At 46.8% G+C, this 71,834-nt stretch overlaps 3 protein-coding genes and 2 pseudogenes across 3 annotated transcripts; 4 read left to right on the top strand and 1 right to left on the bottom strand.

Moving 5' to 3' along the window:
- Positions 1–3,382: 3,382 nt before the first annotated feature.
- LOC120400303 lies at positions 3,383–4,320 on the top strand (annotated as a pseudogene).
- A 17,515-nt stretch (positions 4,321–21,835) lies between these two features.
- LOC120381827 (olfactory receptor 52K2-like) lies at positions 21,836–22,780 on the top strand. Its single transcript, XM_039499981.1, has one exon. The coding sequence runs from the start codon at positions 21,836–21,838 to the stop codon at positions 22,778–22,780; it is 945 nt and encodes a 314-aa protein (XP_039355915.1).
- A 7,043-nt stretch (positions 22,781–29,823) lies between these two features.
- LOC120381719 (olfactory receptor 52K1-like) lies at positions 29,824–30,771 on the bottom strand. Its single transcript, XM_039499842.1, has one exon. It carries the CDS (start codon positions 30,769–30,771, stop codon positions 29,824–29,826), a length of 948 nt encoding a protein of 315 aa, XP_039355776.1.
- Positions 30,772–43,103: 12,332 nt separating this feature from the next.
- LOC120401240 lies at positions 43,104–46,759 on the top strand (annotated as a pseudogene).
- Positions 46,760–58,977: 12,218 nt separating this feature from the next.
- On the top strand, positions 58,978–59,922 carry LOC120404325 (olfactory receptor 52R1-like). The gene has a single exon (XM_039536621.1). It carries the CDS (start codon positions 58,978–58,980, stop codon positions 59,920–59,922), a length of 945 nt encoding a protein of 314 aa, XP_039392555.1.
- Positions 59,923–71,834: the final 11,912 nt, after the last annotated feature.

Genomic DNA, 71,834 nt, shown 5'->3' with positions numbered 1-71,834 from the left:
ATCTCAAAGGTGCTATCATTGTAATTCCACTGACAACATGAGGAATAAATGCCTGTGCTGGAAGGAAGCAGGCAGCATGGAAGCCATGTGAATGCTACGACCCTGAGAACAGAAACTCCTCAGTCACCTGTCACTTATCATACTGGGTTTGTAAAATGATCCTCTACACAACCACACATAAAGCACATCAGGGATGTCAGCATCAATTGCAGGGAACACCTTGGATGGGAAGATACAGGGGCAGAAGTTTCTGTGGTTAGCTGGGTATAGAGGAAGACAGTGACATATTGCCAGGTCAGATGGCAAAGCTTCTATTAGAGGAGGTCAAAAAATCCTGTGCCTTCGGCTAAAGTGAACATACAATCTGAGTGTTTTGAAGCTGTATTATCAGTGTGGATAGTAGACAATAACCCTATTAATATGGTAATTGGTAATGACATTTTTCATGTCGCTTAGGCTGTTAAAGTGTCTGCCTACAACAAGGGTCGTTCTGCTGGAACCTCAGCGGGAAAGAGGGAATGTCCCAGGAGCTGCTGAAGGAATGAGACTGAGTCTCCTTGACTCCTCTGCAGCAGGGGGAAGCTGCAGGGTCCCAAGAGCTGGGGTGGTTGAGACCAGCTCCTCCACTGCAGCTGAAGGCAGAGTCTCCTCCGGGAGGGAGAGGTGTGTATTACCTGTCAGGGAGAAAATGTCCAGATTACAGCTATACAATGGAGATACCCATTGCTAGGAAGCATGGGAAGATGTGTCCCAGAGGGGAGAACAGAGAAGGGTGATGGACTCCTAGAAATCGCTGGGGAGGTGGGTGAGACTTCCTTTAACACTGCAGCAAGAGGCAACAGCACCTCAGGAAGGGAGGGGGGAGTAGCGCCTCTCAGTGAGAGAACTGTCCAGTCTGTTAGCTGTGAGCCCTTCACAACTGAACAGGGGATAGATCCCACCCTAGAGAGCCAAGGGGTATGTGTCTTAGGGAGGGGGGCAGAGGGGGAATCTGGGAAAGGAATAGTGGGAGAACAGGAATGTCTCCTCACTGGTCACTTGGGAGAGGATGCCCAGGACAGAATGGCTGATTCAGCACCTGTGCATCCAGGCACTCAGCCAGTGACTCAAGTTTTCATAGAAACATAGAATCATAGAATATTAGGGCTGGAAGAGACCTCAGGAGGTCATCTAGTCCAACCCCCTGCTCGAAGCAGGACCAAACCCAACTAAATCATCCCAGCCAGAGCTTTGTCAAGCCTGACCTTAAAAACCTCTAAGGAAGTAGATTCCAATTACCTCCCTAGGTAACCCATTCCAGTTCTTCACCACCCTACTAGTGAAAAAGTTTTTCCTAATGTCCAAACTAAACCTCCCCCTCTGCAACTTGAGACCATTACTCCTTGTTCTGTCATCTTCTACCACTGAGAACAGTCTAGATCCATCCTCTTTGGAACCCCCTTTCAGGTAGTTGAAAGCAGCTATCAAATCCCCCCTCATTCTTCTGTTCTGCAGACTAAACAATCACACTTCCCTCAGCCTCTCCAAAAGCTTCCTGGACTGTCTGTGCACTCCTGTATTGCTCTCTGTATTGAAGTCCCCATTAGAACCAGGGCCTGTGATCTGGAAATTTCAGTTAGTTGTCTGAAGAAAACTTCGTCTACCTCATCCTTCTGATCCGGGGGTCTCTGGCACATGCCCACCATGACATTACCCTGGTTGCTCTCACCTCTAAACTTAGCCCAAAGACTCTCAACAGGCTTTTCTCCAGCTTCATACTGGAGCTCTAAGCAAGCATTCCCCTTTCTTACATACAATGCAACTCCTTCACATTTCTTCCCATGCCTGTCCTTCCTGAACAGTTTGTACCAATCCGTGACAATGCTCCAGGCATGTGAATTGCCCCAGCAAGTCTCTGTTATTCCAATTGTATCATAGTTCCTTGATTGTGCCAGGACTTCCAATTCTTCCTACTTGTTTCCCAGGCTACTTGCGTTCGTGTACATGCACCTAAGATAACTAGCCAATTGCAATTTTCTCAGTATGATTCAGGAGGCTTCTCCTTGTGTTTCCTCCCTGTAACCCACTTTTCCACTTACCTCTGGGCTGTCCCCCGGGAAAACTAGTTTAAAGCCCTCCTCACTAGGTTAGCAAGCCTGCCTGAAAAGATGCTCTTCCCTCTCTTTGTTAGGTGGATCCCATCTCTTCCTAGCAATCCTTCTTCCTGGAACAACGTCCCATGGTCGAAGAATCCAAAGCCCTCTCTCCGACACCACCTGCATAATCACACATTCACCTCCATAATTTGACGGTCCCTACCTGGGCCTTTTCCTTTTTCTTCAACAGAGAGGATGGATGAGGACACCTCAAACTCCTTTATCCTTCTTCCCAGAGCCATGTAGTCTGCAGTGATCCGCTCAAGGTCATTCTTGGCAGTTTCTTCACACGGAGAAGAAGGAAGGGGTAGCAGTCTGAGGTCTTGATCAGACTCAGCAAACACTCCGTCATATCCTGGATTATAGCTTCAGGCAAGCAACTCACTTCTCTAGTCTCCCGGTTTGGTCAGCAGACAGATGACTCCATCCCTCTTTGGAGAGAGTCAACGACAACCATCACCTGCCTTCTCCTCTTTGGAGTGGTCATCATGGAACCTTCATCCCTAGGACAATGCATCCCATGACTTCCAGACAGTGGGGCCTACTTCTGACTCCTTCACTCAGATGGATCTTCCAAATATTTCTCCACAGTAATACCTGTGCACAGAGCCAGAGAAAGTTTTCACACCTCTGTCTGCACTGGGGGTACATAGGTTCTTCTCTTTCTTCTTCTGGAGGTCACATGCTGCCAATATTCTTCACCGCTCTGTGCTACACTCTCTGATTCTTCAGCATGTTGTGCTTCCAGAAACAAACACTGACTTCTATCCAGAAAATCATCATTTTCTCTGATGCAATGCGGGGTTGATACTTGGTTTGCTAGTCCTTTAACCTTTTCTTCCAATATGGAGACCAGCTTGCACTTCATACAGACGAAGCAAGTATCCACACTCCTATTTACCACTACTGCCTATTAATGTTTCCACCTCCACAATGTGAGGGAACTATTGATGAATGGAGCATCATAAAATATAGAATTGCTATTCGTAGGGTCAGTTCATAATTTATTTAGCTAAATAATAAAAATGTAATTTTTCAATGTGTGAAGTACAACTAATCTGTTTAACTCATGAATTCCCCCGCACATAGTTCATGTAATGTCTAATATTAAAATTGCCTCTCCATCCAGGAATTTGTACTTTAACCATCACTCTTGATCCTGGGCACATAAACAAAGTGAGGGAAACATACGGTACATCCAGGAGACACTGTTCTGCCTCAGAGCTGGACACCTTCTCCCCTACTCCATGTCAGAGTCCAACACAACCGACTTCATCAACCCCTCCACCTTCATCCTGCTGGGCATTCCTGGCCTGGAGGTGGCCCATGTCTGGATCTCCATCCCTTTCTGTACCATGTACGCCATAGCCATCTTGGGGAACTTCACCATCCTGATCATTGTAAAGAGGGATCCAAGGCTCCATGGGCCCATGTACTATTTCCTCTGCATGCTGGCCGTCACCGACCTGGTCCTGTCCACATCCACCCTGCCAAAAATGCTGAGCATCTTCTGGTTCAGTTCCAAGGAGATCAATTTCAGTGCCTGCCTCACCCAGATGTACTTCATTCACTGCTTCTTAGTAACAGAGTCTGGGATCTTCGTGGCCATGGGTTTGGATCGCTACGTGATCCCCTGAGACATTCAATCATCCTGACAAAGTCCATGGTGGCCAAGATCAGCATACCTGTGGTGCTGCGTGGCATCATTCTCGTGCTCCCCTATATTCTAGTGGCAAGGCAGTGGCCATATTGCAGAACAAACATCATACCCCACTCATACTGCGTGCACATGGCCGTGGTGAAACTGGCCTGTGCCGAAATCCATGTCAGTAATTACTACAGCCTCTCTGTGGTATTCTGTGTATTTGGTCTGGATCCATTTTTTATTGCTGTGTCCTATACCCAGATCCTCAGGGCCATCTTCAGCCTCCCCACAAAGGACGCCCGGCTCAAGACTTTTGGGACCTGCATCTCCCACCTCTGTGCCATCTTAGCCTTCTACATCCCATGTCTTTTCTCTGCCCTCACGTACCTGTATGGCAAGAATTTGGCCCCGCATTTCCACATTATCATTGCCAGCATTTACCTTCTGATTCCCCCCATGTTAAACCTCATCATCTATGGGGTGAGGACCAAACAGATACGGGACAGGCTGCTGCGGCTCTTTACTCATAAAGGGACCTAAAGTTTTCTCCTGGTGCTCTGGCTCTCAGATTGAGCTCTGTGCAGAGCTGGCTGGTGACGTGGCGATGGGCCCTTTCACCTGAACCACTGACTGGACAGTCAGAGACATTCAACCCTTTCCTGGCCTTACTGGGCTGTCTCAGGGTGACAAAGTAGGGTATTCGTTTGTGTAGAGCTCATTAACTCATAGGCCTTCCACCTTTCGTATTGCAGGTAACTAGACCCATAATATTCTGCGCCTTGTCTGTCCTCTTCCCTCACAGCCCAGCCTCCTTCTCCCCCTATTCTTTCCCTATTGCCCCAAGACCCTGCCCCTATTACTCAGCTACTAATTCCCAAGGGAAGAGACCATCCTGTGGATTACCTGCTTTGATTTCAGTTCCCTTTTTTCCTCCTGGGAGCCTGTAGCAGGCAGAGTCCCTGCCATGGGGATGTGCTGGGAGCTCTTTGCCCTGTTCCAGGCCTCGGGGGCAGGGCAAGGGATCAGATTCGACGTTAGAAGGAGAACAGCTGAGAGAGGCTGTAGGATAATCCCCTGCGCTATCTTTTTACCTGGGAGGGTGGGTGGTGCGGCAGAACCTGGGGTGGGTTCTGTAGCTCACAGGGAGGGAGCTAAATGACACATCTGCCATTAGCTGGCTATTCACACACATACATGGCACCTTATCTGGAGCTACAGGGCATCCATTGCCCAGGGCCGTAAGCTGTAGAGGGAAGCTCAGTCTAACGTATGCTCTGTGTGACGCTTTTAGTCACTACATCTAGAAGCTCTGTAGCTAGGCTGCCAGACAGCGCTATCCCCATGTCACAGACCGACTGAGCTACACAGAGGTTAAGTGATTTCCCCAAGGCCTCACAATGAGTCAGTGGCAGAGCTGAGAATAAAGAGTCCTGACCAAAAGCCAAAAGGGAAAAAGAGCCAATTGGGACCCAGACTGGAGACAGTCAGTCATGGCCAGGCTCAGCCCTATCAAAAGGCTGCCCGGGAAGGGAGCAGGCAGTCTGTGCCAGGCCTTTGATAGGGGAAGGTCTGTCTCCAGAGCTGGGAGGCTGGCACCCAGAGAGTGCAGTGCTGGGCCGGCCTGGGGGAGCAGCAGGGAGCTCCAGCCCGGTGTCTGCCAAGCCGCAGGCCCTGAGGGAAAGGGCCTAGCCAGTGTGAGGGGCCGAAGGGGAAGTGGCCCAGGGACATGGACAGGGAGAGGGAGAGAAGGAGGGCAGGATGGCTGCCACTAGAGGGTCCCTGGGTTGTGTCTGTTACAGCTCCATTTTGTTCTTACAGCTGTCCCCTTACTCCATTTTGTTCTTGTTCTCCTCTGTGGCCACCCCTCCCTGGCTGTTACGTTGTTTACCAGGGCCTCTGCCCTTCTCAGAGGGAGGGCCCCTTAAGTTGTTTAACAAAAGCCATTGCCCTTCTCAAAGGGATGGCCACTTGTGCTAAGTGGGACCACTGCCCTGTTCAAAGGAAGCAGCAAAGAATCCTGTGGCACCTTATAGACTAACAGATGTTTTGCAGCATGAGCTTTCGTGGGTGAATACCCACTTCTTCGGATGCAAGCATCTGCTTGCATCCGAAGAAGTGGGTATTCACCCACGAAAGCTCATGCTGCAAAACATCTGTTAGTCTATAAGGTGCCACAGGATTCTTTGCTGCTTCTACAGAACCAGACTAACACGGCTACCCCTCTGATACTGTTCAAAGGGTTAGTCCTGTTATCACCTTGTTAAAACCTGGGCTTGGTGTAGGGTGGGCTCTGTCCAGAGCTGCAAGACCTATTGTGTTTTTAAGACCCTGGGCATGAGTCATACCTCTGGGCTCAGGGCTAGTCCAGACATGTCTTGGTGGCTGCCTGCAGTTTTTTTTTCTCTCCTCCCTGTAAGAGGGGGAGCCAATCAGAGCTACTGGCGGGAAGCTGCCAGGGTTTGCCTTTAAAAACAGACATTTTTTGAACAGACTTCAGAAAGGTTCTTGCATTGCTGCCTGGTCTGATCAACCAGGGGTTCTGGGGGTCCTTTCTCCGCTCTCGTTTTATTTTTGAGTGTACCCCTGTTTTTGAACCTCCCCCCCCCAAACAACAAATTTTGCCTGGAGATCTCCTGATTATTGTGAACGAATTGAGCCCTCTCTGCATCCTCTGATGCTGCTGCTGCTGTGCCTGCTTCTGCCTCTGCTGCTGCTGGCTTGTGGGATGGTGAGAATCCGTCTGTGAAACTTTCTATACTATTATTTTATTATTTTAGCTGCTGGCTCTGTCTCCCCAGCACACAGACTCAAGCTAAACCTTGGTCTGTGTTTTAAAATATCTCTTAAACCCCGTAGCACTCTGCCACTAAAAGTAAGTTTGTGCTGCTGCTAAGCTCTGCTACTGTGGGCGTTGCCTTGGACTGTTTTCAGCTGTATCCACTGCTGCAGCCACCTCCCTTGCCTTCCTTGGGGGCTGCCTTGGGAGCTGTATCCTGGGCACATACCACTCTGCCCTCTGTAACTTCCCCATAGCATAAGGTGCACCATAGGTTTTGTTTCTTTAGTTGAATAAGTCATAGTTTGTTAAGATTATAAAGCTTGTAAGTCTCACCTCCTTGCTATAGTTCGTTGTTTTGTTGCTCCATATAGCTGCTTGTTGTAGTTTGCTTAGAATTGTGATATTTGTTGTTTTGCCTAGTCATTGGTTAAGATAGATTTAAAAAGTCATTGCCTGATTGTATTCTGTACCTGTTTTGTTACTTTGTAGAAGCTGCTTGTCATTTTATGTACGTTTAATTAAGTTAGAGGATAGATAAGGTTCTTGCTGCTCCAATCTCCCTCTCTGAGCTTCCCAAACCCCTAGCTGCTTTTTCCCCTGTGTCTGCATCACCATCTGAACTTCCCAAATTCCCCCCCCCCCCGCTCTGTTGTCCTTACCTCGCAGGGCTTCAGAGTCTCTCGCTGCTTGCAGCTGCATCTCATCAGTTGCCACTATCATTCCCCCCCCCCACTCCTGTTTCTTGACCCAGCCTTTGGGTACACTCTTGCTATCACAGCCTCCCAAATTAAGTCTACACTGCATAATTTCACTTATCACCCATATTGCATTATTGCACTGTGATTCACATTTTACTTCCACCTTTCTGATATATTTTGTATTTGCATTAATACTATTGTGTTACATTGTGTATAAGGCCACCAACCACCTAATACATTCTAAGATTGTTGACCATTCTATATAGAAACTACCATTTTATTCTGCATCTCTTTTTGGTATGTTTTACATTCCACACTGTAGCTAGAGCTGTTCCTATATAAAGTTGAGATGCTTATTAACTGTACTGTATCCCATTGTGCTAAACCCCACTTACTGTACCCCACTGTTAGAGCTCCCTACACTGATCAATAAGAAACCCCCCCCCACCATCATTGTCTATTGTAAACACCCTATACACCCCATCCCATCGTATTTCGTTGTTAAATTCCCACCACTTCCTTTTTCCTTTAATAAAGAAATTAATTGGCACCCCACCCGTGTGGTAATTGCTCCCCAAGATCCCATATACCTGCCTGCAGGGACAGTTTGCAACCCAGAGCAGCGGGTAGGCCTGGGTCCCCCTCTCTTCCCCCTTGCCTTACACCTGGCTCACATGAGTAGCTGTCTAGGGTTGCAACAACCCCCAGCCAAGAGGGGTGTGACTTTGGGGGTGCAGTTGCCCACATTGGCTGGGGTGCAGAGAGACAGCTGATTGACCCCCCCCCCGGAAGGGGGTGAGGATGGACTAAGGGGCACTGCCAGAGGGCAGTGGCTCGAAGAGAAAGCCACGAGCTGGAGAGTGATGTGGGCTTAGACGCCAACCCAACGGCAAGACAACAGCGGGACACCACCAAGAGAGGGCGCTCCACCAGACTTAGCTAATTCTCAAGGATGACCAACAGGAGGCGCTGCGATGGTGAGTCCCAACCCTGTCTCCCACACCTTCAAGAGAAAGCACTGACGCACCTGGCTCCAGGAGAGGTTTCACAGCTGTCAATCCCACATGGAAATAGTCACCTTTCTCCAGCCACTCAGCCAGGCCACTAGAGACACGAAGTGGGAGTTAGGTGCTTAAGGACCTTTCTGAACCACTAGAAAACGTCTTGTTGAATGATTCCCCATGAGGTCTCCGTGCTGAGCTCTGTTGGTGGTTCACCCGGGATCCCACTATTGGTGGGCTTGTCGAGCTGGCACACAGGAACACACGGAGAATGGAGTCCTTGGTTACACGTTCACCTCCCCTACACCCAGTCTCAGTGCTGTTACTCCCCCATCTTCCTGCATACTCCTTTTCAGGTTGGTTACACAGGGTAGCTGGGTGTGACAATGTGGCCTCTGGTGGGACATTACTGAGAGTATCGATTCGGGACAAATTGCTTGGAGCAGGGCAGTCACAGCCCAAGGCTGGGTTCCTTCACTACTAAGGCACCAAACCAACCAAACGGAGAGGACTTCGGTTTCACCCAACTACCTAACAAAGCAATTCCCTCAGACACTCCAGTTTTCCAGTATCACCAATAGAACCATTCCTTATGGCTATGAACACCAATACCCTAGTAAAAGAAAAAAAAATTGTTCTGTTCCCAATGGAACAAGCCCAAGCCCCAGGTCAGTTCAGATTTCACCAACAAATCACGCTGTTGCCAGTTCTTTAGAATCTCATATCTAAAGATTTATTCATAAAAAGAAAGAAATATAGATGAGAGTTAAAATAGGTTAAATGGAAACAAATACAACAATTGCAAAGTTCTTAGTTCAGGCTTGTTTCAGGCTTGATGGGATTACTGCTGATTTAAACCAATCAAGTCTCTGGAGTACAAACATCTCAGCTTGGATGGGTCCTTCAGTCCTTTGTTCAGAACTTCAGTTTGTAGTAAAGTTCCTCCAGAGGTCAGAAGAAGGATAGAAGACAAAATGGATAGGTTTCAAGGGCCTTGTATATCCTCTGCCAGGTGGAAGGATGCCTTTCTTCTTACTGTGGAAAATCACAGCAGCAGTATGGAGTTTGGAGTCAGATGGGCAAGTCACATGTCCATGCATGACTCAGTTTGCAGGTAGAGCAGCCATTGCTGAAATGCAACCTTGAACGTTCCCAGGAAGGCTCCTCAGATGTAAATTGGAATCTCCCAAGGTCCAATGTCAGTTAAGTGTTTCTTGACTGGGCACTTATCCAGAATAGTCCTTTCTCAAGAAGCTGACCAAATGCTTCACTCATGCTACTCAGAATGAAACACATTGGGATACAAGTACATAGCCAATATTCATAACTTCAGATACAAACATGATACACACTTAGACAGCATAATCCTAACCAGCATATTACAACCTTCCCACAGACACCTCCTTTGTAGAAGATTTGGGGTAACTATGGGATCTTGGTTGCAACAATGGTCTATACAGTCACAGTTCCTGTCAATGATGTCACAGAGGGGCCGTTTCTCCTGTGTGCATGAAGGGCCCAGCACAATGGGCCCAGAACTGCAGTGGGGCCTCTGGAGGCTTCCACAACACAAATAATGATCATAAATAATAAACACGATAATCCACACAAGTAGGGGCCTACGTCTCACCACCCTTCATTGCCTTTAGCTACAGATTAGGTCAATCCATGCTTGCCAGTTACAGAGTGTTAGTCACTTGAATACAGGAGGAAATCTCCCCCTGTTCAGCTCAGAGGAAAATGTGTTCAGTCTCATAACAGTGCTTAAAAACCCAGGTGCTCCTCACCAGAGAAATACCCCCAACTAGACAGATGATCTGGCTGAGAGCTCAGCTGTGGAAATACAAGCGCCCGCCACCACGGCAGTCCTGGAAAATCTGACTTAGCCTGGAACATTCGATTTCAATTCCACCTGGGAGACACTGGGAGGAAATGAGGAGAGAACAAATCCAGTGGAAACATTAATCCAGTCTCTATCCCGCCCATAGGGCCTGCCTTTCTCCAGGGCAGCTTTGTGGGGGAGGGACACTCCACCCATAGGAACAGTCTGTTGCTGTTGCTTTTACTAACCCGGGTCCCCGATAGTGACCCCGGTGGTTGTGATGCATTGGCAGGTCTCTGAGTGGGAGTGGAAGAGGAGTCCCAGAGTTCACACCTCACAGGAGCAGGGAGCTCGCTGTAGTAAGATGAGGCCCTGAAACATAAACTCTTGTCTAAGAGGCCCAGTATGAGGCCTGAGGACTGAACTAAAGTAATGGTCATGACTTTGCTAACATAAAGCGTAGTTAAGCTGTGAGGCAGAGGCAGGCCCTGCTCACAGAAGCTGGCAAGAAGAAGGCTGCTAATTGCAAGTATCCATGTACCAGGATGGCACCGGACATCCCGGTATGAACTCATTCAACAGAGATAACAAGGAACAGGCCGACCCATCTTAAAGACAGGGTCAAAAGGACAATATGACGGATAGACTGGTTTATTCGAACCACCATGTATGAGGTGAGAGGCAGCACCCCAACATGCAGAGGGGTTGTACCTCAATATGTCAGGAGTGATGTGTAACTTGTTTGTACCTGTGTATAAAAATGCATCCCTGGGACAGGGTCTTTGTCCAGCCTAGGGGCAATGGAGAGTCCCGCGAATGACTGAGCTGGTCCATTGTCAGGGAGCACATCTGCACTAGCAGAACTGTAGATATCTGATCCGGGGAGCTAGAGACCGTGTTTCATTTGACAATAAACCTGGCCGGGTGCCTTCATAGCTTATGGGAGTCTGTGGTCATTGGGGGTCCTCTCGGGATCTGCTGTGTCAGTGATCTGCACAGAGCCAAGGCAGTACACAGAGGGAACACACGCATGTAGCCAACTGTTATCAACACTGGATAGAGCAGAGCACCACACCGGCGATGTAGTAGCGTAGCTAGCGGGGTGCAGAGGAAGCAGGTGCTTCCCCTCAGCACATTTTTCAAAAGTGGCACCTCAGCGGGGTGTCTGGAAGCTGCTGGAGTCTGGGTCCCTGTGCAGCGCGGCACGGCTCAGCTCGATGACAGGAGCCGGGAAGCTGCAGTGGCGGCAGCTCAAGATATTCCGGCACTAGGCAGAGTGTCAGCGGCTTCGCAGCGTGGAGGGGCTGCAGCGGGGCGCCTGGCTCGGCGCGCGGGAGAAGAAAGTGAGGGACAGGAGGAGGCGCTGCCGCTGCCCGGCACAGGTGCTGCTGCTGCTGCAGCTCTCCGGGCGGTGGGGTGCAAAGTGCCCCCTGAGCAGCGCCACCCGCAGGGGGATGTACAGGCTGCTTTGCGGGTGCAGGGACCAGCAGAAGCGAGGGCTGCAGCGACGGCTGTGATGGGTGGGCAAGGGAGCACGGGACTCCAGCCTCCTCCCCCTCTCCCCAGCAGCACTAATGTGTGCACACGGGTGGGGGTGTGCGAGTGGTGAGACTCCCTCCCTGCTCCCCTTCACAGGCGCAGCCAGAGCCACACGTTGCAGGACTCCAGTGCAGCCACCCACGCCTGGCCAGAAGGGCTGCACGCTGCCATGTGGGGCAACCCGCCCCGCACAGCTGCTGCGGGAAGCCTGGCCACAAACAGGGGATTATCTGCAGATGCCTCCTTCTCCTCCCCGTTCCCGCTCTCCCGCCAGCGCTGGACAACCGGAGCACGGGCACCTCAGGGTAAAGACGCGCTTTGGTGTTGTTTGCTGCCCTTGTAAATGGGCGGCATGCGGGGCGCTGCATTCTGCCCCGGCAAGCGGGCGGGCCTTGGTCTCCGTTCCCCGTGGGGAGCCGGCTCCTAGGTCGTGCCGGAATCAGTGGGAACCAGCAGGAGCTGGGCACCCTGACGCTGTGGGGCAGGAGCAGGCAGCTCATCAGAGGCACCAGGCAGCCAGGTAAGCACGGACCAAATGAGCGGGGTGTCGGGGGGGGGGCGCAGCCTGGACAAAGCGTGGCCAGAGGAGCCAAGGAGGGGGAGCTTGGAGTGGCCGGAGGATGAGCCAAGGTGTGTGTGGCCAGAGGAGGAGCCAAGGAGAGGGGGACCTTTTTTATGTTTGCTTCCCCTGCACTTAGCACCTGGCTACACCACTGCGGCGACATCTGACATCACTCACAAACCCCAGCTAGTTCTGAAAACCTCAGATTCACCTTCAGAGGATGGCGAAGGCTCAGGCTCCCTCTTCCAGCCTTTCCTCTGCATCCCACCCAACGAACAGTCCATGCAAAAGCAGGGGTCCATTTCCCTCTTGGCATGAGAGAGGGACCGTGGTTAGGGCAGGGAAGTCAGGACTCCTGTGTTCTGTCTGTCAACCTGCCATTCAAGATCTATGTGACTTTGACCAGTCACGTTTCCCTCTGCCTCAGTTTACTTATCTGTATAATGGGGATACATTCATACTGACGTACTGACGTTCCTGAGTCTTTTCGAAATCCTTCAATGAAAGGTGCTGCACAGCATGATAGTTACTGAGGAGAATTACTAATCTCTGATATTTTAGCAATAACTCTGTGTCCTGCAGACCGTTTGTGTCTACCCTCAGGCATCTGTCTCCAGATCTATCTGTCTATTATCTACCCCTCCATCCTGGGTATTGACAAGGTATCAGACTCTATGGAGATCTAGGACTAATTCCTAGTTTTTCTTCCTAATCAACTAAAAATTTTACATATATACAAACACACAGAGCAGCCAATTTCTGTCTGACTCATTGGAGAGCCGAAGAGTTCTCATCTCCCTTTGGGAAAGTCCCTTAATTACTGTTTACTCCTAAAGCTGGATAATTAGCACAGAAGCACAGACCAGCTGGTCTCCAGCCTGTTTGCATCCAGATGCTGCTTCTCCCCTGGAGGCTGAGCGAACCCCCCTGAGACTGCACAGAGCTATGTTATAAACTGTGCACACCCGTGTGTCGGCTCTCGGCGTAGGACGCTGCTGCAGATACTGGAATGAGAGAGGTGTGGGACACGGCTACCTGAGGAGGATTCCCAGGGAAGACACGTCTGTCTCAGGATTCACAGGTACCATCTCTTGCTGAGGAGCTCACCTCCTTGACAAACTTAGTGCAACGTGGGCACGATGGGATAGACAGTAAATTTGTGATACTTTCTGCCCTGCATAGCCAGTAAACATCCCAGGGCCCTTCCAACAGTGGATGAGTGTGCTCCAGTATTTTCTGTGCACACCTGTCCTCCCTAGCTGATGGCTTCCAACCCAAGGTGAATGCATGTTTCCCAGAGGCCCGGTGGATCCTCCAGGAGATAGGTATTTGTAGATGTATAATACAAAGGCTGAATTCTGGGGCCCTGGCCCATAGTTTGCTCAGGCCCCACTCAGGCAAAAGTGAGTAAAGCCCTTAAGAGCCAGCTGTGTGTTAATGTAGGGAGACTGTCACCTCCTCCTCTTGCATTTCAGGGCTCTGGTTGTTAAGTGGGGGAGGTGGCTGGTACCTGACTTTTATCTGCTGGAAAATATGCAGGTGGAAATGCTCCTCACTGGAATAACATGCCAAGACATTGTCTCCTAACTCCTAACTTATGTCTGAAACTTTCAAAAACAAATCCACCCAGCATAGGAAATATCACTCTGAACACTTACAGTTTGGAAAATTTACATCCAACTGAAAATGAGGTCTTCTTATTTAAGATCTCAGACAGCTTTAACTAAAGATAGTCCCACTAGTGCCACCTACGATGGCAAATCTATTTGTGAATCCCATTCAGCTAAGCACTTCACTCCAATAATGTCTGTGGCAAGGAGTTCCACAGGCCAATTGTGGATTACATAAACAATTTCCTTTTATCGGTATTACATGTTCAGACTTTCAAGGGAATTGAATTATCACAGCAAATATAAATGCCTGGTCTGCTTTCTTTATTGAAGGGACCATTAGATCATCCAGTCTAACCTCCTATATAATACAGGTCATTAAATTTCACCCAAGGTTACAGATCCCCCTGGCCTTGGTAGTAGTACTGCAACCAGCCTTCTCTCATGGAGCACATGACTTATGAGAAGAGGCTGAGGGAACTGAGATTGTTTAGCCAGCAGAAGAGAAGAATGAGGGGGGATTTGATAGCTGCTTTCAACTACCTGAAAGGGGGTTCCAAATAAGATGGATCTAGACTGTTCTTAGTGGTAGAAGATGACAGAACAAGGAGTAATGGTCTCAAGTTGCAGAGGGGGAGGTTTAGGTTGGATATTAGGAAAAACTTTTTCACTAGGAGGGTGGTGCAGAACTGGAATGGGTTACCTAGGGAGGTGGTGGAGTCTCCTTCCTTAGAGGTTTTTAAGGTCAGGCTTGACAAAGCCCTGGCTGGGATGATTTAGTTGGGATTGGTCCTGCTTTGAGCAGGGGGTTGGACTAGATGACCTCCTGAGGTCCCTTCCAACCCTGAGATTCTATGATTCTAAGCCGAGAAAGAAAAGAAACAAAAGAAAACACAGCTGTTTTAACAGCTGATCTTGGAACCTTTATTCCACTTAACTATTTCATTAGCGTATGCACAGACCTCTTGCTTTTAAAAGTAAAAAATCAAATCATATTCTTAAAAAGATGATTTTATTAAAAAAAATAAAGCAAACACATGTCAGGGTTCCCTCCCCACTCTGAACTCTAGGGTACAGATGTGGGGACCCGCATGAAGACCCCCTAAACTTATTCTACCAGCTTAGGTTAAAAACTCCCCTATTCCTTGGATTAAGTAACACTGCCACCACCAAGTGTTTTAAACAAACATTTAGGGAGGGCCACTTGGAGCCCCACCTTCCCCAAGTATCCCCCCAAGCTCCGACACCCCTTTTCAAGAATCACCTCTGTCAAATCGGGAAGGTAAGTACTTAACAGAATAACGAAAGACTCAAGAACAAAACCTCCCTCTAGACAAGGAAAATCACAAGCCAAAATAAAAGTAAGCTAACACATTACCTTATTATTACTTACTAATTCTAATGGAGTTGGATTGCTTGCCTTCTTGATCTGTCTCCAGGAAGCACACAGAACAGACAGACAAAGCACAGACCAAAAAAAAAAAGCCTTTCCCCCCCTCCCCAGATCTGAAAGTATCTTGTCTTTTTATTGGTCTTTTTGGTCAGGTGCCAGCCAGGTTACCTGAGCTTCTTAACCCTTTACAAGTAAAAGGATTTGGTGCCTCTGGCCAGGAGGGATTTTATAGTACTGTATACAGAAAGGTGGTTACCCTTCCCTCTATATTTATGACATGCCCCCCAAATCACAGATAGTGTTGGACAGCCAGTTCCACACTGGCTGTGATTTCTTCCTGGAGCTCTAGGAGAAAACAGAGCTAATAAGACACATGCACCACTAGATATTCTACTGACTATGTACAAACTAACAATATTTTCCACATTTCAAGGATCATTTTAACCAGTTGATTTTGGGAAACTTTTACAGGAGAGTGCATCAGCCACTTTGTTCAAAGCTCCTGAAATGTGTTGTAGTTCAAAATCAAAATCTTGGAGAGTTAAACTCCACCAAATAATTTTTTTGTTATTGTCCTTGATGGTATGAAGCCACTTTAGTGCAGCCTGTTTGTTGCTGAGAAACGCGACAGGATGGAATTCTTGATCCGGACCTTCCTGCATTAAAACTGCTCCCACACCATGCTTGGATGCATCTGTGGTTACTAGGAATGGTTTGCTGAAGTCTGGGGCCCTTAGCAGAGGGTCAGACATGAGTGTCGCCTTAAGCTGGTTAAAGGCCTTCTGACACTCATCAGTCCACTTAACTGCATTCGGCTGGGTCTTTCTGGTCAGGTCTGTTAGTGGGGCAGCGATTTGACTGTAGTGTGGTACAAATCGCCAGTAATATCTGACCAAACCTAAGAAGGATTGAACCTGTTTCTTTGACTTTGAGACAGGCCAATTTTGGATAGCCTCCACTTTGGCCTGTAGGGGGTTGATAGTTCCTTGAACCACCTGGTGTCCAAGGTAAGTCACTCTGTTTAGGTCTATTTGACACTTTGTAGCCTTAACAGTTAGTCCTGTCTCCCTTATGTGCTTGAAGACTTTTTGTAGATGCTCCAGCTGTTCTGCCCATGAATCAGAAAAGATGGCCACATCGTCAAGGTAGGCGACTGCAGATTCTCCCAGTCCCACTAGGAGACCATCTACAAGTATTTGGAAGGTGACAGGTGCATTTCGCAGCCCGAAAAGGAGCACATTAAATTCATACATCCCTGCATGGGTGATGAAGGCTGACCTTTTCTTGGCGGGTTCATCTAGCGGTACTTGCCAGTACCCCATAGTTAAGTCTAATGTAGAGATGAATTGGGCACATCCAAGTTTCTCCAATAGCTCATCGGTGTGTGGCATTCGATAGTTGTCTGGGCAAGTTACAGCATTTAGTTTACGATAATCCACGCAAAAGCGTATTTCCCATCTGGTTTGGGAATGAGAATCACTGTAGATGCCCATGCACTGTTAGAGGGGCGGATTACTCCCATCTGTAGCATGTCCTGGATGTCTTGTTCTATAGCAGTTTTGTCTTGAGGAGACACCGGTTGGGTTGGGCTCTAATTGGGTGAGCATTACTGTGTCAATGGAGTGGTATGCCCGTTAGGTCCATCCTGGGATGGCTGATAACATCGGCGTGACTCTAGTGCACATCTCCTTGATCTGCTGTTGCTGCATATGTCCAAGGATCATGAAGAGGTTCACCTCTTCCACACCAACATCACTTTTTCCTTCGTAGTAGACACCTTCAGGCCACTCAGCGTCATCTCCTTCCTGGGCTGTAAACTTACAAACCTTTAATTCTCTGGAATAGAAGGGCTTTAGAGAATTAACATGATACACTTTAGGCTTGAGGTTTGAGGTGGAGTGGTGCGATGAGATAGTTAACAGCTCCCAGGCATTCTTGGACCATGAATGGCCCTTCACATAATGCTTCCATCTTATGGGTGTGGCCTGGTCCCCTACTTTGCAGGAACAATCCTCTGGCATGTTTATCATACCAGACTTTTTGCTCTTCCTGTGCATCTTGTAGGTTTTCTCTAGGAAGGGCTAAAGAGTTTTGGAGGGTGCTTTGTAGGTTGCTTACAAAGTCTAGAATATTAGTTCCTGGAGAAGGCACAAGCCCCTCCTATTGCTGCTTCACCAGCTGTAATGGCCCTTAACCTCATGGCCATACACAAGTTCAAATGGTGAAAACCCTAAACTGGGATGTGGTACAGCCCTGTAGGCAAAAAGCAACTGCTGCAACACTAGGTCCCAATCAATGGATTGTTCATTTACAAATTTCCATGTCGTGGCCCCCAAAGTTCCATTAACCCTCTCCACCAGGTCATTGGTTTGATGGTTAAAAGTCTGTTAATGCCTGGCACACACTTTTAGCCCTGGTGTTGCTTAGAGCTACTGCTTCCGGCCATCGGGTAGCAAAATCCATGAAAGTCAGTATGTACTGCCTTCCTCTGGGGGTCTTTTTTGGGAAAGGACCCAGAATATCCACAGCTACTCGCTGAAATGGGACCTTAATTATGGGGAGTGGCTGGAGAGGGGCTTTGACCTGGTCTTGGTGTTTTCCCACTCATTGGCACACCTCACAAGACTGGACAGAGGTAGAAACATCCTTGCCCATCCCCTCCTACTGGAATGACTTCCCCAAACTGTCTTTGGTCCTATTCACCCCCGCATGGCCACAAGATTGATAATGGGCTAAGCTCAAGAGCTTTACCCAGTACTTAGCTGGAACTACCAACTGTCTTTGAGGACGCCAGTCTTCCTGGTGTCCACCAGAAAGAGTTTCCTTGTATAAAAGATCTTGTTCTATAAGAAACCACGATTGGTTAGAAGAGCTGAGAGGCGGTGGGTTGCTCCGTCCCACCGTTCAAGCTCCCTGGTGACTGTCATCTGCTTCCTGCTTGACCTGGAACTGTTCCCTTGTTGCTGGAGACATCAGTTCCTCACTGGATTGTGGACCGGGGCTTGGTCCCTCTGGAAGCAAGGCAGGTGATGGGGTTGTTTCTGTTGACTGTGAACCACTCTCTGCTGGTGCATTATGTGGTATTTCAGGCTCTGGCTGAGCTTCTTGTGTAGGGTTATCTGCTGCTGCTGCCAGTGCAGGCCCGCTGGTGCCCTCTGGTGTTGAAGTTGCAGATGGTCTTGCAAGCGCTGGACTCAGTGCTGGCTATGGTTCTGGTGCTGGTTGATTCACCAGTTCCTGTTCTGGGCCTGGCTTTGGCTGGGTCTCTGGGACTGGATCTACTACAGCTGTTGTAGTTGTTGGCAGGGGATCTGGTTCCACCACCTATGTCTGGGTCTCTGGTAACACAGATGGGGCCCTGCTGGAAGGCTCAGGAACAGGGATGGGTGTGGAAGCTTGCTTAGCCTGGCTGCTGGTGACTATTCCTACCCTCTTGGCTAGCTTCACATGGTTGGCCAAGTCTTCCCCCAGCAGCATGGGGATGGAATAATTGTCATAGACAGCAAAAGTCCACATTCCTGACCAGCCCTTGTACTGGACAGGCAACTCGGATGTAGGCAGGTTTAAAAATTTTGACATGAAGGGTTGAATTGTCACCGGGGCTTCTGGGTTGATGAATTTGGGGTCCACTAAGGATTGGCGGATAGCTGACACTTGTACTCCATTGTCTCTGCACGCTGTACCCTTCTTCCCGCCCACACTCAGTTTCCCTTCGCTCTGACGGTACCTGGGAGGCATCTGAGCCTGAGGACCTTGGGTGTGACTCCGGCGTAATGAACTGCAATCTGTTGGGGTTCTTTGGGCAGTTGGCCTTCACATGCCCCAGCTCATGACATTTAAAACATCGCCCAGCTGACTGGTCACTGGGCCAAGGTGGGTGGCTGGAGAATGGTGTGGTGGAACGAAAAGGGGTTTGGGGTTTTCCTTGGGATGTAGATGGGGCCTTGGGCTGCCCCCGGAGGTAGGGTGTTGTCTCGGGTTGCCCCTTCTGGTATCTGTTTCAACTGCTACTCGTCTTTTTCTTTTCCGCCACCTCCACCCATTTGGTTCCAATCTCTCCCACCTCAATTACAGTTTTGGGCTTCCCATCTAGGATGTACCTTTCTATTTCCTCAGGAACACTCTCTAAGAACTGCTCCATTTGCATAAGGAAAGAAAGATCTTCCAGAGATTTAATGCTTGCTCCTGATATCCAGTCATCCCAATTTCTTTCAATGTGGTAGGCGTGTTGGAAAAATGCAACATCCAGTTTCCACTTTAGGGCTCTGAACCACCGACAGGCATGCTTGGGTGTTAGCCTCATTGTGATTCTGGCCTTTTTTAAAAAAAAGTTCATAACTGTTCATGTGTTCCTTAGGCATTTCAGCCACCACCTTTGCTAAGGGTCCACTGAGTTGTGGTCTCAGCTCCATCATGTACTGCTCTGTAGAGATGCTGTACCCAAGGCAGGCCCTTTCGAAATTTTCTAAGGCCTCAGTATTATCACCTGCCTTGTAGTTGGGGAACTTTCTGGGACGGGAAGCGGTACCTGGAGAAGGATTGCCAGGGTTGTCTGGTACATTCTGCTTAGCCCTTGCCTTCTGTAACTCCAGTTCATGCTGCCTCTCTTTTTATTGTAACTCCAGGGCTCTCTTCTGGGCAGCTTCCTGCGCCTTCATTTCTAGTTGTTTTAATTCGATCAGTCTCTTATGTTCATTCTCTTTCGCTGCCAGTTAGCCAGCTCTGGTTTATTAGCTGTGTCACTGGTCATCATGTTCCTGCTTTTTGTACTCAACCTAGCCTACCGCGAGAGATAGAAAGTGGGAAAAAAATAGCTTGTGAATTCCCTTGTAGAAAGTTACCTACCCTGCCCTCAGGCAGAGACAAAAATCTCCAGCTGCTCACAGCTTAAAAACATCCCTTTGTTACCAGGACCTGATACCTCTGCCTCCAGGCAAAGAAAACAAAGATTTAGGAAGGGCCACTTGGAGCCCCACCTTCCCCAAATATCCCCCCAAACCCCTACACCCCTTTTCCTGGGCAGGCTTGAGAATAATCTCCCAAGCCCCTACACCCCTTTTCTTGGGCAGGATTGAGAATAATCTCGCAAGCCCCTACACCCCTTTTCTTGGGCAGGCTTGAGAATAAAATCCTCACCAATTGGTACAGGTGAACACAGACCCAAACCCTTGGATCTTAAAATGATGAAAAATCAATCAGGTTCACATGACCTCCCTCTAGACAAGGAAAATCGCAAGCCAAAATAAAAATAAGCTAACGCATTCCTTCACTAGTACTTACTAATTCTAATGGAGTTGGCTTGCTTGCCTTCTTGATCTGTCTCCGGCAAGCTCACAGAACAGATAGACAAAGAACAGAAAAAACAAAGCCTTTTCCCCCTCCTTTTGGTCAGGTGCCAGCCAGGTTACCTGGGCTTCTTAACCCTTGACAGATAAAAGGATTTTGTCCCTCTGGCCAGTAGGGATTTTATAGTACTGCATACAGAAAGGTGGTTACCTTTCCCTTCATATTTATGACAACACATCTGGAAAATCAGGGTGTTGCTAGATATTAAAAGAGGAACTGAAAGCATAACACCCAAGAATGTCTTCCCTTGGGGTTCAATTTAAATTTTACAAAGAAAACAGAAGCCCCTGCGTTTAGCACAGAAGACTCGACAAGCCCAAAATAAAGCGATAAACCTGATCACGTCTAACTAAACATTTCCTGTTCTACTTACTTATCTGTAGTTCCAAATGAGTAATTTTTAGGTATAAATGCTGATGGTTTTTCATATCCGGCCCAATCTTTACAGCACACCTGCTGCTCTCTCTCTCTCCAGCTGAGTGAAAACAACAACCCTCACAAAGATGGGAAGTTTTTTCTCAATTTTCCAAGTTTCTAGTCTGCCCATTGGCTCTTTTGGCCAAGTGCCAACTCACTTCCTCTTACCTAAGCATTTCAGTGAGACGGCTTCACTCTTTACAGGCAAGGCAAGTAGAGAACAGCTACTAAGAGGGACTTTCACAGCTAACTGACTGGCTGGGTGAGTGTTCATAAAAGGGGTTCTACCCCCCATCATGTACCACGGCAGGTGTTCCACTGTGTTGCTATCAATGACGCCCATGTCTTTTCCGTGGAGTGCATCTAGCTGGGATGTCCCCCCACCCCCGGAGCATGGATTGGCAAAAGTTTGTGTTTTTTTTCCCATTCTCAGGTTTTAAGCAACCAGTTGAATGGTCAACTCCCTACAGCATGCACTCCCTAACCTGGCTTTCATTGCATTAAGGAACAATGATGGATAACCAGTACCCAAAGTCATGTTTCCTGCTATTGCCTATTAAGCTTTACCTCACCATAACATGTAAGAACTATTGACACATGCCATAAAATATAGAATTGGCATTAGTAGGGTCAGTTGTTCATAATTTATTTCTATGAATAATGAAAATGTCTTTTGTCAGTGTGTGAAGAGTGGCCAATCTGCTTCACCAACAAGAACAGTCTACAGTAGTGCATGTAGTGTCTCAAATTCACATTTTCTCTCCATCCAGGCATTTGTACTGCAACCATCACCCTTGACCTTGGGCACATACAGGAAGTCAAGAGAACATACAGTGCATGCAGGAAACACCATTCTACCTCACAGTTGGAGACCTTCACTCGTATTCCATGTCAAACTCCAACACAACCGACTTCACCAACCCCTCCACCTTCATCCTGCAGGGTATTCCTGGCCTGGAGGCAGCCCATGTATGGATCTCCATCCCCTTCTGTGCCATGTTCATCATAGCCATCTTGGGGAACTTTGCCATCCTGTTAATTGTGAAGATGGAGCCGAGCCTCCATGGGCCCATGTACTATTTCCTCTGCATGCTGGCCATCGCAGACCTGGTCCTGTCTACATCCATCCTACCCAAAATGCTGGCAATCTTCTGGTTCAATTCCAGGGAGATCGATTTCAGTGCCTGCCTCACCCAGATGTACTTCGTTCACTGCTTCTCATTGATGGAGTCCGGGATCATTGTGGCCATGGGTTTTGATCGCTATGTGGCCATCTGCCATCCCCTGAGACATTCCACCATCCTGACAAACCCAGTGGTGGCCAAGATGGGCCTGGCTGTGGTGCTGCGCAGTAGCATGCTCGTTCTGCCCTATCCCTTCCTGGTAAGACAGTGGCGATATTGCAGCACCAACATCATCCCCGAGCCATTCTGCGCACACATGGCTGTGGTGAAGCTGGCCTGTGGCGACACCCAGGTCAGCAGTTACTATGGTCTCTTTGTGCTATTGTGTGTAATGGGTCTGGATGGGATTTTTATCACTGTGTCCTATATCCAGATCCTCAGGGACATCTTCAGCCTCCCCACAAAGGACACCCGGCTCAAGACTTTTGGAACCTGCGTCTCCCACCTTTGTGTCATCTTAACCTTTTACATCCCAGGTCTCCTCTCCTCCCTCATATACCGTTTTGTACAGAATGTGCCCCTGCATTTCCATGCTCTTATTGGCAACATGAACCTACTGGTGCCCCCCATGCTACACCCCATCATCTATGGGGTGAGGACCAAAGAGATCCGGGACAGGCTGCTCGGGTTCATTACTCATAAGGAATGATTTAGTTGGGGATTGGTCCTGCTTTGAGCAGGGACTTGGACTAGATACCTCCTGAGGTCCCTTCCAACCCTAATATTCTATGATTCTATGTTTCTAACTAAAGTTTTCTCTTGGTGCTCTGGTTCTGAGACTGAGCTCCGTGAAGCACTGGCTGGTGACATGGTGCTGGGCCCTCTTCCTTCAATCACTTACTGGTCAGTGAAAGAGACATTAAATCCTTTCCTGACCTTACTGTGCTGTCTCACCGTGACAAACTGGGCAATCGGTCTGTATAGAACTTATTAATTCTTAGCAGTTAGAAAGGTAGCAACAAATTGGACCCTGAGACCCTGCCCCCTCCCCTACCTATTCCCCAAAGCCCTACTCCTACCCGACCTGCCCGACGTCCTGACTTCTCTACTCCCCTCCCTCCCTCCCTCAATCTTCTCCACCTCTGTCCCTGCCTCAGCTGGGCTCCCTCTATTCTGGGGCTGGGCTGGGAGCTGCTGAAGCCTGACAAGGGCCCTGCCTGTTGGTATACCTCCTGAGGTCCCTTCCAACCCTGAGATTCTATGATTCCAACTATTTTTTCTCCTGGTGCTCTGGTTCTGAGACTGAGCTCTGTGAAGCACTGGCTGGTGACATGGTGCTGGGCCCTCTTCCTTCAATCACTTACTGGGCAGTGAAAGAGACAAACTGGGCAATCGGTCTGTACAGAACTTATTAATTCTTAGCAGTTAGAAAGGTGGCAAAAATTGGACCCTGAGACCCTGACCTCTGATGTATCTATTCTGCAAGGCCCTACTCCTACCCCACCTCCCCTGGGTCCTGGCTTCTCTACTCCCCCGTCCCAATTTTCTCCACCTCTGTCCCTGCCTCAGCTGGGCTCCCTCTACTCTGGGGCTGGGCTGGGAGATGCTGAAGCCTGAACAATGATGGGGTCTAAACTGTAGCCAGTGATTTTAGTTCATTATTCATTTTTTCTGTGATGTTATTATTAATCAATAAGTTATATCATATATTTTCTCTGTATATTAATTAAGGTTAAATCGTGGATTATAGAAGTACAAGACTGATCCGTATATAGAGGAACCAAGTACTAGACATGAGTAAGAGAAGCTGGAATGCAAGAACCTGTAGGTTGAGGCCTGTAAGAGTTTAGCTTAGCTACTGTAGGCCATGGAAACAAGAAATGGTGGCATAAGTGACTGGAAAATAACCCGATGCCCTAAAATAATGGGAAAAGAGGCACTAAGTGATAATATTGCACAACATGACTCAGCAGATTAATATTATGTCATAACAATGGCATAAAAGTACGCCTGTCTCAGACATGTGTCTTAATCACAGGATACAGGTTGTGAGAATAGACTAGGCCTTGTACTAATGAATGTATGTGTGGTCACTACCTTTGGTCTTTACGTGTTCCCAAAGACTGTAAATTTGAAGCAAGCAGCAGAGGTGACTTTCATTCTGTTCAGATTGAAACTGTAGCCCCCAGAGCCAAAGCCACAGTGGTGTAACAACAAATTAGAAAATTTACTTTAAATAAAATAAAAGGCTACAAAATCAATTTTTCAGTTTATTTTTTCCATGCACGTGCACAATGAATTTTGTTATGTACATCAATATTGAGGTAATTTGCAGATGTGCACCACCAGTAGAAACAAAATCATAAATATAATATAGTTTTAAAAAGTTACCATTGGGCTAATTACGTATTTTAGAACTCAGTCACTATTGGAAGAGGTCACAGGCTTGGAGAGGTGTCCCGGGGGGCACTGCGGGTGCTCGATAGGGCTGCACCCGGGGGGTGGCCTGGGGTTGCGACCGGTGCTTCGGCAGGCAGTGGCTTGAGGGGGCGTCCCGGGCAGCAGCACAAGTGCTCCGGGGGCAGCCCGGGGACGACTGCTGTTGCTGGGAGGGAGGTTTGGCAGGGCTGTGCCAGGCTCCCTGCCTGGTGCCTCAGAAACAGTGACATGTCCTTCCCTGCAAAGAGTTACAAAGGGATCTCACAAAACAGGGTCACTGGACAACACAAATGCAGATGAAATGCAATGCCGATAGATGCAAAGTACCGTATTTTTCCATGTATAAGACTATACTTTTTCCTAAAATCGTTAGACTAAAAATTGAGGGTCGTCTTATACACGGAAGTAAGCCGAGGAGAGAACCGCGCAGTAGCGAAACTGCCTATACCCAGTGATGAGCTGCCAAAATCCCAACCCCTATCCACCCTCACCACCCCCGAACTCCCCTGCCCTCTCTCCAACACCCCCTCCTTGCCGCCTTACCCCGCTGCCTGGACGTGGCTGGCGGCTCTACAGTCCAGCCGTGGCTGGAGCTGGGATCCCGGGACGCAGGGCCGGGGCAGGAGTCGCGGGGCCGGAGCTGGAGGATGTGGCGGGAGCCGGGTGGCCAGAGCCGGGGAGGGCCGCGGCCAGAGCCACGCAGCCGGAGCTGGAGCCGGGCAGCCGGGGCTGCCGCTGCGCCCGGACCCGCGGTGCCGGAGCCCGGCCGCGTGGCAAAACAGCAGGAGCCGGGCGGCTGGAGCCACGGGGCCAGGCAGTGTCCGGGTAGGTGGGGTCGCGGCCGCCACAGTGACCGGACCCGCACTACCGGAGCCGAGCGGCTGGAGCCAGCAGGAGTCGCAGGGCCGGAGCCGGGCGGCCGGGGATGCGGGACCGGAGCCGGGCGGCCGGGGCAGGAGTCGCGGGGCCGGGGACGTGGGGCCGGAGCCGGGTGGCCGGGGACGCGGGGCTGGGGCAGGAGTCGGGCAGCCGGGGAGGGACGCGGCAGGAGCCGGGCAGGGCCGCGGCCGGAGACCAGCCAGGGTGCACGGCCCTACTCGTTCCCTCTACCCCTACCTCGGCATCCTCTTCCTGGGCCTGAGCGGGAAGCCTGCTTGCTTCTCAGCCCTCCCAGGCTTCCCGCGCTCACAGCTGGTATGTAAATGTTGCCTACGGTAATTACTAAATAAAAATGTGTTCTGTTTTATGTTTAAAATATTGATTTCTGAATTTTGGGTTAGAAAAGGGGGGGCTCGTCTTATACATAGGGGCGTCTTATACACGGAAAAATATAAAAGTATAGTCCATGGCAAACTATAATCCCAGCTGTACATACAAAATGATAGGGTCTAAATTAGCTGTCACCCATGAAGAGAGAGAACTTGGAGTCATTGTGGCTTGTACTCTGAAAACATCTGATCAAAGTACTTTGGCAATCAAAAAAGCTAACAGAATGCTAGGAGAAAAAAAACCTGTAGGAGTACACTTCAACCTCCCTGGCAACACAATAGCAGATCTTAAGGTGGCCATTGTGACGTTATTGATATAAATTGGGACCATATAGAACATGTGTTGCAACCAAGGTCCTGTAGTGGCACCAAATCTTAAGTAAAGGGGGTCATATAAGGTGTCTAAGACCAGGTTCTGGGTTGCTGGTTATGATTATGCTGTCTGTATGTCTGTGTATCATTTTGTAGTTGAAGTTATAAGTATTGGCTCTGTACTGTCTGTATTTTGTATTATGCTCTGCTTCTGGGAAATATCCCAGACAAGCTGGTGTTAGCCCTGCCTAGCCGGCTTGATTGCCCATTAAGGACCATCAGCTACACAATTGACCCATGGAGAGAAGGCAGACACGCCTTGTGACTCAGCAAAGTATGCAGAGACTTGTCCATGTGACTGCAGACTCCATTTTGCTGTAATTTTCCACAGTGAGGACAAAGAGATTCTTACACCTGGAAAAGTCTATATAAGGCTGATGCATCATCTCCATCTTGTCTTCAATCCTGCTTCATACCTCTGGAGGGACTTTGCCACAAACTGAAGCTCTGCACAAAGGGACTGACCGACCCATCCCAGAAGGGGATGTTCTCCAGAGACTTAATTTGAATTTGCAGTTTACTCCAGCACTGCTGCAAGCCTGAACTGAGAACTTTGCCATTACTGTATGTAATTGATTCCATTTAACCAATTCTACCTCTCATCTCTACCTTTTTCCCTTTGTAAATAAACCTTTAGATTTTAGATTCTAAAGGATTGGCAACAGCGTGATTTGTGGGTAAGATCTGATGTGTATATTGACCTGGGTCTGGGGCTTGGTCCTTTGGGATCGAGGGAACCTTTTTCTTTTATTGGGGTGTTGGTTTTCATAACCATTCATCCCCAGGACGAGTGCACTGGTGGTGATGCTGGGAGACTGGAGTGTCTAAGGAAATTGCTTGTGTGACTTGTGGTTAGCCAGTGGGGTGAGACCAAAGTCCTTTTTGTCTGGCTGGTTTGGTTTGCCTTAGAGGGGGAAAAACCCCAGCCTAGGGCTGTGACTGCCCAGTTTAAGCAATTGGTCCTGATTTGGCACTCTCAGTTGGGTCCCGCCAGAATCGCTCCGTCACAGCCATCTTGCAGGAAAAAAACTTCAGGACTAGACTTCAGAGAGAAACTGCTGAGCTTCAGTTCATCTGCAAATTTGACACCATCAGCTCAGGATTAAACAAAGACTGTGAACGGCTTGCCAACTACAGAACCACTTTCTCCTCCCTTGGTTTTCACACCTCAACTGCTAGAACAGGGCCTCATCCTCCCTGATTGAACTAACCTCGTTATCTCTATCTTGCTTCTTGCTTGCATATGTATACCTGCCCCTGGAAATTTCCACTACTTGCATCCGACGAAGTGGGTATTCACCCACGAAAGCTCATGCTGCAAAACATCTGTTAGTCTATAAGGTGCCACAGGATTCTTTGCTGCTTTAACAGAATGCTAGTAACCTTTAAGGAACAGATAGATAATTAGACAAAAATATAATATGGTGTCTATATAAATCCATGGTACACCCACATATCGAATACTGCATGCAGATTTGGTCACCCTGTAACCCAAGTTTTCAGAACCCTCAGTCGGGGTAACTTAACTATTGCACTCCTGGTGGTGTCAGGAATAAATCCATGGGACCACAGCAATTCTGTCTAATAAAAGATTGATGCAAGTAAATGTGCTGTAGACTAACATTTCAGTTTATTATATATAGGCGGACACAGGCAGAAGCAGTAGGTTTAGAACTTGCCAGATGTTTACCTAAACTCTGGAACGGTGCTGAGTAATTAACTGAGTGCTGAGTAAGTTTGAAGTGGCTAGTTGCTCACCCAATGGGGAGAAAATGTGTAAGGAAAAGTGTCTCTCAAGATGGCTTCAGAGGGCTGCACCAAAGCACATTCTATAGCTAATCCTTTTTATAACTAACTTCTACAAAACACACAGGTCATAATGAACCCTACTGGATCATCACTTTTCCTCACTTCCAATAAACTTCTAATATCAGAGGCGTCTAGATTCAAGCTTTCCATCCAACTTATCCATTTTATTCTCAGTTAATTATTTTTTCTCCCATCCTCCCATTATGAGTAGCAGAACCTGCCAGTTAGTTTTTTGCCTTCCATCTAAAAGTGTGTTTTACAATTAACCCTTAACTATAAAGTGCTCTATTTCATTCATTCATGGTGACTGAATGTACATATGGTTGCAATTTGCTTAATTACATTCTGGAGTATAGACACCCCTCAAATCCAGGGCAACAACACCATTTCAAAAATACATATATATTAGATTTGGAAAAGGTATAGAGAAGGGCAACTGGGACTATTCCTTTGGAAAAGAGATGACTGTGGGGGAATAAGAGAGAGAGGTCTATAAAAGCGTGATGGGTGTGGAAAAATTGAATGAGGAAAAGTTTTTTACTCCTTCACATAACATGTAAACTAGGGATCATCCAACTGAAATTAATAGGAATCAGATTTAAATAAATTAAATAAATTATTTCTTCACAGTCAACCCATGGAGCTCTTCTCAAGGGGATGTTGTGCAGACCAAAACTATAACAGGGTTCCAAGAAGAACCAAAAAAGAACTAGATAAATTCATGGAGGACAGGTCCACCAATTGCTATTAGCCAGGATGGGCAGGGATGGTGTCCCGGACCTATGTTTTTAAGAAGCTGGAAATGGGCAACAGGATATGGATCACTTGATGATTTTGTTAATTCCCTCTGGATACTGGGATAGATGGACCTTGGTCTGATCCACTGTGGCCATTCTTATGTTCTTATACGTTCATGGAGGATAGGTCCATCAATGGCTATTAGAGAGGGGTGGCACAGATGCAACACTATGTTGTGCATGTCGCTAGACTCTGTTTGCCAGAAGCTGGGAAAAGGAAGAGGGGGATGGATCACTTGATGATTACCTGTTCTGTTCATTCCCTCTGAAGCACATGGCATTGGCCCCTGTTGGAAGACAGGATACTGAAGTAATTAGACCATCGGTCTTACTCAATATGGCCATTTTTATGCAGAACCCCTATTTATCTGCCCCCTTCCCCCACTGTAATCCAGTAGACCCATCTCCACTCTCAGAGCTGAGATAGAACCCAGGGTGGGTCTCTCTCGCCACAAACATAGTAACAAAGAAAGAAAATACATTAAATTTGTAAACCTAACCAGTGGCTCTTAAGTGACTCGCTACAAGATGTCAGAACATGTTAGTAATAGAGCTGAATGGGTCTAATATTATTTTGTTGCTCTTTCTGTTATACAGGAATTAGATACAGTGCTCCTGTCAGCTAACTGCAAAGTTATCTGGCAGAAAATCTAACGTTTTCAAGAGCCTAGCTAGCCACTCTAATCACAGTTAAAGTTGCCCGCCGAACAAAATCTGAAATGCTGCTTCTGCAGCTTGCAGGGATGGTGAAGAGGATCCAGGGAGTGATGGGGATGGGAGTAAAGGAGGGAACAACAGGGACGCAGCCTTGGGGGAATAGGCAGAGCAGGGGGTGGGGCCTCTGAGTTCCAGTTACCAGCATTTAAAAAGGTGACATTCCTATGAGTTAATGAGTAGAACACAGACCAATTCCCCAGCTTGTCACACTGACAGAGCACAGTAAGCCAGGAAAGGATTTAATGTCTCCTTGACTGCCCAGCCAGTGATGCAGGACAGGGGGCCCAGCTCCATCTCACCAGTCAACTCTGCACGGAGCTCGGTCTGAGAGCCACAGCAACGGGAAAACTTTAGGTCCCTTTATGAGTAACAAGCTGGAGCAGCCATTTCCAGATCTGTTTGGTCCTTATCCCATAGATGATGGGGTTTAGCATGGGAGGCACCAGGAGGTACACATTGGCAATGACAACATGAAACCATAGGGCCACATTGTGGCCAAACCGGTACGTGAGGGAGGAGAAGATAACTGGGATGTAAAAGGTTAAGATGGCACAGAGGTGGGAGACACAGGTTCCAAAAGTCTTGAGCCGGGCGTCCTTTGTGGGAAGTCTGAAGATGGCCCTAAGGATCAGAATATAGGACACGACAATAAAAAAAACATCCAGACCAGGCACAAAGAATGCCACAAAGAGACCATAGTAACTACTGATGCGGGTGTCGGTGCAGGCCAGCTTCACCACGGCCATGTGCTCACAGTATGTGTGGGGGATGATGTTGATTCTGCAATATGGCCACCGCCTTGTCAGGAAGGGATAAGGCAGTACAAGCATGGCACCACGCAGCACCATGGCCAGGCCAATCTTGAACACCACGCGGTTTGTCATGGTGGTGAAATGTCTCAGGGGATGGCAGATGGCCACATAGCGATCCACTGCCATGGCAACAAAGATCCCTGACTCCATCACTGAGGAGCAGCGAAGGAAGTACATCTGGGTGAGGCAGGCTCTGAAATCGATATCCCTGGAATTGAACCAGAAAATGCTCAACATTTTGGGCACGGTGGACGTGGACAGGACCAGGTCGGTGATGGCCAACATGCAGAGGAAATAGTACATGGGCACATGGAGGCTCGGTTCCCTCTTCACGATGAAGAGGATGGTGAAGTTCCCCAGGATGGCTATGACGTACATGGTGCAGAAGGGGATGGAGATCCAGACATGTGCCACCTCCAGGCCAGGAATTCCCAGCAGGATGAAGGTGGAGGGGTTGGTGAACCTGGTTGTGTTGGAATCTGACATGACAGCCCAAGGTCTAGGGTGATGGTCGCAAAACGAATGCCTGGATGGAGAGACAGTGTTAATGTGGGCAGTTGTCTCTTGACTTCATTGAGTCTGTCTGGTAATGTGCCAACAGAGAAACACAAGGAAGCCCTCAAACCACAAGCTTGCAGGTGTTAAACAGCTAAATGCTCGAGTCTGTCTGGTAAGGACTGACAGACACAAACATGGAAAGTCCCGTGACACAAGCACACAGAAACCTGCCAAATCTACCAGACACAAATACTCAGTACAGCTCCTTGTATGGCAACAAAAGGTCATGACAGAGGTAAACATAAATAGGGGCGAAGAATTTAGCAGGACATTTAAGGAATAGCTACTGGGCCAGGACCAAGACCAGAACTGCCCCCTAGGTAGTGAGGAGGGCTAATGCTGACAGTAAAGGGGAAATGCAAACACGCCTCGGGGCTGACTCCTCGGGGGTCGGGAGGAGAGGGACGGGGCGGTACAGCTTACAACCTTTCAGGCACCTCTAATGCAATAAACAGTGACCGCAGACTGAAAGGTCCTGCCTCTGGAATTGATCCTTCCCCCTCTATCAAATTCTACCCCCAACAGTTAATATGAGATACTGAATACGCTACTGGAGGCTGTTCTCATGGGTGAAGAGATTGGACCTTCTTTACACACTGAACAATGGCTTTTTCATTATTCAGAGAGATGAGTTATGAACAACTGACCCTACTAATGCTAATTCCATACTTGATGGTGCTTCATGCATTAATAATCCCTACACATTCTGGTGTGGAAAAGCTTAACTGGCACCAGCAGGAAACACAGGTGTGATAATGGTTATTTCTCACTTCTCAGTAGTAGGCAAAACAAAGACAATGACTGGTTTCCTAAAGAATGGGATGGAGAATAACATGAAACATGATCAGTTTTGGTCACTCATTCTCTATAAATGATATAGAAGATAGAAAGGGGTTTCTAACATAGGCTATGAGAATGCGGAATACTGCCAGAGAGACTGAAAAGTCTGGGACTGTTTAGTTAAGAAAAGGAGGAGGAGAACAGCAGAAAAGTATGGAACTGATGACATTCAAAAGGACAAACAGAGAAGAGTTCTCAAACAGTAATATCTATAGATACTTAGTTCTTCAAAAACATATACCCCAAAGCTGAGGAAAATTATCAGCAAAACTGATTGGGAGGAATAGTTTACACAGAAATTTGGAAATGAAATGAAAATTTGGAGTTCTTTAAGAAGAATGTATTTGATAGCGAAAAAAGCAGCGATTACACAGTCAAGAAAGTGGACAACTTGGGCTAAAAACCCAGTTCAATGGCAAAGACAAGGCAGCAGGTGGGAAGAGGAGAAGCAATATATAACAAATGGGGAAAAGAGAAAATAGATAAAAGAAAAAGGGATTACAGATAGCAAGCAATAGAAATTGGATGTTCTGTAAATTGATAAGGGACATTAAAGACCTCAGGGGAAAATCCATGCTTGGCAAGGCTAAGGATAAAAAAAGAAGGTTATTAAGTATATTCAGAAGAAAAGAAATCCTAGAAAAAAGTATACAAGAGGGAGAAAAGAAATTTGTTAAAGCTGCAGAAAAGGACGATGTATTCAAGAAATATTATTGTTTGCATTTGGAAAGAAGCAGCATGAGGTACTCCTATCACATGAAGTGATGAAATACTTTCTAGTCCATTAGCACTGAAGTCATAGGCGCAAAGGCTGAAGGATCTGGGCATATTTAGTCAGGAAAAGGTAAGATTAAGGGGGGACATAATAGCTGTCTTCAAATGCTTGAAAAGCTGCAATAAAAAGATGGAGAAAAGTTATACTGGCTTGCCACAGCGAACGGGACAAGAGGCAATGAGTTCAAACTACAGCATAGCAGATATAGTTTAAATCTCAAGAAAAAATTCCTAACTACAAGAACAGGAGGACAATGGAACAGACGCCTTGGGAGATTGTGAAGATTTTATGCTAGAGGTTTTCAAAAGGATGCTGGGTAGCCATCCATCTTGGATGGATGAGAAACAACAAATCCTGCCTCTTTGCAGGGGGTCAGACTAGCTAACCCTCTCACCTTGTGGCTCTCCAATTCAATGATGTAAAATTCCACTGTGGACCAGGTCTTAGTCAAACAGAAGTTATGAAACGCAACACAGGGTTAACGGGGTTAAATTAAATTGCCTGAGTTAAGCAGGAAGTCAGACTGGATAATGCAATCGTCCTTTCTGACCATGAACCCTATGAATCTATTGATACAGAAAATAGATCAGGCATTTATATTTACTGTGTCTCATAACACACGAACAAGGGAACATTGAATTCTATTGAAAGTCTGAACATACAAAAGTTATAAAAGAAGCTTGTTTATATAATCCATATTTGGCCTGTAGAAGTCTTTGCCACTGACAATATTGGAGCGAAGAGCTTAGCTGAATGGCATTCAGAAACGGATTAGCATTGTAGGTGGTGCTGGTAGCATCCCTTTTGTTAAGGCTGTCTGATACCGTCAATTAGAAGACCTGATTTTGAGTTGCTTATATGTTTGTCAAACTTTAACTGTTTGGACTGAAAATTCCCATTCTGGCTTTCTGCTTCCAGATAAATTGTTTTTTCATTGTTTCAGGCATAGGAGTTCAGCCGACTTCTTCAATGAAGCTAGGAGAAAATATGTCTTCCTCTTCATGAAAAATTCTTATTATTGTTCCAGTGAGGAGTCCTAGCACCTCCATGCCTGACAGTAGATAAAAGTCAGATAGCAGATCAGAGCTACAGCCCTGAGATCCAAGAGCAGAAGGTGATGGTCTTTGTGCATTAACATACACCTGACTCCTGAGGTCTTTTCTCAGTTATTAGAGCAAGAGTTTTGCCTCAGTGGGGCCTGAGCAAAGTACGGGCCTTCTATTGTTCATATGGTGGATACAAATCTTGCTAGATTATCAGGCTCAACGGGTACTGATCAACGGCTTGATGTCTAGTTTTCAGCTGGTATCAAGCGGAGTACCCTAGGGGTCAGTCCTGGGGCTGGTTTTTTCAACATCTTTATTAATGATCTGCATGATGGGATTAATTGCTCCCTCAGAAAATTCACAAATGACACTAAGCTGGTGGGAGAGGTAGATATGCTGGGGGCTAGGGATAGGGTCCAGAGTGACCTAAATAAACTGGAGGATTGGACCACAAGAAATCTCATGAGATTCAACAAGGACAAGCGCAGAGTCCTGCACTTTGGACAGAAGAATCACATGCACCATTACAGGCTAGGGACCGACTGGCTGAGCAGCAGTTCTGCAGAAAAGGACCTGGGGATTACAGTGGACGAGAAACTGGATATGAGTCAGCAGTGTGCCCTCATTGCCAAGAAGGCCAACAGCATATTGGGCTGTATTAGTAGGAGCATTGCCAGCAGATCGAGGGAACTGATTATTCCTCTCTATTCAGCACTGGTGATGCCACACCTGGAGTATTGCATCCAGTTTCGTTCCCCCCACCCCCCACTACAGAAGGGATGTGGACAAATTGGAGAGAGTCCAGCGGAGGGCAACAAACAATTATGGAGAGGGGGACATGCCACATGAGGAGAGAGGAGGGAGGGATCTGGGGGCTTTCTGAAGAAGAGAAGAGAGAGGGGATTGAATATCTGAAGTGGGTTTCCAAAGAGAATGGAGCTCATCTGTTCTCAGTGGTAGAAGATGACAGAACAAGGAGTAATGGTCTCAAGTTGCAGTGGGGAGGTTTAGGTTGGCTATTAGGAAACACTATTTCACTAGGAGGGGGTGAAGCACTGGAATGGGTTACCTAGGGAGGTGGTGGAATCACCATTCTTGGATGTTTTTAAGGTCAGGCTTGACAAAGCCCTGGCTGGGACGATTTAGCTGATGTTGGTCCTGCTTTGAGCAGGGGTTGGACTAGATACCTCCTGAGTGCTCTTCGAACCCTAATATTCTACCTAGTAGAAGCTTTCATCCAGAAGGATCCAATGTGCTACTGAAATGCATCCACCTTGGGGCTGTAGGCCATGAGCCAGGGAGGACAGAGGTGCACAGAAAACATTGATATTTTGGCCAGTGATCCTGGAGGAAACTTAGCCCCTGCAGGAAGGGCCCTCAGACTCATTCCCTTTCATGCCACGTTACACTGGGTTTGTCGAGCAGGTGAGCTCCTCAGCGAGAGATGGTACCTGTGAATTCTGAGATGGAAGTTTCTTCCCTGGGAATCCCCCTCAGGTAGCCGTGTCCCACACCTCTCTCAGCCCAGCATCTGCAGCAGCATCGCACACAGAGAGCCGAAACAGAGGTGTGCACTGTTTATAATATAGCTCTGTGCAATCCCAGTGGGATTCGCTCAGCCTCTAGCAGAGAAGCTGCATCTGGATGTAAACAGGCAGGAGACCAGGGACACTCTAGCCAATGTCGCTGTTTCCATGTCTGTGCTTCTGGGGACCTTCCCAAAGGGAGATGAGAATATTCAGGCTGAGTCAGAGAGGAATTGGCTGATCTGTGCGTTTAAAAAATATAGTTGAGTAGTAAGAAAACTAGAAATAATGCCTGGATCTCCCTGGTGTCAGATACCCTGTAAATGCCCAGGATGGATAGGTAGATAGTAGAGAGACAGATCAGGAATAAAAATGACTGAGGGGAGACTGTCACTATGGGATCAGAGATCAATAAATATCATCAGTAACTATCATCATATCGTGCAGCACCTTTCATTGAAGGATCTTTAAAACACCTAACAAAGGAAAATTATTATGAACTTATCTCCATAATACAGATAAGTAAACTGAGTCAAGGGGAGACAAGAATTGGTCAAGGTCATGGAGAGAATGACAGACAGAACCTGGGACTCCTGATTTCCCGGCTGTACATGTGGTCTCTCCATCAATACCTGAGAGCATGACAGGAGGGAACTGGACTCACGGTTTAGCAGAGTCTGTTTGTTGGGTATAACAGACTTCCCTGGGGTGCAACCTGAAACAGGGCTTCTGCTCACCCCTCTGGCATACGAGCCTGGTCTCCCTCTCACACTCTGAGGCTGTGACAAACTGCAATCCTCTACAGGTCATGCACTGACATAACCATACACAGCTGCAGTTACATGAATGCTTTCACTAGCCATGCTTGAACCAACAATAGAGAGGCTCCAGCCACTTCCCCCAGCTCTCCCGCCAAGGTCCCCAGAGCTCTACCAGTGTGGGGAAGAGAATGCACCAGCCCCGGTTTCCTAAGCAGATTTCCCTTTTACATTTCTAACAACACACTGTTTTAAGTAAACAAATAGAAAGCAGATTTATTAAGTGATTGTAACTACTGAAAGATGGATTTTAAGTGAATATAAGTAACAGCATAGAGCTCAAAGTTTGTTACCTAAAAAATAAACAAAATTAAAATGTAAGGTCTATAATTAGACAGGATGTGAATCAAGCCATGTCTCACCCAGATGGTACAAGCAATCCACCAATCATCTATACACAGATATGTAATCCCTTCAGCCTGGGACTACATCCCAAGTTCAGTCCTTGTTCCTAAGGTGTTCCCAGGAGTTGAGTGGTGGGGGCAGTGAGGCCAAGTGATGATGTCACTTCCACCTTTCATACTTCTCCCATGGGGAGGGAACTTCATTTTTGCAAACAAAAGTCCCCAGCACAGTTACTGGAAAAGAAAAGGCACGAGATGGAGTCCACTGCCCATGCATGCTTTCATAACTTTAGGTACAGAAAAGACACACGCATACAAAGAGGGTAATCATATTCAGCAAATCATAACTTTTCCACTGATACCTTACATGGCACACACTGTATAAATCACACAATAATCATATCACAATGGTAAATATGGGGGGTGCCAGGGTGTTGCTTTGGGGTACAGGACGCCACACCTCCCCCCTTAGTTCACTGCAGCAGTGTTAGTCACTGTCTGATGCAGAAGCAGTGTGCTCAAAGGAGCTCTTTACTTTTTGACCATACAACTCCCAAGTGTTGCAAACATTGTGGTGTTACCCACAGGTGTTCTTGCACAGCTCTCTGTACCTTTCAACACTTTGTAGATCAGCCTAGTGATCTCAAAAGTCAGCAAGTGTGCTTTCAGTGAAGTATTGTTAGCCACTGTTCTTTTCCAACTAGTGATAACTTAATACAATGCCATGAGGTGTTGTGCCTCAGTTTCCCTCTCCAGACAGAAGACCATTATATTATAAATTCCCTCCTGTGACAAGCTTTGAGCCTGTGAACGGGTGTTAGCTGACAAGCAGTAGCCCATATGGCTTCTTCTTGATTATCCTTGCATGTCCAAAAGCTTTTCCCCAAAATCATGCCTGCTTCACCTTTTCATAGGTTTGCCATAATTACCACATTTTTTTTCATAAAATTTACCATTAGCAACAAACTTTGCAGTATGAGATTGAAAAATAACACCAAACCTTTTCTCACAGGTGGGCATTTCCCAATAGTTAGTATTCCACCCCTTGTGTTTGGACAGTTTGGTGTTCACTACCCATTGTGTCTTTCAGCTTCTTCCTAAACCTTAACCTGGGTTTAATTGCTGCTTTTCCTTTCCCCTCAGTGTCCCCTTCAGTAGGGATCTCAGTCTAAGATCATCTCTGGGGTCTTGGTACGCCAGGGACCGGTGAGATAAAGATGTAATGGCTACCCCCCTGTGGAGCTGCTTCTAACCCCAGGGTATGGCCATGCAAAAAATCACCCCTGCTTCACCTTGGGCTTTCCCTGTGCTCCCCACTCCCAGCACTGGGAGGTTCCCCACTCCCCAGGGCTGCAGCAGTGGCGGCTGGGAGATCCGGAGCTCCACCAGCAACTTGACGGGCCCGGGGCTCCTGGCTGCTGCTATAGCCCTGCTGCAACAGCAGTGTCTGGGAGCCTTGGGCCTATTTAAATCACCAGCCCCCCGCCACCCATCAGCAGCCATATTGGCAGGGAAGCTGACGGGGGCGGGGCAAAAGGGGCAGCGACCTTAAAGCGCTGCTGTGGTAGTGCTTTATCTTCGGCTGTGTACGGGCCGGTACTGGCAGACACTTCTTACCGGTATACCGCACCGATCCATAGCAGCCTACTTTCACCTCTGCCCATGTGACCTCCGAGCCTCAGGTGTTGCTGCCTCCTGTTGCCGTGCTAATGAATCCCTCACCCACCTCCTCAACAGTTTCTACAATTCAGTCACCTTTCTCTGGGCTCCCCGCTGGGATACATCCTCCTATTCTCCCTAGCATTGCGTTAGTCTCTTGCTTATTTGCAACCTGGACATTTTTCTCCCTCACAGCCCCAACCCACCAGCCTGGGCTCCCTCTCACAGTGTCCTGCTGTGACACGCTGCCAAGAATTCCAGCCTGCAGTTTCACCAGCATTCACACAGCTTCAGTTACACACCGGCTCTCTGACCAGCACCTGAATGGGGAGGCTACAGCTAAGGGAGCCCTCAGTTCCTCCGGCCTGTACTCCCAGAATTATACCATCTCGTGCTGTACAGTGTAAGCTCATAAAATACACCCCCTCCCTCAACGTGGAGAGGAATATGCAACAGCCTCTGCCCCTGAGTTATGATTCCCACACACCTCACTCCAACTCACTGCTTTAGATACAGCAAAACAAGTTTATTAAAGCCAAAAGATCGATTTTAAGTAATTACAAGTGATAGCAAACAGATCAAAGCAGATTATCTAGCAAATAATAAACCCAACAAACTAAGCTTAATACACTAAAAGGATTGGATGTGAATAGCAGATTCTCACCCCAAGAGAGGATACAGGCAGGCAGGAGATCCTTACAGGGCAAACTCCACTTTGTTTACAGCTGGGAATCCCCAAGAAATCCCTTTAGCCTGGATCCAGCACTTCCCCCACTTCAGTCTGTTCCTCAGGTGTTTCCAGAGTCCTCTTGTGTGGGCAGTGAAGAACCATAGATGATGTCACTCCCTGCCTTATATGGCTTTTGCATATGGCAGGAGCCCTTTGTTTTAATGATTGGTTCCCACAACAGTTAGTGGAAAAACACTGACAATCCAAGATGGAGCCCAGAAGCATGTGGTCTCATCACATGTGCTTGTGGAGACATAGGAACTATCACACACAGGCTGTTTGGAGCATGCACAGGAAGGCTCCTCAGGTGGGAGAAAAGCTTCTCTTAAGGCCTAGGGTTATTTTCCTAATGGTTCCTTGACTTGAATGGGCCCTCCCCAGCCAGTGATCTAGACTGAAAGCATCTTGTCTAATAGGCTTTACCCAAGTGTAACTGCATTTGAAATACAGGTACATAGTCAATATTCATAACTTCACATACATAAATGATACATGCATACAAACAGGATAATCATATTCAGCAAATCATAACCTTTCAATGACACCTTGCATGACTTATCTTTGATAAAATACAGTACAATTATGTCATTATCATATCATAATATCACTAACGAATATGAGGTACAGTTTCACACACTCCTCCCTCCCTGAGGAGATGCTGCCTTCAGCTACAGCACAGAAGCTGGTCTCAACTACCCCCACCCTCACCCCTGGAAGCATGCAGCTATTCCCTGCAGCAGAACAATCAAGGAGAATTGCTCGGAGTACCTTAGCCATTGCTGGGACTTTCCCCTTAGCCTCTGGGGCCCCAGCAGAACACGCCTTCTTACTGCAGGCAGACATTTTAGCAGCCGAGCTCCATGGAAGAAATCATAGAATTTTAGGACTGGGAGACATCTCAAGAGGTCATCAAGTCCAGTCCCCTGCACTCACGAAATGACCAGCACCATCTAGAACATCCCTGACAGCTGTTTGTCTAACCTGCTAAGCACATTACTTGTCCTATCATTAGAGGTTAAGGAGAACAATTATCTCCCTCCTCCTTGTAACAATCTTTTAAGTTCTTGAAAATGGTTATCATATCCCCTCTCAGTCTTCTCTTTTCCAGACTAAACGAACCCAGTTCTTTCAATCTTCCCTCATAGGTCATGTTTTTGAGACCTTTAATCATCTTTGTTGCACTTCTCTGGGTTTTTTCCAATTTTTCCACATCTTTCCTAAAATGTGGCGCCCAGCACTGTACACAATACTCCAGCTGAGGCCTAATCAGCAGAGAGTAGAATGGAAGAATTACGTCTTGTGATTTGCTTACAACACTCCTACTAATACAGCGCAGAATAATGTTTGCATTTTTTGCAACAGTGTTACACCGTTGACTCATATTTACCTTATGGTCCACTATGATGCCTAGATCCCTTCCCGCAGTGCTCCTTCCTAGGCAGTCATTTCCCATTTTGTGTGTGTGTATCTGATTATCCCTTCCCAAGTGGAGTTCTTTGCATTTATCATTATTGAATTTCATCCTATTTACCTCAGACAATTTTTCTAGTTTGTCCAGATCATTTTGAATTTTCATCCTATCCTCCAAAGCATTTGCAACCCCTCCCAGTTTTGTATCATCCGCAAACTTTATAAGTGTACTGTCTATGCCGTTATCTAAATTGTTGATGAAGACATTGAAAAGAACCAGACCCAGAACATATCCCTGTGGAACCCCACTTGTTATACCCTTCCAGCCTGACTGGGAACCATTGATAACTACTCTCAGGGAACCGTTAGCCAACCAGTTATGCACCCATCTTATAGGAGATTCATCTAGGTTGTATTTACCTAGCTTCTTAATGAGACATTCATGCAAGACTGTATTAAAAGCCTTACTACAATCTAAATATATCACATCTACCACTTCCCGCCTATCCACAAGGCTTTTTACCCTGTCAAAGAAAGCTATCAAATTGGTCTGGCATGATCTGTTCTTGACAAATGCATGCCTACTTTTACTTATCATCTTCTAGATGTTTGCAAATTGATTCCTTAATTATTTGCTCCATTATCTTGCCTGGTACAGAAGTTAAGCTGATTGGTCTGTAATTGCCTGGGTTGTCCTTATTTCCCTTTTTATAGACAGGCACTATATGTGTTTTTTTCTAGTCTTCTGGAATCTCTCCTGTCTCCTATAACTTTTCAAGGATAATAGCTAATGATTCAAATATCTCTTCAGCCAGTTTCTTGAGTATTCAAGGATGCATTTCATCAGGCCCTGGCGACTTGAAGACATCTAACTTGTCCAAGTAATTTTTAACTTGTTCTTCCCCTATTTTAGCATCTGAACCTACCCCGTTTTCACTGGCATTCTCTATGTTGGGTGTCCGAATGCCACCAACCTTCTTGGAGAAAAAAGAATTCCTCCACTTTAGGTAGCACAAGAGGTACCCATATCCAGGTAAACATAATACAACACCTGCACACCATTCCCTGCCTCAGTGATCATAAAAACATAAGAATGGCTATACTGGGTGAGACCACAGGTCCATCTAGCTCAGTCTCCTGTCTTCCAACAGTGGGCAGTGCCAGGTGCTTTGGAGGGAATGAACAGAACAGCTAATCATCAAGTGATCCATCCCCCGTTGCCCATTCGCAGCTTCTGGCAAACAGAGTGTGGGACATCAGCCTTGCCCATCCTGGCAAAGAGTCATTTATGGACCTATCTTCCATGAATTTATCTAGTACTTTTTTAACCCGGTCATTGTACTGGCTTTCAGAACATCCTCTGGCAAGGAGTTCCACAGTTTAACCCTGAGTTGTGTGAATAATTCCTTTCCTTTGTTTTAAACGAGCTGCCAAATAATTCCATTAATATATAAAAATAAAAAAAAATCATATTGCCTCTAGATAAACCCATGGTACACCAACATGTTGAATATTGCATGCAGATCTGGTAGCCCAAACTGAAAAAAGGTATATGAGAATTGGAAAAGTTACAGAAAAGGGCAATAAAAAGTATTAAGAGTATGGAACAGCTTCTGAAAGAGGAGAGATTAAAAAGATTGTGTATCTTCAGCTTGGAAAAGAGACGACTGGTGGTAATATAAGAGAGATCTACAACATTATGAAGGGGGAGGAGAAAATTGAATAAGGAAATGTTATTTATGCTTTCAAATAACACAACAGTCACCCGGCAGAGCTACTTGCCAGAGGATGTAGTGAGAACCAAGACTATAATGGGCTTCTAAAAAGAACTAGTTAAGTTCATGGAGGAGAGGTCAATCAGTACCTATTAGCCAGGAGGGGCAGGGATGGTGTCTCTAGCCTCTGTTTGCCAGTAGCTGGGAATGGGCGACAGGGGATGGATCACTTGATGATTCCCTGTTCTGTTCATTCAGCAAGTGACTAGGAGGTGGGGGGCAGGGGAGGAGAGGAGCGAGCAGCAGGGAGGTCTTGCAGGGAAGAGGCAGAGCAGGGATGGGGCCTTCGTGGAAGGAGTGGCAAAGTGGGGGCCTTGGGGGTCCAGTTACAAGTAATAAGAATGGTGGCAACTCAATGGTTTGTACATAGACTGATCCCTCCGTTTGTCACACTGACACAGCACAGTAAGGTAAGGAAAGAGTTTAGTGTCTCTTTGACTGTCCAGTAAGTGATTCAAGCAACAGGGCCCAGCATGATGTCATCAGCCAGCTTTTTGCAGAGATTTTAATAGGCAACAGGTTTAAAACAAATAAAAGGAAGTATTTCGTCACACAATGCACAGTCATTGGAACTCATGCCAGAGGATGAAGGTCAAGACTATAAAACTTTAAAAAAAACTAGATAAATTCATGGAGGATACGTCCATCGATGGCTATTAGCCAGGGTGGACAGGGATGGTGTCCCTAGCCTCTGTTTGCTTGTGCAGAGAGCCTGAAAACGGTTTTGCATCTCTATCTGCATTGCAGGTACATAGGTTCTCCTCTTTCTTCTTCTGGAGATCACATGCTGCCAATATTCTTCCCCGTTCAGCACTGTACTCTCTGATTCTTCGGTATGTTTTTCTTCCAGAATGAAACATTGACTTCTATTCAGAAAATCTTCATGTTCTCTGATGTAATGCAAGTTTCACTAGTCCTTTAACCTTCTCTTCCAATATGGAGACCAGCTTGCACTTCATACAGATGAAACAAGTATCCACACTTCAATTTACTGCTGCTGCCTATTAAGGTTTCCCCCACCACAATGTGTGGGAATTATAGATGTATGGCGCATCATAAAGTAGAAAGTTACTATTAGTATGGTAAGTTCATAGTTTATTTCACAGAATAATAAAAATATCATTTTTATTTGTGTGAAGAGCGACCAATCTGCTTCACTCATGAGAACAGCCCCCCACAGTGCATGTAGTGTGTAATATTACTATTGTCTCTCCATCCAGGCATTTCTACTGCAAACGTCCCCTAGACCCTGGGCACATAAAGGAAGTGAGGGAAACATACGGTACAACCAGGAGACACCGTTCTGCCTCAGAGTTGGACACCTTCTCCCCTACTCCATGTCAGATTCCAACACAACTGACTTCACCAACCCTTCCACCTTCATCCTGCTGGGCATTCCTGGCCTGGAGGCAGCCCACGTCTGGATCTCCATCCCCTTCTGCACCATGTATGCCATAGCCGTCTTGGGGAACTTCACCATCCTGTTCATCGTGAAGAGGGAGCCAAGCCTCCATGCGCCCATGTACTATTTCCTCTGCATGCTGGCCATCACCGACCTGGTCCTGTCTACATCAACCCTGCCCAAAATGCTGAGCATCTTCTGGTTCAGTTCCAGGGAGATCGATTTCAGTGCCTGCCTCACCCAGATGTACTTCATTAACTGCTTCTTAGTAACAGAGTCTGGAATCTTCATGGCCATGGCTTTTGATCGTTATGTGGCCATCTGTGATCCCCTGAGACATTCAATCATCCTAAAAAACTCCATGGTGGCCAAGATCAGCATAGCCATGGTGCTGCATGCCAGCATTCTCGTGCTCCCCTATACTCTAGAGGCAAGGCAGTGGCCATATTGCAGAACCAACATCATACCCCACTTATACTGCCAACACATGGCCGTGGTGGAGCTGGCCTGTGCCGAAATCTATGTCAGTCATTACTACAGCCTCTCTGTGGTATTCTGTGTATTTGGTTTGGATCTGTTTTTTATTGCTGTGTCCTATACCCAGATCCTCAGGGCCATTTTCAGTCTGCCCACAAAGGACGCCCGGCACAAGACTTTTGGGACCTGCGGCTCCCACCTCTGTGTCATCATAGAATCATAGAATCATAGAATCTCAGGGATGGAAGGGACCTCAGGAGGTCATCCAGTCCAACCCCCTGCTCAAAGCAGGACCAAACCCAACTAAATCATCCCAGCCAGGGCTTTGTCAAGCCTGACCTTAAAAACCTCTAAGAAAGGAGATTCCATTACCTCCCTAGGTAACCCATTCCAGTTCTTCACCACCCTACTAGTGAAAAAGTTTTTCCTAATGTCCAACCTAAACCTCCCCCTCTGCAACTTGAGACCATTACTCCTTGTTCTGTCATCTTCTACCACTGAGAACAGTCTAGATCCATCCTCTTTGGAACCCCCTTTCAGGTAGTTGAAAGCAGCTATCAAATCCCCCCTCATTCTTCTCTTCTGCGGACTAAACAATCCCAGTTCCCTCAGCGTCTCCTCATAAGTCATGTGCTCCAGCCCCCTAATCATTTGTGTTGCCCTCTGCTGGACTCTCTCCAATTTATCCACATCCTTCTTGTAGTGTGGGGCCCAAAACTGGACACAGTACTCCAAATGAGGCCTCACTAGTGCTGAGTAGAGGGGAATGATCACATCCTTCGATCTGCTGGAAATGCCCCTACTTATACAACCCAAAATGCCATTAGCCTTCTTTGCAACAAGGGCACACTGTTGACTCATATTCAGCTTTTCGTCCACCGTAACCCCTAGGTCCTTTTCTGCAGAACTGCTGCCCAGCCATTCGGTCCCTAGTCTGTAACAGTGCATGGGATTCTTCCGTCCTAAGTGCAGGACTCTGCAGTTGTCCTTGTTGAACCTCATTATATTTCTTTTGGCCCAATCCTCTAATTTGTCTAGGTCCCTCTGTATCCTAGCCCTACCCTCCAGAGTATCAACCACTCCTCCCAGTTTAGTGTCATCTGCAAACTTGCTAAGGGTGCAGTCCACACCATCCTCCAGATCGTTAATGAAGATATTGAATAAAACCGGCCCCAGCACCGACCCTTGGGGCACTCCAATTGATACCGGCTGCCAACTAGACATGGAACCATTGATCGCTACCCATTGAGCCCGACCATCTAGCCAGTTTTCTATCCACCTTACTGTCCATTCATCCAGCCCATACTTCTTTAACTTGCTGGCAAGAATACTGTGGGAGACTGTATCAAAAGCTTTGCTAAAGTCCAGAAATAGCACATCCACTACTTTCCCCTCATCCACAGAGCCGTTTATCTCATCATAGAAGGCAATTAGGTTAGTCAGGCATGACTGGCCCTTGGTGAATCCATGCTGACTCTTCCTGATCACTTTCCCCTCCTTTAAGTGGTTCAGGATTGATTCCTTGAGGACCTGTTCCATGATTTTTCCAGGGACTGAGGTGAGACTGACTGGCCTGTAGTTCCCTGGATCTTCCTTCTTCCCTTTTTTAAAGATGGGCACTACATTAGCTTTTTTCCAATCGTCCTGGACCTCCCCCGATCGCCATGATTTTTCAAAGATAATGGCCAATGGCTCTGCAATCTCATCGACCAACTCCTTTAGCACCCTCGGATGCAGCGCATCCGGCCCCATGGACTTGTGCTTGTCCAGCTTTTCTAAATAGTCCCGAAGTACTTCTTTCTCCACAGAGAGCTGGTCACCTCCTCCCCATACCGTGCTGCAGAGTGCAGCTGTCTGGGAGCTGACCTTGTCTGTGAAGACAGAGGCAAAAAAAGCATTTAGTACACTAGCTTTCTCCACATCCTCTGTCACTAGGTTCCCCCCCGTCATTCAGCAAGCGGCCCACACTTTCCTTGACTTTCTTCCTGTTGCTAACATACCTGAAGAAACCCTTCTTGTTACTCCTAACATCTCCGGCTAGCTGCAACTCCAAGTGTGATTAGGCCTTCCTAATTTCACACCTGCATGCGTGAACAATACTTTTATACTCCTCCCTGGTTATTTGTCCAATCTTCCACTTCTTGTAAGCTGTTCTTTAGTGTTTAAGACGAGCAAGGATTTCACTGTTAAGCCAAGCTGGTCGTCTGCCATATTTACTATTCTTCCTACACATCGGGATGGTTTGTTCCTGCAACCTCAATAAGGTTTCTTTAAAATACAGCCAGCTTTCCTCGACTCCTTTCCCCGTCATGTTATTCTCCCAGGGGACCTTGCCCATCAGTTCCCTGAGGGAGTCGAAGTCTGCTTTTCTGAAGTCCAGGGTCTCTGTTCTACTGCTCTCCTTTCTTCCTTGTGTCAGGATCCTGAACTCGACCATCTCATGGTCACTGCCTCCCAGGTTCCCATCCACTATTGCTTCTTCTACTATTTCTTCCCTGTTTGTGAGCAGCAGATCAAGAAGAGCTTTTCCCCTAGTTGGTTCCTCCAGCACTTGCACCAGGAAATTGTCCCCTACACTTTCCAGAAACTTCCTGGATTGTCTGTGCACTGCTGTATTGCTCTCCCAGCAGATATCGGGGTGATTAAAGTCACCCATGAGAACCAGGGCCTGTGATCTAGCAACTTCTGTTAGTTGCTGGAAGAAAGCCTCGTCCACCTCATCCCCCTGGTCCGGTGGTCTGTAGCAGACTCCCACCACGACATTACCCTTGTTGTTCATACTTCTAAATTTAATCCAGAGACTCTCAGGTTTTTCTGCAGTTTCATACTGGAGCTCTGAGCAGTCATACTGCTCTCTTACATACAACGCAACTCCCCCACCTTTTCTGCCCTGCCTGTCCTTCCTGAACAGTATATATCTTAGCCTTCTACATCCCATGTCTCTTCTCTGCCCTCATGCACCAGTTTGGCTAGAATATGGCCCTGCATTTCCACGTTCTCATTGACAGCATTTACCTTCTGATTCCCCCCATGTTAAACCCCATTATCTACGGGGTGAGAACCAAACAGATCTGGGACAGGCTGCTGTGGCTCTTTACTCATAAAGGGACCTAAAGTTTTCTGCTGCTGCTCTGGCTCTCAGACTGAGCTCTGTGCAGAGCTGGCTGGTGACGTGGTGCTGGTTGCTTTCTTCTGAATCACTGACTGGACAGTCAGAGACATTCAACCCTTTCCTGGCCTGGCTGGGCTGTCTCAGGGTGACAAAGTAGCGAATTCATTTTTGTAGAGCTCATTAACTCATAGGCCTTCCACCTTTCATATTGCTGGTAACTAGACCCCTGACGCCCTGCACCTTGCCTGTCTTCTTCCCTCACAGCCCAGCCTCCTTCTCCCCCTGTTCTCTCCCTATTGCCCCAAGACCCTGTCCCTATTACTCAGTTACTAATTCCCAAGGGAAGAGACCATCCTGTGGATTACCTGCTTTGATTTCCGTTCCCTTTTTTCCTCCTGGGAGCCTGTAGCAGGCAGAGTCCCTGAAATGGGGATGTGCTGGGAGCTCTTTGCCCTGTTCCAGGCCTCGGGGGCAGGGCAAGGGATCAGATTTGACGGTAGAAGGAGAACAGCTGGGAGAGACTGTAGGATAATCCCCTGCGCTAGCTGGGACACCTGGGAGGCTGGGTTGTCTGGCAGAGCCTGGGGTGGGTTCTGTAGCTCACAAGGAAGGGAGATAAATGACAGATCTGCCATTAGCTGGCTATTCACACACGTACATTGCACCTTATCTGGAGCTACAGGGCATCCATTGCCCAGGGCCTAAATCTGAAGAGGGAAGTTGAGTCTAACGTACTCTCTGTGTGATGCTTTTATTCACTACATCTAGAAACTCTTTAGCTAGGAAGCATTCTCCTCATATCATGGACCGACGAAGCCACACAGAGGTTAAATGATTTACCCAAGGCCACATAATGAGTCAATGGCAGAGCTGAGAATAAAAATCTAGGAGTCCTCAGTCCCCCAGCACCACTGCTCTGGCCATGACCTGGCACTGCTCCTCTCATACCAGTACCTCAACAGTAACCATAGGTTCAGACACAAGGATGATACACGCACATAAACACGATAATCATACTTAGCAAATCAGAGCTTTCCCATTGACACCTGAGAGGACATGTAATGTACAACTGTCACGGAGTCCCTGGGCGATGCTCTGGAACTGCTCCCCACAAAGCCAGGCAGGACTTTGGGGAGCCTCCTCTCCCTCGGAGCAGACTGTTTTCAGGGCAAGAAGCTCACACGTCTTCACCTCCTGGGTCTCTCCTTGGAGCATTCAGCATCCTCTGCCCCTCCGTGCACTTCCCACAGTGAGTCCGCCCCAGCGGGGTCCTACGGAAGCCACAGGGTCCTGCACCCCCACTTCACAGTCAGACATGACTCTCAGCCAGCCAGTAACACAGAGGTTTATTAGATGACAGGAATAGGGTCCAAAACAGAGTTTGTAGGTACATTGAACAGGACCCCTCGGCTGCGTCCATTCTGGGGGGCAGTGAGCCAGACCCCAACATCTACACTTCACTCCTCGTCCCCAGCCAGCTCCAGACTGAAAACCCCTCCAGCCCCTCCTCCTCTGCTCAGCTCCTTTCCCAGGGCAGACCTGATCTGACCTCTTTGTCTCCAACACCTTCAGCTGGCACCTTTGCAGAGAAGGGGCCCAGGCCATCAGTTGCTAGGAGACCAAGTGTCAGACATTTTGGTGCACTGGCCCTTTGCTCTGCAGCAATCACACACCCTTATTCTACCACCTAGGTACTTAAGAAGTGCATAGGGGACACTGAGGCACCAACACAGTATTCAGGGAAAACATTAAGAACATTCCCAGTTTGCCACAACAACATATGTTGCAATTGTATAATCATGGTTGCAAAAATAATAAAATGGCCATATTCAATCATAGAGCATCACACCATGTTCTCGTCCCACGATGGTGTTACAGCTGCCAGCCACCTAAGGAAGGGACATTGCCTGGGTTCTAGCAGGGCAAGCAGCTGTGACACCAGAGGCAGTGGAGGATGGGAAGAACAGGTAAAAGCTTCTTTTGCTGCAGGGAGCCTGTACCTTGTACAAAGATAGGAGGAAAGGGGTCTTTAAAAAGGAGAGGTGGATGTCTGGGAACTTGGCTTTTTCCTCCAAGTGTCCCCAGCCAGCCCCGCTGGCTTTGAACAACCTTAATTTGTGTTTGACTAAAGCATCTTCCAGAAAGGTGTCCAGGGCTAGATCCACAAAGTACTCAGGTAAATACTGAACTTAGGTGCTGCTACATTTCTCAAACCCGGCTCATCTCCTGCCTGACCCTACAGGAGCCTAAGGATCCGCCAGTAGCCTGCACAAAGTGATCTGAGCTCTACCCTGCTCCACATCTAATGAGCTGCTCAGAGTCTTCACTCAGGGCTCAGTTCTGGTGGAATTCAATGAGGTGTCTCCCTCACATTAAATCAGCTGATCTGATCTATTAGGGGTTCTCACATAATTCCCTCAGACACTCCAGTTTTCCAGTATCACCACCAGCACCACACCTTGTGGGGATGAATGGTTTTGAAAACCAATCCCCCAGTAAAAGAAACAAAAGTTTGTCCCAATCCCAATGGACCAAGCCCCAGACCCAGGTCAATATATAATTCAGATTTCACCAACAAATCACGCTGTTGCCAATCCTTTAGAATCAAATATCTACTATCTAAAGGTTTATTCATAGAAAGAAAGAAATATAGATGACAGTTAAAATAGGTTAAATGGAAACACATACATACAACAATTGCAAAGTTCTTAGTTTAGGCTTGTTTCAGGCTTGATGGGATTACTGCTGATTTAAACCAATCAAGTCTCTGGAGTACAAACATCTCAGCTTAGATGGGTCCTTCAGTCCTTTGTTCAGAGCGTCAGTTTGTAGTAAAGTTTCTCCAGAGGTCAGAAGCAGGATAGAAGACAAAATGGATGGGTTTCAAGGGCCTTTTATATCCTCTGCCAGGTGGAAGGATGCCTTTGTTCTTACTGTGGAAAATCACAGCAGCAAGATGGCGTTTGGAGTCACATGGGCAAGTCACATGTCCATGCATGACTCAGTTTGCAGGTAGAGCAGCCATTGCTCACATGCTACCTTGAACTTTCCCAGGAAGGCTCCTCAGATGTGGATTGGAGTCTCCCTAGGTCCAATGTCAGTTAAGTGTTGCTTGACTGGGCACTTACCCAGAATAGTCCTTTCTCAAGAAGCTGACCAAATAAATGCTTCACTCATGCTACTCAGAATCAAACACATTGGGATATAAGTACATAGCCAATATTCATAACTTCAGATACAAACATGATACACACTTACAGACAGCATAATCCTAACCAGCAAATTACAACCTTTCCACAGACACCTCCTTTGTACAAGCTTTGGGGTAACAATGGGATCTTGGTTGCAATAATGGTCTCTACAGCCACAGTTCCTGTCAATGACGTCACACAGGGGCTGTTTCTCCTGTGTGCGCGAAGGGCCCAGCACAATGGGCCCAGAACTGCAGTGGGGCCTCTGGAGGCTTCCACACAAATAATGATCATAAATAATAAACACAATAATCCACACAAGCAAGGGCCTAACTCCCACCACCCTTCATTGCCTTTAGCTACAGATTAGGTCAATCCATGCTTGGCAGCTACAGAGCGTTAGTCACTTGAATACAGGAAGAAATTTAACCCTGTTCAACTCAGAGAGGAGAATTTGTTCAGTCCATAACAGTATTTAAAACCCAGGTGCTCCCCACAGGCATCTGTCTCCAGATCTATCTGTCTATTATCTACCCCTCCATCCTGGTTATTGACAGGGTATCAGACCCTATGGAGATCTAGGACTAAGCCCTAGTTTTTCTTCCTAATCAACTATAATTTTTACATATACAAATACACAGAGCAGCAATTGCTCTCTGACTCAGGGGAGAGCCGAAGAGTTCTCATCTCCCTTTGGGAAAGTCCCATAATTACAGTTTACCCCTAAAGCTGGATAATTAGCACAGAAGCACAGACCGGCTGGTCTCCAGTCTGTTTGCATCTAGATGCTGCTTCTCCCCTAGAGGCTGAGTGAACCCCCCTGAGACTGCACAGAGCTATATTATAAACTGTGCTCACCCCTATGTCGGCTCTTGGTGTGCGATGCTGCTGCAGATGCTATGGGTCACGGATACCTGAGGGGGATTCCCAGGGAGGACACTTCCATCTCAGAATTCACAGGTACCATCTCTTGCTGAGGAGCTCACCTCCTTGACAAACTTAGTGCAACATGGGCGTGATGGGATAGACAGTAAGTTTGAGGTAATTTCTGCCCTGCATAGCCATTAAACATCCCAGGGCCCTTGCCACAGTGGATGAGTTTGCTCCAGTATTTTCTATGCACACCTGTCCGCCCCAGCTGATGGCTTCCTACCCAAGGTGAATGCATGTTTTCCAGAGACCCAGTGGATCCTCCAGGAGAAAGGTATTAGTTGATGTATAATACAAAGGACGAATTTTGGAGCCCTGGCCCATAGTTTGCTCAGGCTCCACTGAGGCAAAACTCCTCTTGGAACAAGAAGTGAGTAAAGACCTTAAGAGCCAGCTGTGTGTTAATGTATGGAGACTGTCACCTCCTCTTGCATTTCAGGGCTCTGGCTGATAATGTCCAATAATGTCTGTGGCAAGGAGTTACACAGGCCAATTGTGGATTATGTAAACGTTTACCTTTCATCAGTGTCACATGTTCAGACTTTAAAGGGAATTGAATTGTCACAGCAAATAGAAATGCCTGGTCTGCTTTCTTCAGCAATAGATTCATAGAGTTTAAGGTGAGAAGGGACCATTAGATCATCCAGTCTGACCTCCTATATAATACAGGCCATTAACTTTCACCCAGTTACCCCTATATTAAGCCTCTTGACTTGTTTGTCACTGAGGCCTGGTCCACAGTAGGATTTTACATTGTAGAATCATAGAGCCCCAGAGTCAGAAGGGACCAAATGATTAGCTAGTCTGACCCCTTGCCAAGAAACAGGATGTGTTCGGTCTAAACCTTCCCAATGCAGATGGCTGTCCTGCCTCATTCTGAAAACTTCCAGTAAAGGCACTTCCACAACCTTCTGAGTCTTCTGTTCCATTCTTCCACAGTTCATAGTTAGGAAGTTTTTTCCTGAGATTTCATCTAAATCTGCTCTGCTGTAGTTTGAACCCATTGCCTCTCATCCTACCCTTTCTGGCAAGAGAGAACAACTCTCTACCACCTTTTTTATGGCAGTCTTTGAAGTATTTGAGGACGGTTATCATGTCCCTCCTTAATCTCCACTTTTCCAAACTAAACATATCTGGTCCCTTCAGCTTTCGCCTATGGGTGGTACACCATCCCTTGGAACATCTTTGTCAATTGCCGCTGGATCCAGTTTCCCTACATCTTTCCTATACATTGACCTAGCTATTAGTACACTGAAGCGCTATGGCAGCGTTGCTGTGGCACGTTATGGGTTGAGAAGCCCTCAAGTAGATCTTCCAGAAAAGCATCCTGTCCTGCTCTGTAGACATGTGGAATTAGAGAATCCACCAATTCCCCTTGCAGTTTGTTCCAATGGTTAAATCATCCTGAATGCTAAACATTGGTCCTTATTTCCAGCTGAAATGCGTCTGGTGTTTAGCTTCCACCCACTGGGCCTTGTTCTGCCTTTCTCATCTTGATTTAAGAGCCCATTGTTACTATTTAAGATAATTACATGCATTTATTTCAGTCTCTCTCTCACTGTCCAGCATTTTCTCCAGCCTCCAAAAATTTTTGTGGCTTTTTCCTGCACCCTCTCCAATTTTTCTGCATCCCTTTTGAAATCTAGCCCCCAGGACTGCTCATCATTGGTTTCACCAATGCCAGGTGCAGAGGTAAAATCTTTCCCTGGCTCCAACTCACCACTCAGCTCTTTTTTGCATCCAAGGACTGTGTCAGCCCTTTTGGCCACAGCATCGCACTAGGAGCTCACAATGAGCTGGCCATCCACAGTGACCCCTAAATCCTTTTCAGGGTCCCTGTGTTCAATAATACAGTGCCCTAGTCTGTGGGTCAGGCCTGCATTGCCTGTTTTGAGATGGTAAGTTTGCATTTGCTTGTATTAAAACATTTTTTTTGCATGGGCCCTACTCACCAAACACACCAGATCAATCGGTGTGCCTGCCCTGGCCTCCTCAGTGTAACGACTCTGCCCATCTTTGGGTTGTCCACCAATTTTATGTGGAATAATTTTCTATTTGCTCCTATATCATTAATGAAAATATTGAATAGCCTCAGGCCTAGAACGGAACCCTGCAGAGCCCCACCAAAAACAACCCCATCCACCCGACAATGACCCGTGGACAACCTTGCCTGAGATCTGTCTGCTAGCCAGTTTTTAGTCAATTTTATGTCCACTCCACTGATATTGTACAGTCCACATCAGGGGTCGGCAACTTTTCAGAAGTGCTGTGCCGAGTCTTCATTTATTCACTCTAATTTAAGGTTTTGCGTGCCGGTAATACATTTTAATGTTTTTTAGAAGGTCTCTCTCTACAAGTCTATATATTATATAATTAAACTAGTGTTGTATTGTAAAATAAACAAGTTTTTCAAAATGTTTAAGAAGCTTCATTTAAAATTAAATTAAAATGTTGATCTTACGCTGCCAGCCCACTCAGCCCACTGCTGGTCTGGGGTTCTGTTTATCTAGGCTGGCAGCGGGCTGTGCGGGACCTGCGGCCGGGACCCCAGACTGGCAGTGGGCTGAGCGGCTCAGCCCACTGCCGCTCAGGGGTTCCATCCGCCAGCTCCTGCCAGCCGGGATTCCGGCTGCCAGACCCGCTCAGCCCGCTGCCGGTCTGGGGTCCTGGCCCTGCCCACATACAGTGGGTACCTACCTTCTCCCTGGTTCTGGCCCATTCTCTTCCTCTCTCTGCAGTGAGCTCAGGGTGGGAGTGACCGAGCACAGGGCTGGGGGGTGAAGGGTCTGGCCAGGAGCTAGAATGAGGGAGGGGGCTCAGGGTTTGGGTGTAGGGGCACTTACCTGGGCAGCTCCCATTTGGTGTGAGGGGTGCAGGTGGGAATGTGAGTGGGCGTACAGGAGCTCCTGTTTGGTGCTCAGGGTGGGGATGGGGATATGCGGGGAGCATGGGATGTGCGGGGGAGGGGCTGGAGATGTGGGGGTGCAAGAGTCAGGGCAGAAGGATAGACACATGTGAGGGGGGTGCAGGTGTCAGGGTAGGGGGGCTGGGTATGTGTGGGGGTGCCAGAGTCAGGGCTCGGGGCATGCGGGGGCGTGAATGAGTCAGCAGAGGACTAGGTGGTACAAGACTCAGGGCAGGGGCCTGGGGGTGTGTGGGGATGCAGGGCTCAGGGCAGAGGTCTGGGTGATTGCCCCACCAGAACACCCTACCCCCCTCACTCCTTGTCCCAACTACCCCCTCCTGGGACCCCACCCCCTATCTAAGCCTCCTTGCCCCTTGTCCCTTGACTGCCCCCCTAGGACCCTACCCCCCTACCTGTCCCCTGACTGCCCCAACCCTTATCCACACCCCTGCACCCAGACAGACCCCCGGGACTCCCATGCCTATCGAACCCCTCCCCGCCCCTGACAGGACCCCCAGAACTCTGGACCCATACAACCTCCCCGCTCCCTGTTTGCCCAACCCCTCTCCACACCCCTACCTCCTGACAGCCCCCCGCAGAACTCCCAACTCATCCAACCCCTCCAGCTCCTTGTCTCCTGACCACCCCCTCCAGAGACCCTCCCACCCTAACTGCTCCCCCCAGGACCCTCCTTGCTCCCTGTCCCCTGACTGCCCTGACCCCTATGAACCCCACACCCCCTAAAAGACCCCGGGACTCCCACGCCCCATCCACCCCCCCGCTCCCTGACTGCCCCCTCCAGAGACCCCCACCCCAACCACCCCATCCAACCCACCCTGCTCCCTGTCCCCTGACTGCCCCCCCATCCAACCCGCCCCCAGACTCGGACCCCTTACCATGAGGTCCTCCGCTGATCCGGGACTCTGAGATGTGGGGCGGGGCTGCGCGCGGCGGCGGGGCTCCGGATGAGTGGGGAGCATCTTTCCGTCCCCACGGAGCCAAAAGCTGCCCTGCGGGAGCCCGCAACCCCGGCCCCCAGAGCGCTGTACGCGGCGGCAGGGATCATGGGGAAGGCAGGGGAGGGGCCGGCGCTCCAGCCCTGGATCGCGGACCCTGCAGCTTGCCGCGTTGGCAGGATTTTTAATGGCACACTGGGGTCCCGGCAGGCTCCAGTGTGCCATTAAAAATTGACACGCGTGCCATAGGTTGCTGACCCCAGTCTACATTTTTTTTATCTGAATATTTTCCCCTCCTAATTGGAATGCCTCAGAGAAATCTCAGTCTATTGTATTTACACAGTTCCCTTGATCAACCAAATGTGTATTGTCATTAAAGGAAGAAATAAGGTTTATTTTACAAGACCTGTTGTTGACTGGCATTAATTAAATTCCTAAAGTTTTTTTAAACTAGTCCCATACCAGCTTTTCCATTGTTTCTTATCCTTCTTAAATCTTTTTTTAAACTTTCTCTTCATTTTTCATACTTTACGTTTAACACAGAATTTTTCTGTATTTGCATTTTTTTTAAATTGTGAATGAGAGGTGTTGCTGATTGATCAGTTTGTAACTCTGGTGTTTGTAACTCTAAGGTTATATTGGAAATGCTGTTTAACTCCCTCCTTGACTGCTCTTGGACAGGAACGTGTTTCATCCTCTCATACGATGAGCACCTCATTCTGTTTCTTTCCAAATGCAGAACAAAACTATGCCATGAACACATCTACCTTTTCTGAAACATGACCGAGGTTCCTTTCTTTCTCTAGGAATTGTCCTAAACATTTTCTAGGATTTCTTTTGTTCTTTAATAACCTCCTTTTGATTACCCTTAGCATGGATTTTCCCCTGATGTTTTTAAAATCACATATCAATTTGTATTTGCTGTCTATTTTCCCTTTTCACCATTTGTTTGATATTGTTTTCACCCTAATTGCTACCTTCGCTTTGTCAATGAACCAGGTTTTTGTCCAAAGTTGTCCACTTTCTTGAGTGTGGAATCTTGGATTTTTAACTATCTAATAAACTCTATTTAAAGAACTCTTAGTTTTCAATCCCATTTTTGTCTCTCAAGTCTTTCATCCCAATCAACTTTGCTGATAATTTACCTCAGCTTTGGCGAATTAGTTGAAGCACTAAGTGTCTATAGATGTTACTGTTGGGAACTGTTCTCTCTCGATTTGAATGTGATCAGTTCCATTCTTTATTTTTCTCTCCTCTCTCATATGCCCCCTTCTTTGTCTCTTCTCGAAACTAAACAGGCCTAGACTTTCAGTCTGTCCTCATATGGAAGCCTTCCCCATTTTCACAGACTGTCTCAGAAATTCCCTTTTTATCTGCTACATCCTTTATGGAGACTGGGTGGCAAAAACTGTGTGCATGTCCAGAGCAGGTTGTTCCCCATCCCTTTCATTAGGTAGCTGAACATTGTCTTTGTTTTAGCCACCCATGTGAACGAGCAAGTGTCAAGGCTGATTCCCCACGCTGGCACCTTGAGTGCGGAAGGTGGGAGTCTGCAAAAGACCTTAAAAATACCTGGCCACTCCAGGCTTGTATTAAACTCCCAAGGTTATAGATCCCCCTGGCCTTGGTAGTAGTGCTGCCACCAACCAAGTGAAAAAAATGCATCTTAAAATCCAGGAAAACTCACTTGGGAACTTTTCTCTGAAGTCCCTTGGCTTTTCCAGCCCTCTCTCAGGGAAGCCGAGAAAGAAAACAAACAAAAGAAAACCCAGCTGTTGTACCAGCTGATCTCCGAACCCTTGATTCACGTAACTATGTCAGTAGCGTGTGCATAGACCTCTTGTTTTTAAAACTCAAAAATCAAATCATGTTCCTAAAAAGATGATTTTCTTAAAAAAATAAAGAAAACACATCTGGAAAATCAGGGTGTTGCAAGATATTAAAAAAGCAACTGAAATCATTAACACCCAATAACGTCTTCCTTGGGGTCCAGTTTAAAGGTTACAAAGCAAACAGAAGCCCCTGTGTTTAGCACAGAAGACTCGACAAGCCCAAAATAGATACACCTGATCACCTCTAACTTAGCATTTCCTGTTCTACTTGCTTATCTGTAGTTCCAAATGAGTAATATTTAGGTATAAATGCTGATGGTTTTTCAGATCTGGCCCAATCTTTACAGCACACCTGCTGCTCTCTGTCTCTGCAGCCGAGACAAAACAACAACCCTCACAAAGATGGGAAGTTTTTTCTCAATTTTCAAAGTTTCTCGTCTTCCCATTGGCTCTTTTGGCCAGGTGCCAACTCACTTCCTCTTACCTAAGCATTTCAGTGAGACATCTTCACTCTTTACAGGCAAGGCAAGTAGAGAACAGCTACTAAGAAGGATTTTCACAGCTAACTGACTGGCTGGGTGTTCATAAAAGGGGTTCTGCCCCCATCATTTACCACGGCAGGTGTTTCCACTGAGTTGCTGTCAATGACGCCCAGTTCTTTTCCGTGGGGTACGTCTAGCTGGGATGTTCCCCCCAGAGCATGACTTGGCAAAAGTTTGTGGTTTTTTTCCCCATTCTCAGGTTTTGAACAACGGGGTGAATGGGGAACTCCCTACAGCATGGACTCCCTAGCCTGGGTTTCATTGCATTAAGGAACAATGATGGATAACCAGTACCCAACGTCATGTTTCCTGCTATTGCCTATTAAGCTTTACTACACCATGACATGTAGGAATTGTTGACACATGCCATAAAATATGGAATTGGCATTAGTAGGGTCAGTTGTTCATAATTAATTTCTATGAATAATGAAAATGTCTTTTTTTCGGTGTATGAAGAATCATAGAATCATAGAATCTCAGGGTTGGAGGGGACCTCAGGAGGTCATCTAGTTCAACCCCCTGCTCAAAGCAGGACTAATCCTCAACTAAATCATCCCAGTCAGGACTTTGTCAAGCCGGGCCTTAAGAACCTCTAAGAAAGGTGTCAGGGTTCCTTCCCCACTCTGAACTTTAGGGTACAGGACCTGCATGAAAGCCTCCTAAGCTTATTTCTACCAGCTTAGGTTAAAACCTGGTACACTGCTACCACCAAGTGATTTAACAAGAAACAGAGAAAAGACCACTTGGAGTTCCTCTTCCCCCAAAATATCCCCCCAAGCCCTTACCCCCACTTTCCTGGGGAGGATTGAAAATAATATCCTAACCAATTGATTACAAAGTGATCAAAGACCCAAACCCCTGGGTCTTTCAACAATGGAAAAATCAGTCTGGTTCTTAAAAGAAGGATTTTATTAAAAAGAAAATGTAAAAATCATCTCTGTAAAATCAGGATGGGAAATAACTTTACAGGGTAATCAGAGTCAAAGAGCCCAGAGGAATCCCCTCTAGCCTTAGTTTCAAAGTTAAAAAATAAAAACAGGGATAAATCTCCCTCTAGGAAAGGGAACATTCACAAGTTGAGAAAACAAAGATAAACTAACATGCCTTGCCTGGCTGTAACTTACAAGTTTGAAATATGAAAGAATTGCTCAGAAAGATTTGGAGAACATGGACTGATGTCTGGTCCCTCTTAGTCCCAAGAGCGAACAACCCCCAAAACAAACAGCACAGACAAGTATCTTGTCCCGTTATTGGTCCTTTGGATCAGGCGTCAACCAGGCTACCTGAGCTTATTAACCCTTTACAGGTAAAAGGATTTTGGTGTCTCTGACCAGGAGGGATTTTATAGTATTGTACACAGGAGGGCAGTTACCCTTCCCTTTATAGTTATATGAAAAGGAGATTCCACCACCTCCCTAGGTAACCCATTCCAGTGCTTCACCACCCTCCTAGTGAAAAAGTTTTTCCTAATATCCAACCTAAACCTCCCCCACTGCAACTTGAGACCATTGCTCCTTGTTCTGTCTTCTGGTACCACTGAGAACAGTCTAGATCCATCCTTTTTGGAAGGTAGTTGAAGGATGCTGTCAAATCCACCCTTACTCTTCTCTTCTGCAGAGTGAACAATCCCAGTTCCCTCAGCCTCTCTTCATAAGTCATGTGCTCTAGTCCCCTATCTGCTTCACCCATTACAACACCTCCAGTAGTGCATGTAGTGTCTCATATTCACATTATCTCCTCATCCAGGTATTTGTACTGCGACCATCACCCTTGATCCTGTGCACATACAGGAAGTCCGGAGAACATACAGTGCATGCAGGAAATACTGTTCTATCTCAGAGTTGGAGACCTTCACTCGTACTCCATGTCCAACTCCAACACAACCGACTTCACCAACCCCTCCACCTTCATCCTGCTGGGCATTCCTGGCCTGGAGAGAGCCCATGTCTGGATCTCCATCCCCTTCTGTGCCATGTTCATCATAGCCATCTTGGGGAACTTCACCATCCTATTCATCGTGAAGATGGAGCCGAGCCTCCATGGGCCCATGTTCTATTTCCTCTGCATGCTGGCCGTCACCGACCTGGTCCTATCCACATCCATTCTGCCCAAAATGCTGGCAATCTTCTGGTTCAATTCCAGAGAGATCGATTTCAGTGCCTGCCTCACCCAGATGTACTTCGCTGGCTGCTTCTCAGTGATGGAGTCCGGGATCATTGTGGCCATGGCTGTGGATCGGTACGTGGCCATCTGCCATCCCCTGAGACATTCCACCATCCTGACAATCCCCATGGTGGCCAAGATGGGGCTGGCCGTGGTGCTGCGCAGTAGCATGCTCGTACTGCCCTATCCCTTCTTGGTAAGACAGTGGCGATATTGCAGAACCAACATCATCCCCGAGCCATTCTGCGCACACATATCCGTGGTGAAGCTGGCCTGTGGCGACACCCACGTCAGCAGTTACTATGGTCTCTTTGTGCTATTGTGTGTACTGGGTCTGGATGGGATTTTTATTGCCATGTCCTATACCCAGATCCTCAGGGCCATCTTCAGCCTCCCCACAAAGGACGCCCGGCTCAAGACTTTTGGAACCTGCTTCTCCCACCTCTGTGTTATCTTAATCTTTTACGTCCCAGGTCTCTTCTCCTCCCTCACGTACCGTTTTGGAAAGAATGTGCCCCTGCATTCCCATGCTCTTATTGGCAACATGAACCTACTGGTGTCCCCCATGCTGCACCCCATCATCTATGGGGTGAGGACCAAAGAGATCCGGGACAGGCTGCTCTGGTTCATTACTCATAAGGGATGATTAGTTGGGGATTGGTCCTGCTTTGAGCAGGGGGTTGGACTAGACACCTCCTGAACTCCCTTCCAACCCTGAGATTCTATGATTCTATGATTCTAACTAAAGTTTTCTCCTGGTGCTCTGGTTCTGAGACTGAGCTCCGTGAAGCACTGGCTGGTGACATGGTGCTGGGCCCTCTTCCTTCAATCACTTACTGGTCAGTGAAAGAGACATTAAATCCTTTCCTGACCTTACTGTGCTGTGTCAGCATGACAAACTGGGGAATGGTCTGTATAGAACTTATTAATTCTTAGCAGTTAGAAAGGTGGTAACAAATTGGACCCTGAGACCTTGCCCCCTGCCCTACCTATTCCCCAAGGCCCTACTCCTACCCCACCTCCCCTGGGTCCTGGCTTCTCTACTCCCCCCGTCCCAATCTTCTCCACCTCTGTCCCTGCCTCAGCTGGGCTCCCTCTACTCTGGGGCTGGGCTGGGAGATGCTGAACCCTGAATAAGGGCCCTGCCTGTTGGTATGATGTGGCCCCAGCTGAGCAGGGGCAGGCGTGGGTTAATGACCCCAAAGCTCCCCCCTGCCCTGCAGGAACCAGGCACAGTCCGATCCCCTTCTTGGCTGGACTTTCTAGTCCAAAACCAGGTACCTGACAACCCTGCATGGCACCCAGAGAAAGAAGCCAAAAAACAGAGCATCTGGATAAAACCTCGATGAGGGGGAACCGTATTACCTCACCTTTTGTTATAGGAACCATGTGTATTGTTATGTCTTTGGGATTTCCTGTACTCTTCACTCACACACCTTGTGCTAAGGGACAGCGGGCTGGGGCGGAGGCATCTGTTTATAAATACGTTGGTCATTAAAGACTATCAGCCCTAGCGAGATAGAAGAAGGGAGTAACCACATTCTAAATTTAACGTTCTCCAGTTTCTGTGCAGAGGGGCGGGCGTGGAAGGACTGGAACCTCCCCAGAAGGGGGAACAGAGAGAGGAGGGGCTCATCCAGCCCTTTAAATCACAGAGACTGGATGAGCTTGAAGAAGCTGAGGCAGGAGAGAGACAATCTAGGGTTGCAGCAGAGAGTCAGCCTCCAACTGGAGAAGAAGTCAGGAGTTTCAGGAGGTGGCCCCTAGAAACCCTAGAAGGTTCTGACCAATCACAAAGTATGTTCCAGGGTGACATGGATAAAGCAGAGCTACTGGACAACATCGTCCCAACTATACATATACAATGATGGGGTCTGAATTGTAGCCCAATGATTTTAGTTCATTATTCTTTTTTGTGTGATGTTGTTATTAATCAATATGTTATAGTATATATTTTCGCTGTATGTTAATTAGGGTTAAGTTGTGGATTATAGAAGTACAAGACTGATCCGTATTTAGAGGAACCAAGTTTTAGACATGAGTAAGACAAGCTGGAATGCACGAACATGTAACCTGAGGCCTGGCATACTTTAGTTTAGCTATTGTAGGCTTTGGGGGCAAAAAATGATGGCATAAGTGACTGGAAAATAACTTGATGCTCTAAAATAATGGGAAAAGAGGCACTAAGTGATAATATTGTGCAAAATTACTCAGAAGATTAATATTATGTCATAAAAACACCGTAAAAGCACACCTATCTCAGACATGTGTCTTAATCACAGCATATAGGTTGTGCATCAATGGTAAAGAGAATAAATGGAACTTACACAACCTACGGAAGATTGGGGTCCCTTAAGTTTCCAGAGGACACAGACCAATAAGAGAAAAGAGGGTGGACACTTTTATGGACATGCACAGAATGTAGGTATAGACAGAATCCCATTATAAAAAGGGGATGCCCAGAGTGGGAAATTCAGCCCCTATGGGACACTCCAGCAGGAACCACCCGTCTACTGATGAACGAGCGCTGAGAGACCCATGAGACCCTAACACTATTGTTAAGGATGGGAATAGAACTAGATTTGTAACTGGTGCAGAGGGGTTTACAGAATTTCTATATATGCTTGTTTAATTGTAACTTTAATAAAACATATATTGTAGACTAGGCGTTGTACTGATGAATGTATGTGTGGTCACTACCTTTAGTCTTTATCTGTTCCAAGAGACTGTAGATTTATGTGTTCCAAGAGTCAGCCCCACAACCTGAAGCAAATACTCACCAGCAACTACACACCACACAGCAAAAACGCTAATCCAGGAACCTGTCCTTTCAACAAAGCCTGATGCCAACTCTGTCCACATATCTATTCAAGTGACACCATCATAGACCTAATCACATCAGCCATGCCATCAAGGGCTCATTCACCTGCACATCTACCAATGTGATATACGCCATTATGTGCCAGCAATGCCCGTCTGCCATGTACATTGGCAAAACTGGACAGTCTAAATGGACACAAATCTGACATCAGGAATTATAACATTCAAAAACATCAGGAGCACACTTCAATCTCTCTGGCCACTCAGTAACAGATTTAAAGGTGGCAATTTTGCAACAGAAAAGCTTCAAAAACAGACTCCAACGAGAAACTGCTGAACTTGAATTAATATGCAAATTATATACCGTCAACTTAGGTTTAAATAGAGACCGGGAATGGCTGAGCCATTACACACATTGAATCTATTTCCCCATACTAAGTATCCTCACAGCTTCTTGTCAAACTGTCTGAAATGGGTTATCCTGATTATCACTACAAACGTTTTTTTCTTCTGCTGACAATAGCTCATCTTAATTAATTAGCCTCTTAGAATGGGCAACTCCCACCTTTTCATGCTCTCTGTATGTGTATATATATATATATCTTCACTATATATTCCAGTCTATGCACCCGATGATGTGGGCTGTAGCCCACGAAAGCTTATGCTGAAATAAATGTGTTAGTCTGTAAGGTGCCACACGTACTCCTGCTCTTTTTGTAAATTTGAAGCAAGCAGCAGAGGTGACTTTCACTCTGTTAAGCTTGAAACAGTAGCCACCAGAGCCAAAGCCACAGTGCTGTAACACCATCTTAGAAAATTCACTTTAAATAAAATAAAAGGCTACAAAATCAATTTTTCCTTTTATTTTTTCTATCCATGTACACAATGAATTTTGTTATGTACATCAATATTGAGGTAATTTGCAGATGTGCGCCACCAGTAGAAACAAAAAGCCTAAAAATAATATAGTTTTAAAATGTTACCATCGGGCTAATTATTCCAGCCAGGACAGGTTACGTATTTATGTAGAGCCGACCACTATCGGTAACCCTGCAGAAAAGGTCTTGACTGGTATATCCTGGAGCTTCTACCATTCGATCCTGATCACAGGCAGGCTCTCTCTGCCTGCCTGGCCCCCAGAAGCAGCCGTCTGTCTGAGTGCAGGCATGATCCTGCTCTGTAGCACTGTCCCCCCCTGCAGCACTGTCCAAGCAGCTCACATTGGCCCATTTACTGCTACAGACTAGGGACCGAGTGGCTAGGCAGCACTTCTGCATAGAAGGACCGAGAGGTTACAGTCAACAAGAGGCTGGATATGAGTCAGCAGTGTGCCCTTGTTGCCAGGAAGGCCACCGGCATATTGGGCTGTATAAGTAGGGGCATTGCCAGCAGATCGAAGGACCTGATCATTCCCCTCTATTCAACTTTGGTGAGGCCTCATCTGGTGTACTGTGTCTTGTTTTGGGCCCCACACTACAGAAAGGATGTGGAAAAATTGGAAAGAGTCCGGCGAAGGGCAAAAGAAATGATTAGGGGGCTGGAGCATATGATTTATGAGGAGAGTCTGAGGGAACTGGGATTGTTTAGACTGCAGAAGAGAAGACTGCGGTGGGATTTGATAGCAGCTTTCAACTACCTGAAAGGGGGTTCCAAAGAGGATGGAGCTCGGCTGTTCTCAGTGGTACCAGATGACAGAACAAGGAGCAAGGACCTCAAGTTCAGTTTGGCGGGGTCTAGGTTGGATATTAGGAAACACTATTTCACTAGGAGGGTGGTGAAGCACTGAAATGGGTTACCTAGGGAAGTGGTGGAATCTCCTTCCTTATCAGTCTTTTTCAGGTCAGGCTTCACAAACATCTGGCTGGGATGATTTAGTTGGTGTTGGTCCTGCTTTAAGCAGGGGATTGGACTAGATGATTCTAGGCTGGAAAGGCATAACGAGTGGGGTTCCAAAGGGATCAGTTCTGGGTCTGGTTCTTTTCAATCTCTTCATCAACATTTTAGATAATGGCATAGAGAGTACACTTATAAAGTTTGCAGATGATACCAAACTGGGAGGGGTTGGAAATGCTTTGGAGGATAGGTTGAAAATTCAAAATGATCTGGACAAACTGGAAAAATGATCTGCGGTAAATAGGATGAAATTCAATAAGGCAAATACAAAGTACTCCATAGGAAGGGACAATCAGATGCACACATACAGAATGGGAAAGGACTGCCTAGGAAGGAGCACTGCAGGAAGGGATCTAGGGTCATAGTGGAGCACAAGGTAAATATGTGTCAACGGTGTAACTGTTGCAAAAATGCAAACATCATTCTGCAATGTATTAGTAGGAATTCTGTAAGCAAGATACGAGTAGTAATTCTTCCCCTCTACTCCGTGCTGATTTGGCTTCAACTGGAGTATAGTGTCCAGTTCTGAGCGTAATAGTCCAGGAAAGTTGTGAATGAATTGGGGAAAGTCCTGAGAATAGCAACAAAGATGCTTAAATGTCTAGAAAACACGGCCTGTGAGGGAAGATTGAAAGAACTGAGTTTGTTTATTCTGGAGAAGATAAGACTCAGAGGGGACATAATAACAGTTTTCAAGTACCTAAAAGGTTGTTACAAGGAGGAGGGAGATAAATTGTTCTCCTTAACCTCTGAGATTAGGACAAGAAGCAGTGGGCTTGCAGTAGGGGAGCTCTAGGTTGGACATTAGGGAAAACTTCCTAACTGTCAGGGTGGTTAAACTCTGGCATAAATTGCCTAGGGAGGTTGTGGAATCTCCATCACTGGAGACTTTTAAGAGCAGGTTAGTCAAACAGCTGTCAGGGATGTTCTAGATGGTGCTGGTCATTTTGTGAGTGCAGGGGACTGGACTTGATGACCTCTTGAGATGTCTCCCAGTCCTATAATTTTATGATTCTATGATTTCTTCCATGGAGCTCAGGCTGTTAAAATGTCTGCCTGCAGTAAGAAGGAGTGATCTGCTGGGACCCCAGAGGCTAAGGGGAAAGTCCCAGCAACGGCTGAGGTACTCCGAGCAATTCTCCTTGATTGTTCTGCTGCAGGGAATAGCTGCATGCTTCCAGGGGTGAGGGTGGTTGAGACCAGCTTCTGTGCTGTAGCTGAAGGCAGCATCTCCTCATGTAGGGAGGAGTGTGTGAAACTGCTCCACATATTCTTCACAGTGATAAGGTATTTATTGCAAGATAAGTCATGCAATGTGTCATTGGAAAGGTTATTGTTTGCTCAATATGATTAGCCTATTTGTATGCATGTATCATTTTTCTATGTCAAGTTATGAATAACATAAGAACACATAAGAAGAGCCATACTGGGTCAGACCAAAGGTCCATCCAGCCCAGTATCCTGTCCGCCGACAGTGACCAATCCCAGGTGTCCCAGAGGGAGGTAACAAGTAATGATCAAGTGATCTCTTTCCTGCCATCCATCTCCACCCTCTGACATACAGAGGCCAGGGACACCATTCCTTACCCGTCCTGGCTAATAGCCATTAATGGACTTAATCTCCAGGAATTTATCTAGTTCTCCTTTAAACACTGTTATATCACCCCCACCTTAGTCTCTTCTTTTCCAAGCTGAAGAGTCCTAGCCATTTTAATCTTTCCTCATATGGGACCTCTCCAAACTCCTAATCATTTTAGTTGCCCTTCTCTGAATCTTTTCTAGTGCCAGTATATCTTTTTAGAGATGAGGAGACGACATCTGTATGCAGTATTCATGCTGTGAGCGTACCATGGATTTATATAAGGGCAATAAGATATTCTCTGTCTTATTCTCTATCCCTCTCTATCCCTTTTTTAATGATTCCTAACATCCTGTTTGCTGTTTTGACCACCACGATGACTCCAAGATTTCTTTCCTGCTTAGTTGTAGCTAAATTAGCCCCCTTCATATTGTATGTATAGTTGGGGTTATTTTTTCCAATGTGCATTACTTTACATTTATCCACATTAAATTTCATTTGCCATTTTGTTGCCCAATCACTTAGTTTTGTATGAAGTTTTTGAAGTTCTTCACAGTCTGCTTTGGTCTTAAATATCTTAAGTAGTTTAGTATAGTCTGCAGACTTTGCCACCTCACTGTTTACCCCTTTCTCCAGATCATTTATGAATAAGTTCAATAGGATTGGTCCTAGGACTGACCCTTGGGGATCACCACTAATTACCCCTCTCCATTCTGAAAAAATTACCATTGATCCCTACCCTTTGTTCTGTGTCTTTTAAGCAGTTCCCAATCCATGAAAGGAACTTCCCTTGTATCCCATGACAACTTAAGTTACGTAAGAGCCTTTGGTGAAGGAACTTGTCAAAGGCTTTCTGTAAATCTAAGTACACTATGTCCACTGGATCCCCCTTGTCTACATGTTTGTTGACCCAATGAAAGAGCTCTAATAGATTAGTAAGACACAATTTCCCTTTTCAGAAACCATGTTGACTTTTGCCCAAAAATGTATGTTCTTCTTGTACTGACATAGATTTACCAGTCTGTAATTGCCGGGATCACCTCTAGAGCCCTTTTTAAATATTGGTGTTACATTAGATATCTTACATTCACTGGGTACAGAAGCCAATTTAAAGAACAGGTAACAAACCATAGTTAATAGTTCCGCAATTTCACATTTGAGTTCTTTCAGAACTCTTGGGAGAATGCCATCTGGTCCCGGTGCTTCTTACTGTGACATTTATCAATTAATTCCAAAACCTTCTCTAGTGACACTTTAATCTGTAACAGTTCCTCATATTTGTCACCTACAAAGTACGACTCAGATTTGGGAATCTCCCTAACGTCCTCAGCCATGAAGACTGAAGCAAAGAATGTGTTTAGTTTCTCCGCAATTAATTTATCATCTTAAGTGCTCCTTTTTTATCTTGATCGTCCATGGGCCCCATTGGTTGTTTAGCAATTTTTTTGTTTTTACCTTACGAGTTTTTGGCTAGCTGTTCTTCAAACTCCTTTTAGGCTTTTCTCATTACATTATTACACTTAATTTGGCAGTGTTTATGCTTCCTTCTATTTAACTCACTAGGATTTTACTTCCGCTTTTTTTAAAGATGCCTTTTTATCTCTCACTGCTTCTTTTACATTGTTGTTAAGCCACGGTGGCTCTTTTTTAGTTCTTTAATTGTGTTTTTTTTTAATTTTGGGTATACATTTAAGTTGGGTCTCTATTATGGTGTCTTTGACAAGTGTCCATGCAGCTTGCATGGATTTCACTCTAGTCACTGTACCTTTTAACGTCTGTTTAACTAACCTCCTCATTTTTGTATAGTTCCCTTTTCTGAAATTAAATACCACAATGTTGGGCTGTTGAGGTGACTATGTATCTGTATTTCAAATGCAGTTACACCTGGGTAAAGCCTACTAGGCAAGATGCTTTCAGTCTAGATCACTGGCCCATTCAAGTCAAGGAACCATTAGGAAAATAACCCTAGGCCTTAGCAGAAGCTTTTCTCCCACCTGATCAGCCTTCCTGTGAATGCTCCAAACAGCCTGTGTGTGATAGTTCTTATGTCTCCGCAAGCACATGTGATGAGACCACATGTTTCTGGGCTCCATCTTGGATTGTCAGTGTTTTTCCACTAACTGTTGTTGGAACCAATAATTAAAACAAAGGGCTCCTGCCATATGCAAAAGCCATATAAGGCAGGGAGTGACATCATCCATGGTTCTTCACTGCCCACACAAGAGGACTCTGGAAACACCTGAGGAATAGACTGAAGTGGGGGAAGTGCTGGATCCAGGCTAAAGGGATTTCTTGGGGATTCCCAGCTGTAAACAAAGTGCAGTTTGCCCCGTAAGGATCTCCTGCCTGCCTGTATCATCTCTTGGGGTGAGAATCTGCTATTCACATCCAATCCTTTTAGTGTATTAAGCTTAGTTTGCTTTTTTTTATTTGCTAAGTAATCTGCTTGTAATTACTTAAAATTGATCGTTTTGCTTTAATAAACTTGTTTTGCTGTGTCTAAACCAGTGAGTTGGAGTGAGGTGTGTGGGGATCATAACTCAGGGGCAGAGGCTGTTGCATATTCCTCTCCACGTGGAGGTACAGGGTGAATGTTATGAGTTTACGATGTACAGCACAAGATGGTATAATTTTGGGAGTACATACCTGAGGAACTGAGGGCTCCCTAAGCTGTAGCCTCCCCATTCAGGTGCTGCTCAGAGAGCCGGCGTGTAACTGAAGCTTGGTCTGCCAGTCCCGGAGCGTACACAGCTGAAGTTCAAGCTCTGTGATTTAAATAGGCCCAGAGCTCCCAGCCGCTGCCCTTCAAATCACACTAGAAAAGGCTCTTCAAAAACACAAGAAAAGGGACTCCCGCCTCTACTATTGTGGGGAGCACTATCCAAGGAGAAAGAAATCCTCTCCTTGATCCCAAACCAACACTACCTGGTACAGGATACATTTCCTTTGGGGAATGTGGCTGGATCAGGCCAGGAACCAGAACACTCAGGGAGATACTGAAGGCAGAAGAGCCACATTTGGGTGAGACCATCTTGTGGACACCTCCCACCCAGCCCCACTCCCCTTCCACTCACAGTCCTGTAGCATCCGTGTAGCAGCTCCAGACGTGCTGTCACAGCCCTGCTCAACTCCTGTGGGTGAGCACAGACCAGACAGCTTAATCTCCTTACGCTTTGTGTGGGAAAGCTTGAGTCACAACACTGTGGCCTCCAGTTACTCCCTGGACCACCCTGATACTAAATATTTAGACACTGAACTGTAATCCCTGGACTAATTCTGGAAGAACTCTCTCCAGCTCTGAAGCCCATCATCCCTACTATAAACTGACTTATGAACTCTATACACGTCTGTATGTATAATGAGCTTTTCACCAATACTCTGTCACTGTTATTTTTAAATACATCTTAGTTTAGTTAATAAGAATTAGCTTGTGGCGTGTATTTGGGTAAGATCTGAAATATTCACTGACCAGGGAGGTGATGTGTCTGCTCCTTTGGGACAGCCAGAACTTTATTGTGTGATGTTTTATATGATGAACAGGATTTTATATGATCGTCATCATACTTGACTTGGCTGTCTGGGGGGGAGACTGACTGGGGGTGGCTTTGAGGAACTTTGGCTTCTGTGTAACCAGTAAAATGTTGTGAAAGCTGTTTTGTTTCTGGCTTGGTAAAGGAAGAACTGTCCATTTGGGGATTGTCAACCTTACTTTGCAGTTTCCCCTAAGTGAATAATTTCAGTGTGGCCCCCCATGGAACCCCGGTTACAGGTTGTTAATGCAATTCCTCTACTTTAGATATCACAAGAGCTACCCATATCCAGGTAAACACAATACAACACAACATGCCAGTCCATACCTCAGTGAACGTAAGAAGGGTTATACTGGATCAGCCCAAAGATCCATCCAGCCCAGTGTCCTGTCTGCCAACAGTGGCCAGTGCCAGGTGCCCAAGAGGGAATGAACAGAACAGGGAATCATCAAGTGATCCATCCTCGCTCGCCCACTGCCAGTTTCCGGCAAACAGAGGCTGTGGACATCATCCCTGCTCATCCTAGCTAACAGCCATTGAAGGACTTATCCTTACCTCTGTCTTGCTTGGCATTAATTTCAGACAGCTATTTTGTCCAAGAAATGAATAGTTTTAGTGATAGCAGTGTAGTCGTACATGAAGGATCAGAGGAGCTCAGTTTTACCTGAATATCGCTGTTGTTAGGGTCCATGTTGTGTGACCAGTTCCCATAGAAGCTGCATGGAGATGTTGAAAAGCCCCAGAGAAAGAATTGATCCTGTCGGACTCCACCAGAAAGTGCCCTAGTGCTGGAAGTGCAGTTTCCCATCACCACTACTTGGGTACATTCTGTCAAGAATGATTCAGACCAATTTAGAGCATCCCTCTGGACTCCGGCTGCCTGCTAAGTGAGACAGCAGTATCTCATTGACAACAGGTTCAAACAATGCGAAGAGATTCAGAAGGCTGATTATGGGTGTCTGCCCCCCATCCATTGACAGGAGGAGACCATCCATCAGTGCCTCTAAAGCAGGGGAAGAGGATAGCAATTGATAGGAATGAGAAGTTATGAAGTATCGTAAATGGATAAGGGCAGCAAAAGACACCAGAGACAAATCCAGGGCTAGCAGGTTATGGAAAAGAAGAAGATTTTCAAGTATATTAGAAAGAAAGGAAATCCTGAGCTTGGTATAGGCCTTCACTAGACAGAAATGGTTGTGACAGGTTGTCATGCGGGGTTAAGTCTGGGAGACATTGGAACCGCTGTGCCTCCTAACACTTCAGCTGGGTTGGCCTTTCTCATGCTGCTCTGCTGATGATACACAGCCCACCTCCCTAGGGCCTGGTAGCACCCAACCCCACAGCAGGTGGCATCACACACCCAAGCAAGTTACCTGAATGCTTTACCTAAGCCACTTATCGATTTACAGTGGAGCACCAGACAATTTCCCATCTCCCCAGCATTGCACCCCTGCTGCAGCAGAAACCCAGAAGATCAGAACTGTTCAAGTTCATTAATATAGTTTGCTTCCCACTCCCCTCGACGTGGGGAAGATATGCAATAGCCTTTTTTGTCAAGCTGAGATTTTTCCAGACACTTCACTCAAAAGTCAGGTTAGGATAAATGATAAAACAAGTTTATTAATGACAGAGAGATTGGTTTCAAGTTATTATAAGTGATAGCAAACAGATCAAAGCATATTGCTTAGCAAATAACCAAAAAAGCTAACTGATCCTCATATACTAGATGGATAGGATTTGAATTAGCAATATCTCACCCTCACTGATGATAGAAGCAGTTCACCAAGCTTCCATTAACCACCTAGAAATCCCTTTAGCCTGAGACCAGCAGTTCCCCCAGTTTAATCCTTGTTTCTCCTGTATGTCCAGCTGTTCCCTTGTGAGGGGAGTGAAGACAAGTGATGAGGCCACTCCCCATTTTTATAATCTTTCACATGGTGGGTACCCTTTGTTCCAAGCTAAGTTCCCAGCCCAGTTTGTGGAAAAATACACATACCAAAATGGAGTTCATTTCCTGTGGTCTGGTCACATGACCGTGTATGCCATACTGAGTCGTAGCAGTCATAACTCAAATTCTGGATGAAACACTGAGTCCATTGTCTTTTCTGAAGGGCCACTATCACTGTGTAGCCTCTTCATTGTTGTGCCCAAAAAGCTAGCTGTGTGTGCTTTCAGCTTCACAACATCTTTCAGTAACACATAGACTCATAGACTTTAAGGTCAGAAGGGACTGTTATGATAATCTAGTCTGACCTCCTGCACAACGCAGGCTATAGAATCTCACCCACCCTGCCCTCAGGAATTGGTAGGTGAGGGTCAGGGCTCACAACCTGTACGGTGCACAGACTTACCTGCCTGCCTCACAGCTCTGCTCCCAAGCCTCAGCTATTTGTGTGGGACTCCCTGGCTTCCCTCTCTGCTGCTGCGTGGCCTGTGGGCCCCAGAGCTCGGTCCTCACTGCACTCACTGCAAGCTCCTTCCCAGCCCCACTGCAGAGTGAGCCCAGCTGGGGAGAGAGGGGAGGAAAAAATAACCCCTGCTATACATACAATATGATGGGGGCTAATTTAGCTACAACTAATCAGGAAAGAGATCTTGGAGTCATCGTGGATAGTTCTCTGAACACGTCCACTCAGTGTGCAGCAGCAGTCAAAAAAGCAAACAGGATGTTAGGAATCATTAAAAAAGGGATAGAGAATAAGACAGAGAACATCTTATTGCCCTTATATAAATCCA

Source organism: Mauremys reevesii, linkage group 1 (genome assembly GCF_016161935.1).
Source record: "Mauremys reevesii isolate NIE-2019 linkage group 1, ASM1616193v1, whole genome shotgun sequence".
NCBI lineage: Eukaryota > Metazoa > Chordata > Testudines > Geoemydidae > Mauremys > Mauremys reevesii.
This window is presented reverse-complemented; position numbering and strand designations above follow the sequence as displayed.

Bases quoted from the DNA above. Each gene is read 5' to 3' on its own strand.
- LOC120381827 (XM_039499981.1), top strand. From the start codon at position 21,836: ATGTCAAACTCCAACACAACCGACTTCACCAACCCCTCCACCTTCATC.
- LOC120381719 (XM_039499842.1), bottom strand. From the start codon at position 30,771: ATGTCAGATTCCAACACAACCAGGTTCACCAACCCCTCCACCTTCATC.
- LOC120404325 (XM_039536621.1), top strand. From the start codon at position 58,978: ATGTCCAACTCCAACACAACCGACTTCACCAACCCCTCCACCTTCATC.